Source organism: Miscanthus floridulus, chromosome 2 (genome assembly GCF_019320115.1).
Source record: "Miscanthus floridulus cultivar M001 chromosome 2, ASM1932011v1, whole genome shotgun sequence".
Taxonomy (NCBI): Eukaryota; Viridiplantae; Streptophyta; class Magnoliopsida; order Poales; family Poaceae; genus Miscanthus; species Miscanthus floridulus.
In genome coordinates, this window is record NC_089581.1 from 1 (window position 1) to 69,123 (window position 69,123).

At 47.7% G+C, this 69,123-nt stretch overlaps 6 protein-coding genes and 1 pseudogene across 9 annotated transcripts; 5 read left to right on the plus strand and 2 right to left on the minus strand.

The window, feature by feature from the left end:
• Positions 1-11,251: 11,251 nt before the first annotated feature.
• Positions 11,252-16,027, plus strand: LOC136513948 (probable acylpyruvase FAHD2, mitochondrial). 2 transcript variants are annotated; one of them, XM_066507927.1, is made up of 7 exons: positions 11,252-11,430; positions 11,551-11,725; positions 12,379-12,431; positions 13,187-13,237; positions 13,328-13,445; positions 13,525-13,662; positions 15,773-16,027. In XM_066507927.1, the coding sequence occupies exons 1-6, from the start codon at positions 11,317-11,319 to the stop codon at positions 13,638-13,640; spliced, it is 627 nt and encodes a 208-aa protein (XP_066364024.1). In that variant the 5' UTR covers positions 11,252-11,316; the 3' UTR covers positions 13,641-13,662; positions 15,773-16,027. The 2 variants fall into 2 exon arrangements, with proteins under 2 accessions (XP_066364024.1, XP_066364029.1); XM_066507932.1 differs by lacking the exon at positions 15,773-16,027 and adding an exon at positions 14,131-14,397.
• LOC136513708 (uncharacterized) lies at positions 14,071-19,452 on the plus strand. Its single transcript, XM_066507665.1, has 7 exons — positions 14,071-14,130; positions 14,385-14,620; positions 14,871-14,910; positions 15,773-15,838; positions 17,883-18,025; positions 19,088-19,154; positions 19,226-19,452. The coding sequence occupies exons 1-7, from the start codon at positions 14,071-14,073 to the stop codon at positions 19,304-19,306; spliced, it is 693 nt and encodes a 230-aa protein (XP_066363762.1). The 3' UTR covers positions 19,307-19,452.
• Positions 19,453-26,479: 7,027 nt separating this feature from the next.
• Positions 26,480-30,220, plus strand: LOC136537545 (calreticulin-like; annotated as a pseudogene).
• Positions 30,221-38,870: 8,650 nt separating this feature from the next.
• On the plus strand, positions 38,871-41,618 carry LOC136537546 (probable acylpyruvase FAHD2, mitochondrial). Of its 2 annotated transcripts, XM_066529478.1 has the most exons (8): positions 38,871-39,092; positions 39,213-39,387; positions 39,974-40,026; positions 40,456-40,518; positions 40,791-40,841; positions 40,930-41,047; positions 41,126-41,263; positions 41,417-41,618. In XM_066529478.1, the coding sequence occupies exons 1-7, from the start codon at positions 38,973-38,975 to the stop codon at positions 41,239-41,241; spliced, it is 696 nt and encodes a 231-aa protein (XP_066385575.1). In that variant the 5' UTR covers positions 38,871-38,972; the 3' UTR covers positions 41,242-41,263; positions 41,417-41,618. The 2 variants fall into 2 exon arrangements, with proteins under 2 accessions (XP_066385575.1, XP_066385574.1); XM_066529477.1 differs by having other exon boundaries at positions 38,872-39,092; positions 41,126-41,618.
• Positions 41,619-46,626: 5,008 nt separating this feature from the next.
• Positions 46,627-51,395, minus strand: LOC136513963 (uncharacterized). Its single transcript, XM_066507945.1, has 4 exons — positions 50,879-51,395; positions 50,603-50,785; positions 49,224-49,456; positions 46,627-47,157 (listed from the first exon to the last, which is right to left on the minus strand). The coding sequence occupies exons 1-4, from the start codon at positions 51,272-51,274 to the stop codon at positions 46,872-46,874; spliced, it is 1,098 nt and encodes a 365-aa protein (XP_066364042.1). The 5' UTR covers positions 51,275-51,395; the 3' UTR covers positions 46,627-46,871.
• Positions 51,324-57,721, minus strand: LOC136513973 (uncharacterized). 2 transcript variants are annotated; one of them, XM_066507961.1, is made up of 5 exons: positions 57,204-57,721; positions 54,960-55,160; positions 51,815-52,246; positions 51,439-51,506; positions 51,324-51,342 (listed from the first exon to the last, which is right to left on the minus strand). In XM_066507961.1, the coding sequence occupies exons 1-5, from the start codon at positions 57,498-57,500 to the stop codon at positions 51,339-51,341; spliced, it is 1,002 nt and encodes a 333-aa protein (XP_066364058.1). In that variant the 5' UTR covers positions 57,501-57,721; the 3' UTR covers positions 51,324-51,338. The 2 variants fall into 2 exon arrangements, with proteins under 2 accessions (XP_066364058.1, XP_066364049.1); XM_066507952.1 differs by having other exon boundaries at positions 51,331-51,506; positions 57,204-57,720.
• LOC136513989 (uncharacterized) lies at positions 52,254-54,937 on the plus strand. Its single transcript, XM_066507969.1, has 2 exons — positions 52,254-52,605; positions 52,761-54,937. The coding sequence occupies exons 1-2, from the start codon at positions 52,449-52,451 to the stop codon at positions 53,201-53,203; spliced, it is 600 nt and encodes a 199-aa protein (XP_066364066.1). The 5' UTR covers positions 52,254-52,448; the 3' UTR covers positions 53,204-54,937.
• Positions 57,722-69,123: the final 11,402 nt, after the last annotated feature.

Below are 69,123 nucleotides of genomic sequence, written 5' to 3' on the forward strand. Positions count from 1 at the left end.
CCCCCCCCACTACTGTTCTACTTTGACCAAAGTAGGATCACGATGAAGCTTAAATCATCCTTTTTGATCCATTGGAGCATTTTCTTGGCATTTGCCCAACATGAACCTTTCATGACTTTTGTTGTAGAGTTCATCTAGAGTCATTTTGGCAAGGTTGCAAGGTTTGGTTGACATCTCATGTTCTCATTCACTTAATAGTGCAATTCAAGCACTTAGTAAAATCATTCCAACAAGGATATAACTTATCATTTCATGTGACTTTTTGATTCCAAACTTCATGAAACTTTTCGAGTGTCCAATATAGATGGGTATTGATGTGAGACACATGAAGATATCCCAATCACACCACCCAAGCATATATCTTGAAAAGGGGTCTATAGGCGAGCAAAGGTGCAATATCCAAGTTTAGGTTGGGGCTCGTTTCTTTAGGTTTGACCTTGACATCTTCATCATCACTTAATATACCATGTTTTAGCTCAAACCCATTGCTTAACTAGTGGCAAACACCTGGGGTGTTACAGTGGGTGAGCAAATTCTAATCATGCTGGTGAGTAAAGTCATCGTAGCCCCTGAGGCATAGGTCTCTTGAAGTCTGACCAGTTATACTCAGAGCTTGTTTCCGCAACCCTAGCTCCTAGGTCTTAACATGAGAAAGGGTCGAGCACAGAGAAAGTTTGCTAGGCGGATGTACTCTTAAATGCACGCTGATACGTCTCATGACTAAGGCCAAAAAAACCTAGGGTGTGGAAAAAAAATTCTGAACACAATGGTGAGCAAAGGCACCATAGCCACTGAGGCGTAGGTCTCTCATAGTCTGACCAGTTTTACTCAGCATTTGTTTCCACAAACCTTGCTTCTAGGCCTCAACATGAGAGAGGGTCAGGCATAGAGAATGTCTACCAGATAGGTATGCTCTTATTAGCCCTCGAGTGAGGCCTGACCCTCCCGCCGTTGCTAGGGTCGGGTGTCACTAAAGGTCAGGAAGTTTGATAGCGAAACTGATAAGAGAAAGCGTGCGTTTATTAAGAGTAAAAGTGACGTTGCTGCTCGATGTTCCAGGCATGGACGAAGACTCTGCCGTCGATGGTCTTGAGCTTGTAGGCGCCCGGTAGGAGCACCTCCGCGATGACATACGATCCCTCCCACGACGGAGAGAGCTTGTAGCGGTCCTTGCTGCTTTGGATGAGGTGGAGGACTAGGTCTTTGATGTTGAAGGCCTAACCCCGTACTCGACGGCTGTGGTACAGGTGCAATGCTTGCTGGTACTTGGCTGAGCGGAGGAGGGCAACATTGCGCACTTCATTCAGCTGGTCCTTGGCATCCTTAAGGGATGCCTTGGCTCCCTGTTCGTCGTACGCCCTAACCCTTGGTGCTCCATAGTAGAGGTTGGTCGAGAGGATAGCCTTGGAACCATAGACCATGAAGAACGATGTGTAGCCAGTGGCCCAGCTGGGGGTCGTCCTTAAGCTCTAGAGTACCACAAGAAGCTCCGCAAATCATTGTCTGTTGAACTTGTTTAACCGGTTGAAGATCCTAGGCTTGAGGCCTTGTAGGACCATCCCGTTCGTGTGCTCGACCTACCCGTTCATGCGGGGGTGCGCCATGATGGCCCAATCGATGTGGATGTGGTATTCATCGTAGAATTAGAGGAACTTCTTTTTGGTGAACTATGTGTCGTTGTCTGTGATGATGGAGTTTGGGATCCCAAAGCAATGGACGATGTCGATGAAGAACAGCATGGCTTGCTCGGACTTGATTGCGGAGATTGTTCGAGCTCTATCCATTTTGTAAACTTGTCTATGGTGACAAGCAAGTGGGTGTAGCCCCAGGCACCCTCTTGAGAGGTCTGACCAGATCCAGCCTCTAGACCATGAATGACCACATGATGGGGATCGTCTGGAGTGCCTGGGCCGATAGGTGAGTCTGCCGAGTGTAGTACTGACACCCTTCGTAGGTGCACACAATATGCTTAGCCTCAGCTACTATGGTCAGCCAGTAGAAGCCTTGCTAGAATGCATTTTTGACTAGGGTTCTAGGTGTGGCATGGTGACCACAGACCCCACCGTGGATACCACTCAGTAAACGCTTCCCCTGTTCGATGGGGATGTAGTGCTGCAGGATCCAGGTGTGGCTTCGTTTGTAGAGTTCACACTCAACAAGGACAAAGGACTTGGCGTGATGCGCGAGCCTTCGAGCCTCCATCTTTTCCATCGACAGTGCCTCACAGAGGAGGTAGTTGAGGAAGAGCGTCCTCTAGACAACTATAGGGTCAGGCTCTGTCGCTGGGTCCTCTGGCAGCTCCATGACTTTTAGAGTCGGATGGAGCCGACGGTTGGTTAGCCCAGGGGCCTAGGGCAAGCGGCCCATCACTAGCTTGTTTTGGCCCCTCATAGCGAACCGAAGGCTTGTGCTGATCACTAGCAAAGATGCCCATTAGCACCAGCTCTTGGCCGGACACCGCTTTTGCCAGCGTGTCGGTCGCCTCATTGAGACACCTCGGAATGTGGTTGAGCTCGAGGCCATCGAACTTATACTCCAACTGGTGGACTTCTCAGCAATATGTAGCCATCTTAGCGTTGTGGTAGCTTGACTCCTTCATGACTTGGTCGATGACCAGCTAGGAGTCACCCCAGACATCGAGGCATCGAATGCCCAACTCAATGGCGATGCGCAGGCCATTGATGATCGCCTCATATTCGGCCACATTGTTGGAGGAGGAGAAATGGATGCAGACCATGTACCTCATGCATACCCCGAGGGGCAAAATGAAGACTAGCCCTGTGCCGACGCCTTTCTTCATCAGTGATCCGTCGAAGTACATCATCTAGTACTCTTGGTCAACAATCGCTGGTGGCTTTTGAACCTCGGTCCACTCTGCAATGAAATCAGCCAACACTTGGGACTTGATGGCCATCCGAGAGGCGTACGCAATGCCCTAACCCATCAACTCAAGTGCCCACTTCACAATTTGTCCCATGGCATCTTGGTTTTGGACGACCTTGCCAAGGGGGAAGGACGTCACGACCATCACCGGATGTGACTCAAAGTAGTGGCGTAGTTTCCTCTTGGCGATGAGGACGGCATACAGGAGCTTCTAGATTTAGGGGTAGCGGGTCTTAGAATTAGATAGGACCTCGCTAATGAAGTACATGTGGTGTTGTACTTTGAGGGTGTGCCCCTCTTCTTCTCGCTCCACCACCGGGGTGGCGCTGACCCTTTGCATGGTGGCTGTAATGTAGAGCAAAAGGGGTTCTCCATCGGTTGGAGGAACTAAGATTGGGGCCTTCGTCAAAAGCTGCTTGACCATGTCAAGTGCCTCCTAGGCCTCGGACATCCATTCAAAGTGGTCGGCCTTCTTTAGAAGTCAATAAAGGGGGAGACCTCATTCGTCGAGGCATGATATGAAGCGACTGAGCACGGCAAGGCATCCTATAACTCGATGTACCCCCTTTATGTTCTAAATTGGGCCCATCCTTGTGATGGCTGAGATCTTCTCTGGGTTGGCTTCGATGTCGCGCTCGGAGATGATGAAACCAAGTAGCATACCCCTCAGGACCCCGAAAATGCACTTCTCGAGGTTGATCTTAATGCCATTTACTTGAAGTTTTGCGAAGGTCTGCTCAAGGTTAGCTATGACCTAATTAGCCCATTTGGACTTGACCACAATGTCATCCACGTAGGCCTCAATGGTCCGCCCGATGAGGTCCCCGAAACACTTGAGCATACACCGCTGGTACGTAGCCCTAGCGTTCTTTAGACCGAACGGCATCGTGACATAGCAGAACAATCTGAATGGGGTGATGAAAGATATCGCGAACTGGTCGGACTCTTCTATCATGATTTGATGGTACTCGGAGTACGCATCAAGGAAGCAAAGGGTTTCACACCTTGAGGTAGAGTCGACTATTTAGTCTATGCACACCAAAGGAAATAGATCCTTTGGGCACGCTTTGTTGAGACCCATGTAGTCAACACATATCCTCCATTTCCCACTTTTCTTTTGTACGAGAATGGGATTGGCTAACTAGTCAGGGTGGTACACTTCCTTGATGAACCCGACCACCAAAAGCTTCACGATCACCTTGACGATGGCCCTGCATTTCCCCTCATCAAAGTGATGTAGGTGTTGCTTCACTGGCTTGGAGCCTGGTAGGATTTTCAAGGAATGCTCAACGACTTCCCCTGGAATGCCCGGCATGTCCGAGGGTTTCCACACAAAGATGTCCTTGTTGGCACGAAGGAAGCCGACGAGCGTGCTTTCCTATTTAGAGGAAAGTGTGGTGCCAATGCGCACCATTTTGCCCTCAGGGTTGCTAGGGTCTATGAGGACCTCCTTGGCACCCTCCACTGGCTTGAAAGACCCAGCCGACCATTTGGGGTTGGGTGCTTCTTCGACGACCTCCTTCCTAATGTCCGCGAGCTCTTTGGAGGCGACGATTGCCGCAGCGTGATCACAACACTCAACCTCGCCCTCGTAGGTGTGTTGGAAGGAGGTGTCGATGGTGATGACCCCACTTGGGCCCAGCATCTTTAGCTTTAGGTAGGTGTAGTTGGGGACAACCATGAACTTCGCATAGCATGGTCATCTTAGGATGGCATGATAGGTTTCGTGGAAACCAACCACTTCGAAGGTGAGGGTCTTTGTCCTATAGTTGGATGGACCCCCGAAGATGACAGGAAGATCGATCTACCCAAGTGGCATAGCCTGCTTTCTAGGCATGATGCCATGGAAAGGCGCTCTGGTCGGTCGGATGTGCGCTCAGTTGATGCCCATAGCGTCGAGTGTCTTAGCGTACATGATGTTGAGGCCGCTACCTCCATCCATTAGTACCTTAGTGAGCCGCTTCATGCTGATGATTAGGTCAACCACAAGCGGATACCTCCCCGGTTGTGGGACACTCTCTAGGTGATCGATCCAATCAAAGGTTATGGTAGACTCTAACCACCAGAGGAAGGTAGGCATGGCCAGCTCAGCCATATAGACCTCACGACGCATGAGCTTCTGGCGATGCTTGGAGTCATAGGCCATCGACCCTCCGAAGATCATGAGGTAGCCATCCAGCATCAGAAAGCCATAGTCTATCCCCTTGGCGTTGTCCACGATCAGCTTGGGGGCCTTCCCATGCTCCCCCTATTGAAGCCTCTGGACAAGAACCACTTTATGAGGCCATAGTCCTTGTATAGATGCTTGATGGGGAAGGAATGGTTTGGGCATGGCCCTTTAAGCAGCTTCTTGAAGTGGTTCAGAGTACCCTCCGTGGGATTCCAGCCCCCTTGCGGTCGGTGGCGGCCACGAGCGAGCCCTCATGCCACTGCTTGTTCTTCTTCTTGATGAGATGGTTGGGGGCGCCTTCACCGGCATTCTTGTCCTGCTTCGCCTTGCCTTTTAGGCCGTCAAAGATCTCTCCAACTGCCTTCTCACCCGAGGCGTGGCTAGTGGTGATGTTGAGGAGCTCCTTGGTGGTTCGCGGGCCCTTACATTCCAGCTTGTGAACCAGGGACTCACAGGTGGTCCTAGACAGGAAAGCTCCTATAACGGCGGTGTCGGCGACGTTAGGGAGCTCATTGCACTTGGGAGAAGCGCTGAATGTACCCATGAAGGGCTTCTCTGGCCTTTTATTGGTTGTTTTTTAGATCCCATGGGTTCCTAGGACGCTTGTACATGCCCTAGAAGTTTCTCACAAAGATCTCTTTCAAGTCCGCCCAACTTTGGATTCTGTTGGGCGGAAGGTGTTCCAACCATGTTCACGCCGAATCGGCTAGGAACAATGGAAGGTTGTGGATAATGAAATCGTCATTATCTGCTCCACCAACTTGATAGGCAAGGCCATAATCCTCGAGCCATAGTCTAGGGTTCATTTCCCTAGAGTATTTTAGGATGTTGGTTGGTGGTCGGTACCTTGGCGGGAGGCGGCGTTGAGGATGTGTCGGTCGAAGGCCTGAGGTCCCGATAGGTTGAGGCTCGGGCTTCAGTCCTCGCCGCTGTCATAGCATCCACCACGATGAGGGTGATAGCCGTAGCTAGCTTCCTCTCTTAGATTGTTGTGGGTACGCCTCTAAGCGTCAAGAGTGTCACATGTGTCATGGTTGCGGTCAAGATGCTCATGCACCAAGACCATGGTGTGCTGCATGCCGCCTTGTGACACCTGGTGGACTGACACATCCTTGTTGGGTTGCTTTGAGGGCGTGTGCTGGCTCGCGTTGAGCTCACGTCACTAAGACAACGAGCTCTTGGCCTGCTACGCCATCGCACGCTCGAGCAACGTGCGAATCTCATGGTGGGACTGACGATCCTTGGATGTCATGGGCCTTGGAAGCCCATGTAGCAAGGCCACCATAGCAATGATGTTCTCGCCTGGGCAAAGTATGGGAGAGCTTCATCCTTCGCGATGATCCTCCGGTTCATGTCACGGGCCATGGCACGCGCGCCCATCGTCTCCATGGCACTTGATCTCCTAATTGAGCTCCACGTGTTCCTCCTTGAGCTGGAGTCATGCTTCCTCGAGCTCTAGGTGTCGGGCCTTCAGCTGCTCCACCCGCAGGCAGGGTAGGGCCCCTATTTCCCCCTCGACCTCATCATCGATGTCATTCATCGGGGTAGCCTCCTCTTCATGGATGCTTTTGACGTGTCCCTCGGGGGAACCTACCATGAAACACTCACGAGAGGGGTGGTGACTCCCCCTGCTGGAGTTAGAGCCCGAGGGTGACTCCGACTCACCAGCGAGGATGTCATGGAAAGATTCTACGACATATTTGGTCATCCCCACGAACTCATCATTCATAGAGGACCAAGGAATGTGTTGCGCCACAAAGTGGCCAACAGTCTCTGCAGCGTTGCGTAGACCAAACAGGAGCACTGTTGGGGCGCTCTGGATGAGGTACTTTAGGGAGAGAGATTCTCCCCTAGCAAGTTACGCCATGACGTTGGCGAGCGAGAAGGTAAGGTGGTGCAGGTCCTCCCAGGACGATCGGGGTCCTAGAAAGGCACCACGCTGGCGCTCCAACCTCTTGTAGTCGAAGTTGAGAAGTTGGCCGCTCCTAGGGGTGTAGGCCTCCGGTGCATGTAGCTGCAGCTCTTCTAGCGCCTCGGCGATTACGTCGAGGCCGGCAAAGTGGAGTGGTTGGATGGTTGTGGGAGCCAACGCCAGCTCTCCCTCCATTGTGACGATGAAGTCCATGTCCCCAAAGCGTACGCGCGCCCGAGACCCAATTGACATTGTGACTAGCCATTCAAGGCCTGGTGTGTACATCGAGATATGCAAAAGGCCCCTACCTAGCGCGCCAACTATCGGTGTTTCGAGTTGCCACCAATAAGTAAATTTCTAATATTACGCGTCTAGCTCGGATGGTGTGCTAAGAGGACATAATGTTTATACTGGTTCAGGCAGAATGTCCCTATGTCTAGTTCATTGCTGATGCTCGTGTTACTAGCACTGAAAGTTCGCAGTAGAGGTTACAAACGGTCGAGACAGGGATATGTCCGAAGTCTCTAGGGAGAGGAGCGAATGGGCGCCGAGGGCTCAGTCACTTCTCTGCTGTGTGCTTGTGTGTTCTAATCAATTTTGGGGTTCGAGTTCAAATCGGTGTGATGTGTTGCGATGTGCTCGATTCGAGTCGAGTCTAGTCCGATGGTCCTTGTGGGATGCCCTGCTTTCTCTTTTATAGGCCAAGGAAAAGTATGAGTTACAGTGGAGGAAGAGAAGAGAACAAGAGGAAGAAGTCCTTCAGGATCGTCAGGTCCTTCTTCTCCGATATGTGGGGTCCTGTTGACCCTGTAGACATCAACAGGGATAGCTTCCCGTCGTGGCCCTATCCGTCACTGGCGCCATGTGCAGACGTCGTCTGTCGGTCATGGCGCTCTACTCCATCCTGGCAGATGTCGTGGTGAACTGACGCGCCCATTAGTGTTCATACGGGAGTTAGGTAGAACAGTACTGGTACATCCAATGCTGTTCCTAACGTGAACCCCTAGGTATGTCCCATCATGGGTCACGGGCTATATCGAGGCATGCCAGTCTCTTCTCTAGCGTCAGAGCTTTGACCCAGACCCATACGCTTGGACCTAGAGAGGTGGGCGGCGGTATGGGTCTCCGACGGGCGAGACAGAGCCCCCGGCCTCGGGGTTGGGCGAGGCAGAGTTCCTCCCTAGAGGCTAGGCGAGAAGGAGCGTGAACCCAAGGCTTGGGCGAGGCAGAGCTAGCCCTTAGAGGTTGGGTGAGGCGAAGCCCTCGGCTTTGGTGTCGGGCGAGACAGAGCCTGCCCCCTAGAGGTTGGGCGAGGCAGAGTTCGCCCTCAGGGGTCGGGCGAGACGGAGCCCGTGGCCTTGGTGTTGGGCAAGACAGAGCCTACCCCTAGAGGTCAGGCGAGGCGGAGTCTGCCCTCAGGGCTTGGGCAAGGAGGAGCCCGTGGCCTCGGTGCCAAGTGAGGCAGAGCCAACCCTTGGGGTCAGGCAAGGCGGAGCCAACCCTCAGGGGTCAGGCGAGGCGGAGCCAACCCTTAGGGGTAGGGCGAAATAGAGTCTGCGACCTCAGTGTCGGGCGAGGCGTAGCCAACCCTCAGGGGTCGGACGAGACGGAGCCAGCCCTCAGAGGTCGGGTGAGGCGGAGCCCGTGGCCTCGGTGTTGGGCCAGGCGTAGTTAACCCTCAGGGGTCAGACGAGATGGAGCCCGAGGCCTCGATGTCGGGCAAGGCGGAGCCAACCCTCAGGGGTAGGGCGAGGTAGAGTTTGCACACCTTAGGGTCGGTTGGAGCTACAGTTATGCTCTTGACTGCTCGGACGAATCAATGTTGATGGCTATTAGCTCCTCTTCGGGTACCCTAGTATTGGTCCTCGACAACACCTATTATATGCCCAAACATCAATAAAAAATTAAATGTGTACATATCTCAATCTGCATACTATCATGCCATCTGCAATGGAGAAGACAAATATGAAGTTAAGCATTATGATAATAGATTCACAGTGGATTTGGTGTCAAAGACTTGTTCCTGTAGGTATTGGTAATTGTCTGGACTTCCTTATTGCCATGCCATTTCATGTATATTGTTCAAGACCAACTGCCTAGATGATTATGTGCTCGACTGCTATTCCGTTAACCACTTCAGGCAAACATGCAATCACTGCTTAAACCCAGTTGAGGGTATGAATAGCTGGTTGTCATCTGATAGGGTACCCCTTAGAGCTCCTAGTTATGCGAAGATGCTTGGCAGGCCAAAGACTAAGAGGAGAAGGGAGGCAACAGAAGGGAGAAAGGCCACTAAAATGCCAAAAACTGGTACAGTTATCAGATGCAGCAAATGCCACATGCCTGGACACAACAGGTCAACATGTGAGAAGAGAAGTAGAGCAAGAACTTCATAGGCAGGAGGTAGCTCAAAACCAGCAGGCAACACACACGCAGCCGTGAACTCAGAGGGAGTAGGCAACTCACAGCCAGTAGGATCTCATTCAGGTACAGGATGTATCCCACATGGACTAGGTAACCCAAATGCTATTGTTGTGCTCTCTAATACACAATAGAGCAGCATAAGCTCTAGGAAAAGGAATTCCACAGACGATGTATCTAGTACACAGAGTAGGAAAAAGGTATGTTTACCTACATCTCAAAAGACCATCTCAATTTTTGAACTTATGCATCTTGTATTCGAAATTTAAACTAGCTTCATATGACCGATGTAGGCAAAGGCAACAAACTAAAAAAAACCATCAAATTAAGTGCACATGCCAGAGTTTCAACAATTTCTTCTGGGTCAGCTACAGTGAACCTGCAAGCAAGTGTGCCGAATTCTAATGTTAACTAACTGGTGGGACTGCATCTGCTCATGTGTCAGCTCAAGAACCAGCAAAGTCTAAGCCTACTCCAAAGAGATTTAGAACTGGTCCACTCATGATGATTTCTCCATGGAAAAGTGATAAGCTATGATGTGTTTGTGTGCCTAGTCGTATGCCAAACTTGAATAACTATGCCATGTATGATAATTATGTACGCGAAACTTAAGTACCACTATTGATTACCTTCTATGTATGCCAAACTATGTGTATGTAACGCTGCCATTTATGTTATGTCAAACATCTGGCCTTACTATTTGGATTTATGTCTGCTGTTGTTACTTGAATGAAAATGATAGGAAAAGGAACTGGACACATCAATACATCAGAATATTAATATTCACATAGTCATACACATTGATAAATGAGGATCAAGTAACTGGACCCATTCTTCAATACTAAAGCAGCTGCCATTTGAACATTTGCATCAGAACCAACACAAGGAGAATGGCAGAATTGAACCCTAACAACAATAGGACAGCTACACCAAAACACATCATCCAATTCATATGTCCTTGCTTCTTCTTCTTTGTGCCTCACTTACTTATTGAACCTGTAGTCCTCCCATGCTCATACACCCCAACAGATTCTTTCTTCAGTGGTTTAACATATTCATAAATCTCAGCTTGCACAGCCCCTTCCACAGTTTGTGCCGTCTCCAATGGATGGTAATGACACATCTTAGAATCTTGAAGCATCCCATAATTAACAAGAAAGTTGGCATATTCTTCTTCGAACATGTAGAAATCACAAAGAGGAAACTAAAACGATAAAAAGGAAACTTCAGTCTACACTGTACAAACCCTAACTTTCAATAATCGCTAGAAATTTAAATCAAGAAAACTAACATTTACGTACTTCCTCGAGCATTTGAAGAACCTTTCATTTGGGTGCTCATCTTTTTTTGAGATCAGCTCGAGTATCCTCCCCATGCCGCAGTATGGGCACCAGATTAGTGGCAGGCCACTTTCTCCTAGCGGTGGCTCTGTCGCCGATACTGGCTGCGGCAGGAGAATACGAGATGTGCTAGGGGCCATGGGCAATGGGGGGAGTACCAACGAGGCGTTGCAACACAGCATGGAAAGACGGCGGCGAGAAGGCGTTGGTGACGAGGAAGACCACTGCTCAGATGCGTGTGTGGCTGCGCTGGGTAGGGGATGGGATAAGCCGGCAGTTGTCTTCAATTTAGTCTTGGGCTGATTCAATCAGCATGGGCCCACTGAAAAACTAGAGGGTAGGTCACGTGTACGAATTTGGATGGATGAGGAACCATTTGTGTCTGGTTTTATAGTTGAGGGACGAAAAATAAACTTTGCCAAAAATTAAGGGACAGAAAGTGAACTTTTTCCTAAAAGTTTCTAAAAAAAAAACTCAGAAGTCAGCAACCTTCTCTCTGAAAAAATGAAGTCAGCAACCATTTTGCTTCTCCGTCACCGCCACGGCTCCACTTCCTCGACGACGCCTCCGGTTCATCAACCCTGCCGGCCATGGCGGCTGCGGCCTGCGGCGGCGCAGAGCTCCTCGCGGCGAGCACGAAGATCATCGGCGTTGGGCGCAACTACATCGCCCACGCCAAGGAGCTCGGCAACCCTGTCCCCAAGGTGCGGTTCGCGCGCCTTCCATCCTCGATCCCAAAACGCTCCCGCGATTCCAACTTCCCTCCCCGCTCCTCCCCGCGCGGCCTCTGGTTTGATCTCGCGTGTGTTTGGGGTGTGTTGCAGGAGCCCGTCCTGTTTCTGAAGCCGACCTCGTCGTTCCTCCACGCTGGCGTGTCCACCGCCGCCGTCGAGATCCCGGAGCCGCTCGAGTGGTTGCACCACGAGGTCGAGCTCGCCGTCGTCATCTCCCGGCGCGGGCGCGACATTCCCGAGGCGTCGGCCATGGACTTTGTTGGAGGTAATTTGAGAATTGCGTCACAATGGGTGACGTGAGAACGTGAGATAATTAACGATGGAGCCTTCGTGTGATAGTAAGGCTTTGTATTCGTGTGTTTGCAAAGTGCCAAAGTGCACTAAAAAGTTCCTATGGTTTATTGTTCAGAAAGATCAATTAGGATTCTAGGATATAGGATATGTTCATGCTCTGGAAACTATTTAGGATCATTGTGAGTTGTTTTGGCATTACTGCTTTATTGTGACAAGGAGTTCTGGAAGCTAGAAACAGATGGATTTTTGCAATTCTAGCTTAGTTTTACAAGCTTGGTGGAAAATGCAAGCGAGCAATTTAAAAGTTAGAATTGCTAAGGCGAACTTGCGCTCGTTTAATGATTGCTATTCCATAGGCGGGAATATGAAATTATATTTCATGGCACAGAGAAATACAAAACTTGTGAATTCAACTATGTTTTTTTTGTACATTTGTGGTTTTATGGCCTGACTGATAACTATTTGTAATCTATTCTCTTCATCATTAATGAACTTGAGTTAAAAGCTTAGAAGTAGTCTCTTTTGTGCTTACCTTCTTTTTTTGCTTTTTGAATTGAGCAGTTTAAAGTGTTTGTTAGCGACAAACTAAATATGAGATAACTGCTTGTTTATTGAATTTCCCAGGTTATGCACTTGCTTTGGACATGACAGCAAGGGACCTTCAATCTGCTGCCAAGGCGAGTTCTACCTTCTGTAGTTTTCCTGAATGTCAGTACTACTAGTTCAATTACTGTTGTTGTAGTGTCATCTGCCATCCCTAGTGTTTGTTGAATGTTATGTATGATCATACAAGCATTCAATTTACATAAGTAAATTCAGTAACTAACTTTGCAATTTAGTCTCATGAGTGGATCTTCTCCATGATCATATCTATTGATGAATAGCAAAGAGTCAGATGCTTTTAGTCGAGCTAGTTACTGTCTTCATCCATCCAGTATATTTCATTTCACATAATTTTTTCTCAATATATTTTGGTGTACAAATCTGGTAGCATTAATTGGCTGCCAAAACCTTAAGTAGACTCAATCTCTTGATGTTTTTTTATTAAAAAGAACTATACCATTAATTTTCTTATCATATTCACCATCCACTAATTTGCAGTCTGCTCCCATGGACTTTGGCTAAAGGACAAGACACTTTCACTCCAATTAGTGCAGTAGTAAGCAATATTTTTTCTTCATGTGCTTGGAGTTGGTTGGTGGTGGCTCAGGACAGTATGTTTATTTATTTGTGTTCGCTTGTTATAATTACACCTCAATGAATCAATGCCATATTCAAGTTAGTCAGTGCAGAAGTGTTGCTAGATAGAGACACCTCATCTTTGTTGCCTTCCATGTTCTCCACAGCCATCCAGTGAGATGAAATGTGTAATCCCATCAGTATGACACACCATGTTTTGACTTCCATTAATGATAATTTTTCTATCAATCAGGTTCCAAAATCGGCTGTCACTAATCCCGATGATCTCGAGCTCTGGCTAAAGGTATTTCTGCAAATATGTACTGAATTTATTTAATTTAATATTGCCCAAAGTGGTAGAGCATATGGTGAATTGACTACCAACTGTATCCAGGTAGATGATGAACTAAGGCAGAAAGGATCGACAAGTGACATGATATTCAAGATTCCTTTTCTGATCAGCTATATCAGTTCCATCATGACATTAATAGAGGGTGATGTGATACTAAGAGGTAGTGGCATTTTCTCGAGCTCAGCTTGTTTTTGCGCATCTGAGGTCTTTCTGTGGGATATTCATTTGTTCCTCTACAGGTACTCCTGAGGGTGTGGGTCCTGTGCGAATAGGTCAGAAGATCAAAGCTGGTATAACTGACCTAATTGATGTCGAGTTTGATGTTCGGAGACGCAATCGGTCATTTTCCGCATGATGCAATAAGCAAGAAAGTAATGGTAAGCAACAAGTAATGGGAGCATATGAGCTGCAATTGTTTTTCTAATACAATGCATACGATAGTAAGTCTGCATGCTTTTATTGCTGTGTGACTAAAAATAATATCAGGCAATTGAGTTCATGAAAGCAAACCTGTTTACCTGTAGCAAGGTCAATAACTCAATATGATCAGAAAGGGCATCATATTTATGCTCGAGGAATTTCTTGAAACGTACTCCAATATGCCAAAACAGTGCCAAAGCTATGTTATCCTACCACATTCTCACATACACATAGCCATCAAAACCTGAAGTATATGAACTACTCCTTAGTTATAAGCTTGTGCTATATGAACTATTGTTACCTTGAAAAAAGATGTTATTGTTGGATAACTTATAATTGTCTTAACAATTTAACAGTGAGTATTGATGCCTATCAGGGATTCAGCAACTTACTATTTGTCTATTTCTGACTCCTGCTGTCTGCAGGTGAATACAAAGCTCATTCCTCAACTGTGAATCGCTTTCCTAGAGCAATTGCAGATAGCTCTTGAGCCTTCTCTTGATTTACTTCACCTGGGTTTGGGGAGGCTATCTATGAATATGCGAACTTGTTCCGTTGTGTACCTTCTTAAGGCGCGAATGGAGGAATAGAAACGCACGGTCATCTCGTCAGCAGCACTCCGCACAGGCACACTGTGCACACTATCTCATCTCATCGGAGAAAAGGAGATCCGGACTAGGGTTTTAGACGGCGATGGCTGCGGCGGGCGACGAGAAGGCAGCTGCGGCTGCGGGGGCTGGTACATTCCGCCAAGGGCGAAGGGGCTGTGGACTCCAAGGACCTTCAGCAGCAGAGCAAGGCGCTTGATGAGCTCACTGATCACGTCGAGGACCGGCAGCTCGATTCATCCCGTGTCCAATCCGTACATTTAATCCGCTCCCCGCCCCCACCGATTCCTTCTCTGCTTCGTCTATAGTCAGGAATAACTGGAGGATGCTGCCCTTTTTGGATCCATCGTGCATAGGTGGTTTTAGATTTTGTGCAGTTTACCTGCTTTGCAGAGATGCCATGCTTCACCTAAAGTTCTGCTAGTAAATTTACCTGAATCCTGATATAGCTAGCTCATGTGTAATTTTACTTGCTTGAATCCTGGTACATCAACGAAACATGTACTGCGCTGAGAGAAATAACAAAACATGTTGTTTAGCACAAAATCTTGTATCAGTACTACTGTCATTGCACTTAAGAATCGACTACCATCACAAGTAGGAAGTCTAACTTACATTGCACTTATGAATCGACTGCCATCACGAATGGAAAGTCTAACTGCTATTTTTACATTGCTACAAATGGAACAAAGCACAAGCACATCTCATAATTCTGAATGTCGATTGTACCAGGACCCATGATATTTTCTTAGGAGGTTCTGTTTGAACGTCTGTGTGCTAACCTTCTTTTTAAGTTTCTTTCCCAAAAAAAACTAGTAACGCCATGTCGTGGTCAAGTTATGTACTTATTTCTAGCTTAATCACAAAATATGTCTGTAGGATTTCTTACAGATCTTAATATAGTTTGCAACATGTTTGTGCGCTGCTATCTATTATTAAACTCAGTTTTCTAGCACCCTATAGAATTTTTACTCACTCCATATACAAATATATTTCTCTTTTTTGGCTACTAAATTTATCTAGACTGACCGAGTAAAGTAGCACCAGTTAATTCATCATTAAAATACTTTTACTGCACATTCTTAGTTTCTTACCAACAACTGCGTGAGAAATTAATAGTAAATAGAAAGCCCCCAGTGGATCTTATTATGTCCAAAATGATATACATTATATTTTATTTACAGTGGGAGTATGCACTTGAGGGAAAGCATTGGATGAACAATCAAAGTGGCATTCGATTGTATTTGCTTGGATAGCCTTTCCATTCACCTCTGATTCTTATCCGCTCATTGCAATGATCTTGAACATTATTTTATAGTTTTATGAATACTAAAGTCATAGATAAAAGTAGAAGTCAAATGTAGAGTTACAGAGAAATGTTGTGTTTGATTCAGCTAAGTTTTTAAATACTAAATGTGTTGGTGTAACTGTTTTTTTACATGCTTTGTTTATGTTGCAGGCCATGGCAGCACTTGCTTCATCCAAAGAGGCTGACTGGAAAGTAGCATGGAAATTGGAAGAAACTGTAATTGGAATATAGCGTTCTTGGTTCTGTAATTTTAGTCTAACATTTTCCTTTTGGTGGTATGTGCATTTCAGTATACTATATTGCTATTTGAACTCTCCGTCTGAAATGTACACAATAAGCAGATATATTTCTGTGCACTCTGTGATTATTCTGTAGTTCTTGTAACATATTATTTTATTGAGTGATATAAACTCTCCGTCCGAAATCTCTATCTCTTCTCTGTCTTTACGGTCCCGTTCGCTTGTTTGAAAAAAAGAAGCCAAAACACTGTAGCGGCTGGTTGTGTGAATGAGAAATACTACAGCGGACGAAAGATAAACAGTGTTTTGTGGGGAGAGCAGCCGGCTGGTCTGAACTTTTCAGACCGGCGAGTAAGACGTACGACTAAAACATTCGTAACTATTCTATCTACAGGTGCCACACCGAAGCCCGTGCGATCTCCTCACTGCTCGCTTGCCTCCGGCGCGCGCGTGATCTCCTCCTCCAATCACGCGATCTACGATGCCTCGTTACGCTTACACGGCGTGCGCTCCTCCCCATGCGAGATCTCGCTTTCCCCTTGCTCCCCGCATCCTCTCTCGGCCCCCACAATTAGCGCTCCGCAAAAAGGAAGCTCCGTCTCCGCCTCCGAGTGCCGCCGTCGCCCTCGAGCCTCACTCATACGCCGCCGTCGCGTGCCACCCTGACTGTACGCCGCCGCGTTGTCACCCCCACCCCCCACTCCATCTCTGACGCCATTGCGCACGCCCCGACCCTACCCCATTGCGCCACCACCCAGCAGCATCTGCTCCGCCCCATCCCTGCCGCCGCCCCTGCCCCCGTTGCTTGCCAGTTGCCACAGTTGCACCCTCTTGCTAGCATCGAACGACCAGGGGGCGGCGTGGAGGAGAGCGGCCTGGTCGAGTTCTGTTTCGATCTGGAAAGGGCTGGAAGGGCGGCACGATGGAGAGTCGCCCAATCGAGATTCGCCTCGATCCAGCCTGTTCGAGTACTTCGTGGAGTAGGTCGTGCTGCTCTACTCCTCTACGCATCCTCCAGCGAGGACGGCGAGTCAACAAAAACACCGATCATCACTATGTCATCCAGGTCGTGACTCTCCATATTGGTCCTGTTATTCAGAAAGTAACAGCAGGTCTGAGCTTTGTTTCGGCCATTCATTTGGGTTATTCGGTTATGAAACTTCATCTGATTGTACCTGCAGCTACATGTTTCTGTAATTTTTACCGCGACACGATGACTTCATTGCCGCAATCTGGCTGGAGTTGTCCTCAGCACGTCGATTTAATAGCTGCGCTATCCCCATGCCGTCAGCGTTGTGATATGACCATCTACAACACCCGTGAGTGCGGCACATGTTGGGTGTCATCGGATCATCCCTGTCGACAGATATGTTTAGAGTTTTTGTTTAGTTTTTTTCAGTACAATAAACTAAGCGGCCGGCCATGGCGTAGGTGCAGCTGGGCATGCACGCACACAGTTGGCTTAATTATGCCCCATCGCTGGTGTCCAAGGGCCAGCCCCCTCCCTGTTGGGCACAGCCTTGGTGTAGCTAGCTTAATTGCATAATCCCTAACTAAATTGCAATGACAGAGTCAAAAAATAATTGTTATCATTGATAATCCTGAGTCCCAACAATTGTTGTAATCCTAAATCCTGGTCCTCAAAGATGGAGAAAAATAATTCTTGCCTTTCTTCTCAATCGATTTGGTCATGTAAGTCAGACTATGTAGACTAGTTATAGTCAGCATGTTCGCTTGTTGGTTTCAGCCAGCCCAAACTAGCCAGCCAACAGTGTTTTCCTCTCACAACGAACCAGCACCAGCCAGCACGAACCAGCCCAGAAACTAACCAGCGAACAGACCGAGTTCATGCTAAGCTTGATAATCATGAGACTTATAGAGTGATGCTCAGACATTCCACGGCCAGGAAGATTGAGTACATTCGTTTTGGAATTAATGCTTGCTGCCTTCATATTCAATTTTTGTCAACTGATATTCAATCGGTCTGTGACATTAATATTGGCAGGAACTGGACTGCATGACAAGTAGAGCAGAACAACAAAATTGATTGGCACACAGTTGGACATTGCTACCTAAATCGAGTTATATCTACATTGGTTACGGTGGCAATCCTCCTTTTGGACGCTATTACGGTGACATCTACCGCCTCAACAGTATGTATTGGGTAAACCCCTCTCCCCCCTTCCTGTCTCCTCTTTAGTTGCGCCTAGCACTCCGCTTGCCTTTTGCATGCTCTGGATGTACAGTTCACTGTCCTGTAGAATGCAATAGGACAGAAATGCGGAGCGGACTATGCTGGCGTTCGGCTGCTGCCTTGCACAGTAAATTTCGGATGGTTTTGAATGATTCAATAGTATTCTGTGAGAGAGAATAAGCTAAAACAAGCTGAAATAAGCCACCATCTGACCAGCCGAACGCGCTGTATATTATGGTACCGTTTAGTTCCACTTCATTTTGCAAAATTTTTCAAGATTCCCCGTCACATTGAATCTTTGGACGCATGTATAAAGCATTAAATATAAATAAAAAATAAAATTAATTACACAGTTTAGACGAAATTCACGAGACAAATCTTTTAAGCCTAATTAGACTATGATTGGACACTAATTGCCAAATAACAACGAAAGTGCTACAGTATCATTTCGCCAAAAATTTTGCAAACTAAACAAGCCCTATGATGATAACTAAAAAATTTGCCAATTATTTACAGGAGGGCACGTGACACCAAAGCTTGGTATTCGTGCAAAGCACGTTCTCTTAGTCGAACTATTGAGAGATTATATTCTTAATTGTAGAATAAATTCTAAAACATGTATTGTGAAACACAAACTTGTTATGATTATCTTTCCTAAGCACTTTATTCCTAAAGAAGTGCAAGCTTATCTTTCGCGTATCGTAGGCATGAAGTGATGCGACAATTGAAGTTGATGTTTTAGTTTTGCATTCAAATTTAGAGTTATATTTTAACTATTTATCTTTTGTGAAGACTTATGTAATATTGATTGGAACATTATGATTGTGGTATCTATTTTAGATAACAGTATAACACACGTTCATATATATGTTATCATGGTATTATGTGTTTCCGTTGCAACGTACGGACATTTACCTAGTGTACACAATAAGCAGATATATTTCATCTCCGTTGACAAATTGGTTTATTTTTCTTTCCGGAAAAGTGCCATGTAACAGTTTATCACATTCACTGCATTTACCCTTTCATCAGGGAGAAAGAATTAGCTGCTGTCAAGATCAACCCTACTGATGTTGAAATTATTGCTAATGAGCTTGAGGTGTTCATCCAAAACCTTGATTGACAAATAATGTTTTTGAAGCCTATTCTCAACTGTATCTGAATATGTAGCTGGACAAGAAGATTGCAGAGAGAACCCTACGAGAGCACAAAGGTGATGCTGTAGCTGCGGTTCGATTCTTGCTGCACTAGTTCGAGATTTAGTTGCCAGCATTATATGTTTTTCCTTCAATCAACACAACAGGTGATGATGTGATGAGTTGTACTTTTCTGTGCCTGTGTTGGAAATTTGCTGTGTCATAATGAAATGATCATACTTGGCATTGACCAAGAGCCTTTCATGCCATGATGTTTGCGAACTATTTTCTGTTCTGCTGTACAGGACTGGTCTTAAGCAGAAAATCCTCGTATACCTTCGTTTGGCGTTTTGGTTTTTTCGGAGATAGCTGCAAACATTAGAAACAAAAAAAAAATGTATATGAAACAAATGAGAATCTCTGATACACGACAGTTTTCTCGAATGTATTTTTCAACGCCCTGTTCATTTGGGCTGGGTTGGCTTATAAGCCATGGCTGAAAATACTGTTGGCTGGTTTGGTATGAGAGAAAAATACCGTTCGTTGACTGATAAGTCATGACTTATAAGCCAAATACGACTAAACGAACATGCTGCAAATACATGATGTCTCTGAAGGTTGTAGAAAAGGGGGACCACTATGTTTGTAAATAAATCATTGCTTGGTGTAGTGTCTTCAAAGATACTCCATTGGTTCTAAATTATTTGACGGGCTTCTTTAGATACATTGCTTTTTAAGTGTATAGGACAAGCTATTTATCTAGAAAAATCAAAACATCTTATAATTTTAAATAAATGTAGTAAGAACCATATCAAATTGTATGTGCATGATTGCTTTTGCATCATCCGACATGTGGGCTCATCTGTGTTGCTTTGTTGCAGTGACAATGCTTTATCAAGAAGCTGGAACCAGCATTAAGGGATCATTTGGGACTTGGGAGGGCCTCTGTGGCTCTGTATATCTGTACCACAATAATATGAGAAGCCGGAGCCAGCCGGTGGAGGGGGAGGGGTGCTTTACAGCCCCACATTGTTTTGGGAGAAAATTCCTTCATTGCCATTGAAAACTATAACAATTTCTTCGTTATCATTCAAAATTATATGTTCCCTTAGATGCCATCAGTTTTAGATTTTCATTCCCTCGTTGCCACTGCTGTTACAGAGGAGTGACTTCGCTCCCACGCGCCATCACCGCCCTCCGCTCCGCTGCACACTGCACGTCACGCCGTCTCTCTCTCCACGACGTCCTTGCACGGTCGTGCATTCGGGAGGCGGCGCTGACCGGCCGACGGCCTGCGTCCGGTGCACGCGTCGCGTGCGTAGCGTGGTTGCAGCGGCGGTGCGGTGTGTTCTGGCGAGGGGACCGCGGGCGTGGGCAACCGGGGGGGGGGGGGGGGGAGGGGAGTTCTAGGTGCTTAGGTAGCGTCGACCGGCGTGGTTGGTTGGCGCAGAGAAGATGCGAAGGCAGCTGTCCACGTGCGCTGCGAGGCTGCCAGCACACGGCGACGGTGATGATGGCGTTCCCAGCGCTGCAAGGAGCCCTGGAGGTCGTGGCCACCGTGGAGGCCGCGGCGGCGAAGTGGCTGCGCGCCGAGGAGGAGATCCAGCGGATGGGCCGCCTCAACAACTCGGCGCTCGAGGAGCGGGTGAAGAGCCTCTACGTCGAGGTGCAGGTGTGGCGCGACCTGGCGCAGTCCAACGAGGCCGCGCCCAACGCGCTCCGCGGCGAGCTGCAGTAGGCGCTCGATGCCCAGTAGGCGAACTCACAGGCGCCGCTGGCGCTGGCACCGGCAGCACTGATGACGACGAGTCGTGCTGCTGCGGGGAGAACGACGTCGCCACTGAAGCCAGAGCAGCAGGCGCGGGGGAGCACGGGGAGGAGGCCGGGACATCGTCGCTGCCGGCGTACGGGAGTGAAAGCTCTAGTTTGGTTTTGGTTAATTGATGAAACCCTAAGTGCTAACCTAGTTTATCAAGATGATTATGAGATAGGTAGCACTACTCCAAGTGATGAAGCAATGGCAAAGATCATGACGATGGCGATGGCATGGTGATGATCAAATGCTTAAACTTGTAAAAGAAGAAAGAGAAAAACAAAAGGCTCAAGGCAAAGGTATAAAATGTAGGAGCCATTTTATTTTAGTGATCAAGATACTTAGTGAGTGTGATCACATTTAGGATAGATAGCCGTACTATTAAGAGGAGTGAAACTCGTATCGAAATGTGGTTATCAAAGTGCCACTAGATGCTCTAACTCATTGCATATGCATTTAGGATCTAGTGGAGTGCTAACACCCTTGAAAATGTTTGTGAAAATATGCTAACACTTGTGCACAAGGTGATACACTTGGTGGTGTTGGCACATCTACAAAGGAGGTGGTGTTTGCAGGGTTGAGATGGGTTTGGGTCCCTCTCTCCCTTTCGGAAAAATGGAATGCCTATTTTCTATTGCGCTTTCGGGAAAATGGAATGCCTATTTTCTATTGCGCCGGATGCAAATTCTTGTGATTGGCACATTGGAGCAAGGGTGAAGAAGTTAGAAGTGAAAACGAGTTGATCGCGAAGACGCTGGCGTCGGTCAACTGACCGGACGCTGGACCTGAGATGCACCGGACGCTGGTTTCTGCGTCCGGTCAAACTGACATGGCGACACAGTGACTAGGGTTTAGCACCGGACGTTGGTCTGTGTCCGGTCAAGGTAGACCGGACGCGTCCGATCGAAGAAAACCGGATTTGGACCCTTACTGTAAACGACCGGATGCTGGTGGTTCAGCGTCCGGTCAGTTTTACCGGAGCGTCTGGTCAGTTAATAGCCGTTGTGATCTGGCGGCTCAAGTTTAACTCAGAATGACACGTGGCTTACATCTGTGGACCAGACGCTGTGTCCAGGGTCCGGTCAGTATGACCGGAGCGTCCGGTCAGAGCGCGTTTTGTCCAGTGAAGGGGTACAACGGCTCTATTTGATGGGGGCTCTATTTATAGCCCCATGGCCGGCTCAAGGGAGCTCTCTAGCATATTTTCATTGATATAGCAACCTTGTGAGCTTAGCCAAAGTCCTCCCACTCATCTTCATCATTGATTCATCATCTTTGTGAGATTGGGAGAGAATCCAAGTGCATTGCTTGAGTGATTGCATCTAGAGGCACTTGGTATTCGTGTTGCGCTGCGGATTTCGCTCGTTACTCTTGGTGGTTGCCACCACCTAGACGGCTTGGTGCAGCGGTGGAGGATCGGCACGAGTTAGTGATTGTTCGTGGCCGTCTCCGGTGATTGTGAGGGGAGTTGTACCTTCCCCGGCGGAGCGCCGAAAGGTAACTCTAATAAATTGCTCGTGTCATTGAGTTACCTCACTTGTGGGTCGATTCTTGCGGTGTCCTATCGTGTGGACGAGGTTCGTGAAACACCTCTTAGCCGCCGAACCACCAAGTGTTGGTCGACACAACGGGGACGTAGCGTGTTGGCAAGCACGTGAACCTCGGGAGAAAATCGATTGTCTCTTGTCTTTGGCATTCTCCCGGTGATTGGCTATATATTCATTTTTTGGTTGGTTCATCCTCTACACATCGGTATAATCACCCTACTCACTTATTTACATTCTTGCAAACTAGTTGACATAAGCTCTTTAGTGTAATTAGAATTGAGAGCTTGCTTTATTATTTACATTCATCTAGTTGAGCTCTTTAGAGTAGCAAGGTTGAGAGCTCTTAGTGAGTAATTACATAGCAAGTTTGTGTGCCTAAGTAATCATTGCAACTAGAATTGTTGGATAGGTGGCTTGCAATCCTTGTAGAGCTAGAGCAAGTTTACATTAAGCTATTTATCATACTAATTAAATTGCTCTAGTTGATTTATAGATTTTTAAATAGACTATTTATCTCCCTCTAGTCATATTAAGACCTTTCAGCGAGGATGTGCGCGGTGCGCGGTGCGCGGTGTGCGGCGAGGGCACGACCACGGTGCTGCACTGCTGCTGCTGCCGCCGCCGCCGCTGCCATGCCGCCACCTGTGCCAACCTTGTATCTTACCAATCTCGTAAGCGAGGCCTCTGAAGACGGAGCAGCGGTCGCCGCCCGTGAGCCAGAAGCGGAAAGGGGCATCGCTGGCGGAAGAGACAGCGGGAGCAGTGGCCGTGCCCGAGCGAGCGGAGGAATCCAGGCTGCAGGAGGCGGCATGGCCATCTGGTTGCCGTCGTAGGGTCGCAGCTGTAGGTGGGTGGAACAACGATGGATGAACGGAGAAAGAAATCTAGGGCCTGTTTGGATTGAGGGAATTCTAAAGGAATTTCAAAGGAATGCATTCCTATGAAAATGTTTTGAAGATTGCTGTTTGGATTGAAGGAAAGATACATCCATTTCCAAAGGAAAGGATTCCTATGCTGTATAAAACGCAGGGAAAAAAACATCCAGTCGAACTCAAGGGAAAATTTCCTACGGTGCTTGCACTCACGCTGTGTTATAGATTCCTGCGTTTTTCCTGTGTTATGGATTCCTGCGTTCCAAACACCCCTCTAGTTATTTCCCGCGTTTTTCCTTTCCTCTGTTTTACCACTACACACTTACTCCATTCCTATGTTTTTTCCTATTCCCGTGTTTTCGATTCCTGCGTTCCAAACAGGCCCCTAGTAGGTAGCTGGAGTATTTGTTTCCGCGACGCCACCAGACCAGAGCAAGCAAGAAAGAAATGGGTACGTTCGTGTGGATGGTTGATGTGACTGACAAGGACGGGCGGTGGACCGGCAAGACGCAGCAGGCCGACAGGCTTATCGTACTACTCTACATTTTTTTCGCGAGGGGCTCACCGCCGCCAGCCTTATCCCAACCAGTTTGGCTCGGCCAACTGCGTACGGCCGGCGAAGCTCTCCCAGCTCCATGCCTTCCGGCCAGGCGGTGGTGAGCACACGTGCAGGCAGCAGGCCATGCACACGTGAAGGCAGAGATCAATAAACACCGGCGAGAGGGCAGGCACTGAAGGGCGGCGGCGAGATCAATAAACACCGGGTATGGGAGCGAAGTCACGTCGTGACTGCTCTGTAACAACAGTGGTAGAGACGACAAGGGAATGAAAAATCTAAAACTGATGACAACGAAGGGAACATGTAATTTTGAATGACAATCAAGAGATTGTTATAGTTTTTAATGGTAATGAAGAAATTTTCTCTTGTTTTGGGGTGGGCAATGCTACATCGGGGAGTTGCAACCTGTGGGTCGTTTGAGAGGGTTTTCATTGGCTATAGCTCCATGCTATAGTAATCTAATGAGAAGGGTTTTCTCTGCATTAACGTGAGGTGCCGAAATCGATGGAGACAAAAAAAAAAAAATGGTTTCATAGGCGCTATGTTATTTTTAGGTGAATGAAAAACCACTTCATAAGCCGTGCAACTACAATATCGTCTATAGAATGTCGTTAGCTGGAGTCAGGGCTACAAAGAGCCATCTCAAATGGAGTCTAAATTTATGTGTGGCTGTTTTGAAACATATTTACGTAGGGGGGCAAGCATGCATAGACTCCCTTTATCTCCAAAAGATGCAATTCTAGCTTTCTACAAAGTTAATTTATCTCAATTTTAACCAAATATGGAGTATATACAAAAATAATATATTTATAATACCAAAAATTATAATTAAATTCATCATAAATTTATTTTTATAATTCGAGTATATATATTTTTGAGTTATAATTAATAATATACTCACCCTGCTCGTTTATGCTGATGCTTATGCTAACATATTGTGAGAGAAAAATATCATTTTATGGTTGAAAATTAGTTTAGAATAAGATCGAGCAAACGGGGCCACTATTTCTATAAACTTAGGCCCCGTTTAGATCCAAAATTTTTTGGATTTTTGCTACTATAGCACTTTCGTTTGTATTTGGCAATTAGTGTCTAGTTATGAACTAATTAGGTTCAAAAGTTTCGTCTTGCGATTTCTCACCCAACTGTATAATTAGTTTTTTTTTCATCTACATTTAGTACTCCATACATGTGCCGCAAGATTCGATGTGACGGATACTGCACAAAAATTTTTAGAATCTAAACGGGGCCTTAGACTGACTCCAACAGACCAACGCAAACACAGGACGCATACTCCAGTTTGCCTCGCGCACAGTAGAAAGGTCCCGTGACCCATATCCTCACTTCTCCGATAGCGGACGCAGCAGAGCGTCGTCTTCCCTTCCTCCGCCGGCGTGCGCGGCACGGCATCCGGCGCCGCCAGCGGCGGGTTCCTCCGACGGCGTGCCCCTGGCACTGGGAGCGGGCTCTGCTGCCGCGGGCTCCCTGCAGCATCGCGTGAGTGCCGGATCTGGGGGCCCGCAGCCGCCTACACCACAGCCACGCACGGATGCCGGAGTTGGGGAAGGTGTGGCTCCGCCGCCGCCCTCCCCTCCCCCACCCTCCTCCTCCTCCCCTCCCCTCCCCTCCTCAATCGCGCTCGGATGAGCACGTGAGCGCGGCACGGCCTCCAGCGCCGCCTCCGCGGGGGCCAGATGCGGCGCACCGGGAGCGGGGCCAGATCCGACCTCCGCGCCCCTCGGCGTGGCGGCGCACCGGCGCAGGCAGGGCCCGGCGGCCTTGCGCAGGCGGCCCAGGTGTGGGGAGTCCCCCGGCGCCCTCTCCCCCGAGCTCACGCCCGGCGGCGGACCCCGGCGCCCTCTCCCCCGAGCTCGCGCCCGGCGGCGGACCCTGCCTCGAGCCACGCCGGCCGCGCTCCGCCGTAGATTCGCCTCGCCGAGTCGAGCCGGCCGCGCCCTGCCCCGACGGCTCCTACGGGCCCACCTTTGCGTCGTCTCACTTCCGAGATGCAGTTTTGCCTTCCGAATCGCCCAGTACCCAGAATGGGTATATGGTTTGGGCGTTTCGTTGGAGGAGTGTTTTGGTACCTAAAAGCACTATGCGTAATGCATTTTTGGGTTTGGGTGACGCCGTCGGAGACAGTCCTAGCTATGCAGAATTGCATCTTCCAAGCATGCGGGCCTTCTACAGAGGGACCAACTGCAGAGACACTATTTTTAAGAGTACGGAGAGCGATCATTCCAACTTTCCAAGGCGAGGCGCCGGCGCGCATGGTGGCATTTATGAAACACGTCGAACTTGCCACGCGGCGCATCACCATTGGCCTCTTGCCGTTCCCGTGAGTACAGCAGGGCAGCCGTCGCGGGCCACACAAGCACTGCGAGCCTAGTCACCTTCCGCGGCCCCAGCCGTCAGCCACAACACTGGACCCCAGGGTAACCTAACCGGAGGCGACGGGGACCCCCCTGGCCGCCCGCTCCTTTATTTAGCGCGGAGCGTTTCGTGCTCGCTATCCACCAGGAGGATAATCAGAGGAAAGTTCTAGTAGTTTCCACTCGACTCGAAGTGGTAGGCGTCTGCTCGCCGTCGACGGCGATGCCGATCCTCGAGAGGTCGTCGTCCCCCGCCGCGGCTGCCGCCGCCGTCGCGGCCCTGATCGCGCTCGCGTCCGTCTCCGGCGTCGCCGGCGAGGTCTTCTTCGAAGAGAAGTTTGACGGTAAATACCCGGATCTCACCCGTCTCTTCGTGGTCTCTGGATCTCCTGTCCTCCTGAGACACTGTGCTTGGATTACTGTCCGGTGCGGCTGTTACTGTTTTTTTGTGGCCTGTTTGCACTCGGATCTGGTTGCACTAGGGGTCCGGCGAAGGTGATTTGGTCCGGTTTCAGTGGAGGCCTCCATGCACTCCCAGATCTGCCTGCGGGCGGGAGGAGGTGCGCAGGGGCGATGGTGGTGGCCGGTGTAGGCTACCGCGGCGGGAGGAGCTGCGCAGGGACGATGGTCGCATTGCTGTTCGTTGGTTCGTGGAGCGATGCCGGTGCGGCTGTTACTGTTTTTCGTGGTCTCGTTTGTTCTGGAGCGCGTTCGCGTCCGTGGGAGTCCAGCGCGCGCCGCGAGGGATCTCTAGCCCAACCCGCCGCTCGCTGTTCTCTCGTGATCTCACGGTCTCGTAGTGTGTTTCATTTCGTCTGTGTTCTGCACTGATTCTTTCTTCGCGTGCATAGATCAGCCTGTTGCGGTGGCAATCGTGTTCGTGTGTGTGTGTGTTTTGATTCGTTTGCAATAGTTTCGGAAATTTCGGGTAACTCGCTAAGGTTTGTTGAGCCCCAAGGTTTAGGGGTTATGGGTTCAAATTTTCGCCGTTTGTGAGATGACTTCGTCATTATCTGGAGAATTTATGTATTGTCTGAACTGTGCAAACTGACGAAAACAGATGGATGGGAGGACCGCTGGGTCAAGTCCGACTGGAAGAAGGACGACAACACGGCAGGCGAGTGGAACCACACGTCCGGCAAATGGAACGGAGATGCCGACGACAAAGGTGAGAACCGACATCCGTAGGGTCACTGATCGTGTTGGTCTCTGTTCTGTTCGGCATGTTGCTTAAGTGACATCCATTTCTGTTTGTGGGTACAGGAATCCAGACCTCTGAAGACTACAGGTTCTACGCCATTTCAGCGCAGTACCCCGAGTTCAGCAACAAGGACAAGACCCTGGTGCTGCAGTTCTCGGTGAAGCACGAGCAGAAGCTCGACTGTGGCGGTGGCTATGTGAAATTGCTTGGGTCTGATGTTGATCAGAAGAAGTTTGGTGGCGACACCCCATACAGGTAAAGATCGGTCTCCATCGATCTCCTTGCGTATTCAAGCCATAACATCTCTGACTGGTTGATTGAACAAACTGTATCTGTAATTTTCACTTTCAGCATCATGTTTGGGCCGGATATCTGTGGGTATGCCACCAAGAAGGTCCATGCTATCCTTACTAAGAACAGGCAAGAACCATTTGATCAAGAAGGAGGCTGCCATGCGAGACAGACCAGCTGACACATGTTTACACCCTGATCATCCGGCCTGATGCCACATACAGCATTCTCATTGATAACGATGAGAAGCAATCTGGCAGCATCTATGATGATTGGGATATTCTTCCTCCAAAGAAGATCAAAGACCCTGAAGCCAAGAAGGTGATGTTTAGAAAATTCTTCCTGCGTTTGCTTAATACTGTAAAATCTTGGTTGTGCTCTTTTCACAGAGGAACTTAATGTAGAATGTAATGGTTGCAGCCAGAAGACTGGGATGATAAGGAATACATTCCTGATCCCGAGGACAAGAAGCCAGAGGTATATACTTTACTAAGCTTGGCATAGTAGTTTGGGTATTCTGTCCACTATGTTCTGTAACTCAGAAAGCTTTAAGTAAAACTATCATTTACTTGTATGACAATCTGAGCCTATATTGTAGTATTATAAGCAGCCTTTTACGAGTGATCTTTGTCACTGTTGGTGTCTGACTTAGATTGTTCTTTGCAGGGTTATGATGATATTCCCAAGGAAATTTCCTGACCCCGATGCAAAGAAGGTGCATATTTTGCTTATTCCATCGTATTTTTATGACACTTATTCCATAGTATATACACCTCCTGTGATCAGATCATCAGCAGATCCTTGATTTCACATTCTTCAATACCTGTTGCAGCCAGAGGACTGGGATGATGAGGAAGATGGTGAATGGACAGCCCCAACCATTCCTAACCCAGAGTACAAAGGACCATGGAAGCAAAAGGTATGAACATGACTAAGTGGCTTAATTATGCAAGACAAGCTGCAGACACATCTGCTGACATGAGTTGATCTTTGTGTTGTCCAGAAAATCAAGAATCCGGACTACAAGGGCAAGTGGAAGGCCCCTTTGATTGACAACCCAGGTATATTTTCCTTTCAATTTTGAGAGAGACAATTTCATTGAGGCTAACCCTGCTTTTCATTTCAGCTTCTATGCTTATTATGAAAGTTAATATGAATTTATTTATTGATGTGTGCAGATTTCAAGGACGATCCATACATCTACGCATTTGACAGTTTGAAGCACATTGGCATTGAGCTGTGGCAGGTTATTGATTTACTCCATGAACGTAATGACTTTCTTAGTTATGTTGTCCGATGCTCCACTAATTTTCATTCTCTATCATACTAGGTTAAATCAGGAACTTTGTTCGACAACATTTTGATAGTTGATGACCCTGAGTACGCCAAGAAGTTAGCAGTGGAGACCTGGGGCAAGCAGAAAGATGTATGCCAACTTGTCTATATGGGGTTACTGTTTTGTACTCTACATTCCTAAGTGCACACAACTAAAATAATGATCTGTTTCAGGCTGAGAAGGCTGCCTTTGACGAGGCTGAGAAAAAGAGGCTTGAGGAGGTGATACACACACTGTCTTTTTGCAATCCCATCCCTGTTCTTTTTTGAGATTCAAGCGTAGCATGACCCCGTTCGCTTCGCTGAAAAAAAGCTGAAACACTGTTTCGGCTGATTTGTTGTGAGAGAAAAACACTGTTCTGGCTAAAAAAACAAGCTGAAAAAGACGGATTATAAGAGAAACGAACAAGGCCGAGAAAATTTATCTAGTTCATTATTAACTCGCAATGTTTCTCTTTGACAGGAATCTGCAAGCAGTAAGGACGACGACGACTTAGATGTAGATGTAAGCTTTGGGTTGATTTGTTTGTGCCTAAGTTTCTAGATATATACCATGCCAATCTTTTGTTAACGCCAAATGGCAATTGCTTATGCCTGACAGGAGGATGAGGATGATGCGGACGATGACAAGGCTGATAATACTGATACTGATGAGGCCGAGGACAGCGAAGATGCTAAACATGTGCGTTAACGTCGTCCCTATACCAACTAGGCTACTCTATTTTTGTTTTTTCACTTCTAACGTTCCTTCCTGTTGATGCTTGTGCAGGATGAGCTCTAGAGCACGCCGAAGTAGAGGACTGCCGTCACATCTTTTTTTTTTTTTCCAGTTTCAGTTTCAATCGGAGCTGTTGATGACAGAGTTACCATCCCAAGGGCGTGTGCCGGTCTCGACATAGCGAGTAGTCCATCATCCCTTTGTAACACTACTGAGAAGAAACAAATCCGGCAATTTCCATTTCCCACTGTAGTGTCTATTCCCCTAATGCGGGCGGTAGTCAGACATCGTGAAACCAAGTTTTCGTCAGTGTTGCGTAGACATTCTTTGCTCGTTGTCTTATATTTTTTGCTAGTTATATTTTTTGCATTCCGTGGGCGAAAAAATGGCCACCGCTTTCTTGTTGGGTATCTACCGTTCCGGCGATTTGTTTTGCTGGTCGTGTTGGGTTAATTGTTGCTGGCCAGCGACAAAAACATGCCTGACCTAATGGACTCGATATGCTTGATTCCTTCCAGCGTTTGGCACAACGGCCACGGAGCCGGACGTGACGCACCGGTTGTTTGGTAGAGGACGGAGAAAGTTCTAAACTCGTAATTCTCTTCCTTTTGGCCTAATTTGCTGAGCATATCCTCAACTTTGTAAAATTGATGTCAAACTCCTTCCAAGCACAAGATGATCAATTTTCAGCATGCAGAGTGAAGAAATGGGCATTGTATTATGGATTTCAGAGTTACAAAAACTAACAGTATAGTATCCTGCAGTGAAACATGAAATTTTGCCCTTTTTCTTAAACTACATGAATTTTTGCTTTTGTTTTTTATATTCCAAACTCCGCAACCAAACAAATTGACTCAAACCATTTAAATTACCTCACTCCCCGGAGTCATTCCCATAGTGACTTTGTCATTTTTAAATAAAACTTTTGGTAAAAACTAGATAAGGTTTTTAAGCCAAAAAATATCTATATAAACTCAAAAGTTACAAGAAAAATCGCAGATAGATTGGGACACTATAAACCAAAATAAATTGTTTAGAGTTTATGAAAATATATGTGGAAGTTTAAGTAATTAAATTTAGCTCTATAAAAATATGAAAAATCTCTAAAAGATATGAAAAACTCTAAAAAAATTCTAATAAATGTCTAAGCAAGTTTAAAATTTTTTCACAACGAAAGCATAATATGCAAGCAAGATGAATGCACACCACATTAATGTATGTTACATTCATATTGTTTGCATCTCATATTTTTGTTGGGAAATTTTTTTAAAACGCGTCTAGACATTGATTAGGATGTTTTGTGATTTTCCCATTTTAAGCTAAATCTAATTTTAAAAAGCTTATAGATATATTTTCATTATTTAAAAATATTTTATTTGGGTTTCTCATGTCTCAATCTATGTTTAGATTTTTTTTTCTCAAAATTTTTTAGAAACCTTATTATTAAGTGTTTATCAGGATTTTTTAATTTAAAAATGATCAAAGCTTCTTGGAAAATGCTTCTAATCTAACTGGTGTAGGGAGGTAACTTAAGCACTTTTAAGAATTGATTGAGGAAGACATTTTTCTGGGCTTTACACTTCGAGAAGGAAACTTGGAATTCGATGATAGCTTTTTGAGAGATAGTAGCTTAGAGCATCTTCAGTAACTTTAGAAAAACTATTATCGTACGTTCTGTTCCTAAACTCACTATCTAAATCATCATTTAGAAAGTTTTTTTTTTAAATCGCTATCTTTCCACCCTCCAACAACTTTTCTAATCTTGTGCGTCCTCTAGAGAGCTAGCCCGCTCTCCATCTTTGGCTAGTGAGAAAATCAGAATAAAAGATAACAATATTTAGAAATCTAATTGTCGGTGCAGAAAGTGACCAACTAGTAAATATTTGTAGTTTTGCTGTACGTTGTGATCGGAGGTGGCCTAACACTCAATGACACATGATTTATACTGGTTCAGGCAACGTGCCCTACGTCCAGTCGGGGTCGGTCGGCGACTTTATTCCTGAGCCCAGGTACTCAAAGTCTGTAGTGGGGGTACAAACGAGAAAGAGGAAGAAGGGGGTGTACAAGAGGTTCGGTCGGCTCCGACCGAAAGGGTCGGAGTCGAAGGCGGTCCTCGGGTCAGGCTTTCCGAGCGGAGGCCGTGCGGAGGCAGTCGGGGCCTGACGCTAGCGCTCCGATCGGAGAGGCCGTTCGGAGCTGGCCTGAGCTAGTGCTCTGGTCGGAAAGATGGGCCGATGGCGGCCAGGACCTGAAGCGAGTGCTCCGGTCTGTTGAGTTCAGACTCTTGGGCCGGTCCAGAAGAAGAAAAGGACGTTCTTCTGGGCCGAGCCTTGGCGTGGAAGCCGGTCCCCGAGGGACCCCGGGTTTATGAACCCGACAGGAGCCCCCGAGCCCCCGGGCGATTTGGACAGAATCATCTGGGGGATTTTTGTCTTGCCGGTGGGTGCGCGCGAGCGCACCCGCGGGTGTAGCCCCCGAGCCCCAGGTGGTTCAGGCTGAACCGGTTGGGGGTGTTGTCTCAACAGGCATGTATGCATGTTTTTTAGTTTGAGACAGAATTTTGTTTAACCATGGCGTCGTTACGCAGCCGAGGTGTTTTTAAGCGCGGGGATTGGATTGAGACAGAACTTAATGATCCCGGCGTCGGTGCGCGCCGGGGATCGGACGAGGAAGTTTTTAGTTTTTGAAACAAGCCCTAGCGTCGGTGCGCGCCGTGAACGGAAATAACTTAGTTTTGGATGCAACAGAGTTCGATCTTTGGCGTCGGTGCGCGCCGTGGGATCGGGTAAGGTGGAGTCACGAGTAGACCCAGGCGTCGATGCTCGCCGTGGATCGAAAGAGTTAGTTTTAGTTAGTGAAGCCGTCTGAAGCCGTTACGCGAGTTAAGGAGTCGCGGTCCCAAGCCGTAGCCGGATGTCGCCTATCCCGTCGATGCGAATTAAGGAGTTGCGGACCCAAGCCATAGCCGGATGTCGCCTATCCCATCGATGCGAGTTAAGGAGTCGCGGTCCCAAGCCGTAGCCAAATGTTGCCTATCCCGTCGACGCGAGTTAAGGAGTCACGGTTCCAAGCCGTAGCCAGATGTCGCCTATCCCATCGACGCGAATTCGGAGTCGCGGTCCCATGGCGTTTAAACCCCCGAGCCCTGTCAGGCCTTCATGGGGGCTATGAGTCGTTTTTGCGCTACCCCATCCGGTTCCTCACAACCGGAGGGGCTGAGTTTCGTCGCCTGTCCCGATCGCTCGGGCTCGAAGACTAGCTCGGTGAGCTCGCTAACGGGTGTGATCGAGTGGAATCCGGGTCCGTCGTTCATGACAGGGTCGGCATAGCCCTCTTGTGACATTCCACTACTCATTTACCTGTAGCCCGATAGATGCCTAGGTCGTTCCATAGACTGACCCAGGTGGCCTGACGGCCTCCCTTCGATGGAGATTCTGTGGGCTTGGCGAGAGGTTCAGGATCGAACGAGAAGGTTAAGATGACCCGGTTTGCCAGACCGGGCGAAGGCCGCACGGTGTTCATCTATGGTTTTCTCCCCAGGCTCTGTTTGGTTGCTCATATCGAATGAGGCAAGCCACCGCTTCGTGGCGCAACACGGAGCGTTTTGGTGCATTTCGCTGCACGTGCGATGCTTAGTTCCCGAGCCCCCGGGCGGTTCATGCCCTAACCGTCTGGGGGTTCAGGCCTATGAGATGAATGCGCGTATGGATGTATGAATGATTTGTAATGAAATAGAGGGGCTTTGATGGTGTTTTACCTTGAAGACTGGAGCGATGGGGTTCGAAGAGCTCCAGTCGAAAATGCCCGTCCGAGACCTATGCTTGTCAATCGTGGGTTAGCTCTCGTGTGAACAGTTTTGTATTTAATGAACACATGCTTACCTTGATGACCTGAGAGACGAGGTTCGGAGAGCTTCAGTCAAAAATGTCCGATCGGGACCCATGCTCGTCATTCGAGACGGAGTCGGCATGGCCCGCATGGGGCACCCCTTTGCTTCCTACCTGTATCTCAGGTGCTTATCCTGAGTGAATCGATCGACTCAGGAGGCCAGTTGATCTCTCCTAGGTGACTCGATCGACTCAGGGAGGTCTGGTGGTCTCTTCTGGTGGAGATTCCTTGCTCTTCCTTCCTTCTTCTTTCTCACCGAGAGTGCCTGTACGCTGCGGTGGTTCCTTAGTGAGAGGAAGAGTGAGCGAGGGGGAGGACTTATGGATCCTTTTGCAAACCCGGAGTGTGATGTCGGATTGGAGGTGAATGTCGCCCTGGTCTTGGCCGAGCCGGGTGCCGCATCGTCGGGAAGTGAGCAGCTCAAGCCTTCGTCGGTTGCACCATCATCGGATGTTGCCGGGTCGGCCCAGTAGCATGTAAAAATATAATAGTAGTTAGCAAATGTAGGAAGTTTTAAGTTCGTGGGGAAGCCCCCCGTGTAAGACGTTTTGTGTGTGTTTTAATGACTGCAATCGGTTTTTGTTCTTGTGATAGAGTCGCTCTATTCGGGGAAGCTTGTTCCCTTTCGTTCCTTAGTTTTTCCTTAGCATAATTTTGTTTTAAATTTCTTTCTATCTTGTACCTGCCCGTTTGTTCTGTAGGTTACAACTTTGCCAGCCCGGGGCGTGGCCCACGAGGCTCGGCCGGTCGTAGCCATAGGAAAAGGCGGGGTGCGATCAGTCGGAATGTTCTAAAGTAAAGTTACGTAAGGTAAAACAAAAGAGCGAACTACCCCCTCTTTAGGGTAGGAAGGAATTTCTCCATACAAAAGCAAAAGAGTACTTGAGGTAAAAACAATAACAAAGGGGTAGTAGAGCCCCCTAGTGGAGCCCCCGAGTGCCCCGAGCCAAATAGTGTTCGGGTCAGGGTGCTCTTGTAGGAGCGTTTGCTAAGTAAGGTAAGACTAAAACTTAGGAAAAGAAGAAAATACATAGCTATTCCAAGGTCCACGGAGAGGGCGTCGTCGTCGTCGTCCTTCAGTCGGTGCTTCCTCGTCTTCTTCCTCATTTGGCCTGCTAGCCTACCTCAGCAGGTGCTTGAGGAGCTGGTAGTCCTTATAGAGATGGTTGACGGGATAGTTGTGGTTGGTGCACGGGCTCTCTATGAGCTCGTGAAAGTGGCCCAGAGGGTCTTGCCGGGGCTGAGTGCCCGCATAATCTGCCGCGGCGGCCAACGTGGAGTTGGCCGGTTGGCGACGATCCTTTCTGTTTTTTCCCCTCTGCATGGAGGGGGGATTCGTCTTGATCCTGGCACCTGGCCTTACCTTTGTCGTGGCCCCCATTGAAGCGCGGCAGAAAAGGTGCTTGCTAGGGATGTTGGACAGAGGTCCGTGGTTCTAGGCTATCAGGGCTGGGACTTCGGTCGACGCTGCACGTGTCTTGGTTTGGCCCGAGCCGCGTGTAGATGGGCGGTTGGCTCAGGGCGGTCATCAAGTCAAGACGAGGAGCGGTTGTGGCTTCTTGTGCCGCAATCGGTGGTTGTGGCGATGACAGGGTGTAGTGCCCTGTCTGCTGTGTCCATGTTCCCCGAACGGGGAGCAAGGTCATGGGTCGGCATCGCGATACGGAGCACTCCGCTTGCTGAACGGCGACGGTCTCCAACAGTGCCCGGAGGTTCTGGTGGATTGCTCGTCCACGAGGGTCGTTCGGCTCGGGCAGGTCACGCAGGAGCATTGCCGCGACGGCAACATTCTGACTGCCCTGAGTGAACTACGGGGGGTTGGTCCCCCGAACCGAAGCGTTGCGCTGGGGCTGACGGGCGCGACCCCGAGCACCGCTCGTCGGTCTATGCGCACGGGGCGCAGTGTGGTGCGTCGAGCGCGTTGGTGCAGTTGGTGGCTGATGCGGCCACTGTCATCGTAGATCCTCCCCGTGCTCATGTGTGAGCTTAGGGGTTCCCGCGTGGGGGCCCGGTGGGGCGTGGGTCCGGAAGGACTCTGTTACCCCTAGCGGCCGTTCTGGGGCGTCCGCTGTAGCGTATTCTCGGGACCGACAGTGGCTAGGCGCCACGTCGCCGATGCTGGAGCCGTTGCTCCCGACGTCGTCATCCATGATGTCGAGGAAATAGGTGGGAGCATAGCTCGCCATCCCCACGAACTCAGATGAGAGAGGGTGCGGCGCCAGCACCTTTTGGAGTCCCCGGGCGTATGCATCCGCGAAAGACACAAGGCCATAGGGGAACCGGCCGTATGGCGGCTGCGATGGAGACAACGGTATCCCACCGGGTATTTGGCGGAAGATAGAGCGCAGTAAGTAAATAACAGCATGTATATTACTCATAGCGGGGTTTGAGCAGAGAGTTTGCTCGGAATGAAGCGCAGATGCCACGCCGTTGAAGTCGCGCGTCCCAGAGTCGATGGAGGACGTCGCTCCGACGGGTGTTGGGTCGTGAGCCTCCTCACGGAGGTGAAGTACACCGAGCCGATCGACGACGAAGTCCAGGCTCCCGAAGCGAAAGGCCTGGAATGGCTCGAAGGTAGGTGGAACCCACATCCCGGCGGGTGAGAGTGTGGGGAACTCCAGCGAGCCGAAACGAATCGTATCGCCCGAGCCCGCCACGGTGGGGGTGGCAGAAAAATGGGCCATCCGATGACCAAAAGAGTGTTGAACGTACAACGTCTTTCCCACGAACGGCACCAACTGTCGGTGCAGAAAGTGACCAACTAGTAAATATTTGTAGTTTTGCTGTACGTTGTGATCGGAGGTGGCCTAGCATTCAATGACACAGGATTTATACTGGTTCAGGCAACGTGCCCTACGTCCAGTCAGGGTCGGTCGGCGACTTTATTCCTGAGCCCAGGTGCTCAAAGTCTGTAGTGGGGGTACAAACGAGAAGAAGGAAGAAGGGGGTGTACAAGAGGTTCGGTCGGCTCCGACCGAAAGGGTCGCGGTCGGAACTTGGCGGTCCTGTGGTTGGGAGTGTTAAGTCGATCTAGTGAGTCTGGGCTTGAAGAAATCGATCTCCCCTGGCTGGAGGGAGTGCATCATCTTTTATAGATGAAGGGGATGGCTTTACAGGTGAGAGGGGGAGAATACAGATATTTCTAAGTCTTGCTGTCTACGGTGATGAAAACTGGATAATGGTTGAAGCCTCCCAATACTGTTGATGTCGCTGTAGGATGTCAGATGTGTACGGAAGGTCGAGCTATCTTCTTCAGGAAGGATGACGCCGGTACCTGCAAGATACTTCTTAATGCCTAGTGGCATGTGAGGAGCCATGCTATCTTCACCCGGTATGGCAAATCTTGGAGCCCATACCGCAATCGGTGTCCAGAGACACGCGGAGGGGGCTTACCATATGGGAGTTTCTAGCGGCCCCTACAATACTTTGTGTTAGGGTGGCTGCAGAGCACTGCTTCGTGTAGGGTATGGTCCCTGGTACAGCGGTGTTGACTTGTGAGCCATGCCTTTCCTTTCTCCGCACGCCTTCTGGTTCTTTCCGAGCGGGCGTCCCCGGTCGGATGGTCCCCAGTCGGTTCTGGCGCGCCAGTCGGAGAATAGTGATGGTGGTGTTTTTCTATGAATCCCGGTTGAAGACACGGGGTCGGAGTCAGAGGCGGTCCTCGGGTCAGGCTTCCCGAGTGGAGACCGTGCGGAGGCAGCCAGGGCCTGATGCTAGCGCTCCGATCGGAGAGGCCGTTCGGAGCTGGCCTGAGCCTGAGCTAGTGCTCCGGTCGGAAAGATGGGCCGATGGCGGCCAGGGCCTTAAGCGAGTGCTCCGGTCTGTTGAGTTCAGACTCTTGGGCCGGTCCAGAAGAAGAAAAGGACATTCTTCTGGGCTGAGCCTTGGCGTGGAAGCCGGTCTCCGAGGGACCCCGGATTTATGAACCCGACACTAATTAAAGAAGCTATTAGAGAGTTTTTTTTTTGGTTGCCAAACTCTCCATTCCTATCAATTACAAAGGAGACATGGTAGGCCAGGGCTCTGGACATCTTATGGGCCTAGGTACGCAGCAGCAAAACAGTCTGTCAGCCCATGTATCTCAACCGCATTTTCAAAAAAAAAAGTATCTCAACCGCAACAAAAAAAAAGGAAAAGAAAAAAAAGGCCGCAGTATCGATAGTGAGATTAGACTGACTCCAACGAAGAGGACCCAAAAGCAAGACGCATTCCCCGGTTTACATCGCGCACAGTGAAAGCGTCCGTGACCCATAAACTTCGTTCTCCAACCGTCGGGCGCAACAGGGCGTCCTCTTCCCTTCTTCCTCTCGTGAGCGCCGCCGCATCTTCCCTTCCTCCTCTCGCAGGCCCGCCTCCGGTAGCAGTAGCTCCGAGGCCTCCCTAACGGGATTTGGTGCTGGGACGCCCCTGTCCCCGCGGCCCTCCACGCGCCCAACAACGACGACGTCGGGCACCGCCACCGCAGCCGGCGCTGCCACCTCCGGCGCGGGAGCGCCCCTGGGGATGTCCTCCCCGTCCACGCCGTCGATGGCGCCGGGCCCCTGCGCCACGGCCACCACCTCCAGCAGCAGCTCCATCGAGCCCGCCCCAGCGGGATCCGGCTCTGGAGCGCCTCCGCAGGCGGCATGGATCTGGGCGGAGCTCCAGCGTGACGGCCAGGCGCGGAGGCAGGTGTGGCGGCGGCCCCCTCTCTGCGACGCCCATCGCGCCTCTTGCGGCGGCGTCGCTCCTCCAGTCACGGCGAGCGCGGCTCCTCCACTCCCGGCGCGCGCCTCCTCCACTGCCGGCGGTCGCGGCTCCTCCACTCCTCCAGTCGCAGTCGCGGCGGTCACGGCTCCTCCACCGCCGGCGGTCGCGGCGAGCGCGGCTCCTCCACTGCCGTCTTCCCCGCTCCAAAGCTCCGACCCAAGCCGCCGTCTCCGCCCGCCGTCTCGTCCGCGGGCCCGCGCAAGATTTTGCGTCATCTCTCGTCGACGACGCTTTTTTGCCTTCTGGATGGCGTCGTACCCAAAATAGGTTCTTTGAATGGGTCTTCTGTTGGAGGATGATTCTGGTGAGGCAAAGCACTGTGTAATATCGATTTTGCGTTTGGGACAGTCCTAGGTTGAGAGTCGTTGGTCAGAAAGCAACCAATTTGCCTCTCCGTCACCTCCACTTCCTCGTCGACGCCTCCGGTCCACCAACTATGCCGGCGGCCATGGCGGTTGCGGCGGCGCAGAGGCTCCTCGCGGCGAGTACGAAAATCATCGGCGTTGGGCGCAACTACGTAGCCCACGCCAAGGAGCTCGGCAACCCGATCCCCAAGGTGCGGTCCGCGCGCCTCCCATCCTCGATCCCAAAACGCTGCCGCGCTTCCAACTTCCCTCCCCCTCCTTCCCGCGCGACCCTCTGGTTTTGATCTCGCTTGTGTTTGGGTGTGTTGCAGGAGCCCGTCCTGTTCCTGAAGCCGACCTCGTCGTTCCTCCACGCTGGTGTGGCTACCGCCGCCGTCGAGATCCCGGAGCCGCTCGAATCGCTACACCACGAGGTCGAGCTCGCAGTCGTCATCTCCCGGCGCGGACGCGACGTTCCTGAGGCGTCCGCCATGGACTTCGTCGGAGGTAATTTGAGAATTGCGTCGCAACGAGTGACCTGAGCTGAGATAATTAACGATGGAGCCATAGTAAGACTTCATATTCTCATTTATAGAGAAAAAATTCGTGTGTTTGCAAAGTGTACTAAAAATTCCTATGGTTTCATTGTTCAGAAAGATCAATTAGGATTCTAGGGAAACTATTTAGGATCATTGAGAGTTATTTCGGCCTTACTGCTTTATTGTGAAAACTGACAAGGAGTGATGGCAGCTTGAAACAGATGGATTTTAGCAATTCTAGCTTCGTCTGATAAGCTTTGTGGAAAGTGCAAGCGAGTAATTTAACAGTTAGAATTGCCAAGGCAAACTCATGCTCATTTGATGATGGTTATTCCATAGGCAGGAATACGAAAGTATGTTTCATGGCATATAGAAATACAAAACTGTTTGTATATGTTCTCGTCATCATTATTGAACTTGAGTTAAGGTTACAATATCTAGTCTCCTTTGTGTTTACCTCATTCTTTTTTGTGCTTTTTGAATTGATCAGTTTAAAGTGTTTGTTGGAGACAAACTAAATATGATATAACTGCTTGCGCCATTCAATTTGCCAGGTTATGCACTTGCTTTGGACATGACAGCAAGGGACCTTCAATCTGTTGCTAAGGTGAGTTCTACCTTCTGTAGTTTTCCTGTGTCTCAGTACTACTTGTTCAATTATTGTTGTTGTAGTGTCATCTGTAATCTCTAGTTGTCGTTGAATGTTATGTACGATACAAGCATTCGATTTACTACATAAGAAAATTCAGTAACTAACTTTGCAATTTAGTCTCATGAGTGGATCTTCTCCATGATCATATCTATTGACGAATAGCAAAGAGTCAGATGCTTTTAGTTGAGCTAGCTACTGTCTCCATCCATCTAGTATATTTCATTCATTTGACATAACGTTTTTTTTCAATATATCTTGGTGTACAAATCTGGTAGCATTAATTGGCTGCCAAGACCTTAAGTAGACTCAATCTCTTGATGTTTTTTATTCAAAAGAACTATATCATTAATTTGCTTATCATATTCACCATCTACTAATTTGCAGTCTGCAGGCCTTCCATGGACTTTGGCTAAAGGACAAGACACCTTCACTCCAATTAGTGCAGTAGTAAGCAATGTTTTTTCTTCATGTGCTTGGAGTTGGTTGGTTGTGGCTCAGTACAGTATGTTTTATTTATTTGTATTCGCTTGTTATAGTTACACCTCAACGAATCAATGCCATATTCAAGTGAGTCAGTGCAGAAGTGTTGTTAGATAGAGACACTTCATCTTTGTTGCCTTCCGTGCTCTCCACAGGCATCTAGTGACATGAAATGTGTAATCTCATCAGTGTGACACCATGTTTTTACTTCAGTTAATGATAATTTCTCCATCAATCAGGTTCCAAAATCGTCTGTCACTAATCCCGATGATCTCGAGCTCTGGCTAAAGGTATCTCTGCAAATATGTACTGAATTTGTTTAATGTTGCCTGAAGTGATAGAGCATATGGTGTACAATTGACTACCAACTGTATCCAGGTAGATGATGAACTAAGGCAGAAAGGATCGACAAGTGACATGATATTCAAGATTCCTTTTCTGATCAGCTATATCAGTTCCATCATGACATTAATGGAGGGTGATGTGATACTGACAGGTAGTGACATTTTCTCTATGTGCAGCTTGTTTTTGCGCATCTGAGGTTTCTCTGGCTTATTCATTTGTTCCTCAACAGGTACTCCTGAGGGTGTGGGTCCTGTCCGAGTAGGTCAGAAGATCACAGCTGGTGTAACTGACCTAATTGATGTCGAGTTCGATGTTCAGAGGCGCAATCGGTCATTTTCCACATGATGCAATAAGCAAGAAAGTGATGGTAAGCAACAAGTATTGGGAACATATGAGCCGGAGCCAGAACTGATTTTTCTAAAAATAAGATGATACATAAGGCTGCATGCTTTTAATTGTTTTGTGACTAAAAATAATATCAGGTAATTTATTTCATAAAAGCAAACCTGTTTACCTGTAGCAAGGTCAATATGATCAGAAAGGGCATCATATTCATGTTCGAGGAAATTCTTGGAAATGTACTCCAATCGGACAGCCAGGTGGTGTATATGTATAGGGTATAAGGGCCAATATGCCAAAACTGTGCCAAAGCTACGTTGTCCTACTCCACATTCTGACATATACATAGCAATCAAAACCTGAAGTATATGAACTACTCCTTAGTTAGAAGTTGTGCTATATGAACTATTGTTACCCTGATTGAAAAAAAAAGCTCGCTTTCTGCATGCAACAACAACAACAAAAATTATCGCAATTTTTTCCCCTGCCCTGCTGCGAGAATACTGCAGCAGCGATTTGAAACAGCTTCCGAGTGCTGTGCATTGCCGATGAAATACACTCAAACGAGTGCGTGCCTTGCAGCGCAGAACAAATAAGGCTTTACTTTTACCAAGTGTTTAACAACCATTTGGCGTCACTGAATGTAGTTGGGATGACAACGATGGATATAAGGGAATTGAATGAGGGGTGGAACTTGATATTATTTCTCTATAACGTTCTTCATAGTGCCCGGGAGTTTCATCTTGAGGATCACGGGTACTCAATTCAGACCCTCTCAGTCTCATATTTCTCATTCTCAGGCCTTTCCCCCTTGACTAAGGACCCCAACGCCCTTAGGGCCGTAAACCTAACTCTATTTGCCCGTACAATCGCATTGTATATTCCCAAGCATTTCTTCTTAAAGAACTTGCCTGCAAACTTGGGTGCCTCAGCTACCAATTTTGATAGCTCATTATCTCACAAAATCTAAAAGCAAAACACTTTGGCTCATTAGTTGCATGTCTTTCCCTCAAACGAACATCAAGCAGTTAAGAACACATTTGCAATGCTTTATGCCTTTATGTTTACCTCATCATATTCAAATTCTTCTTCAGGGTAACATATAACCTTGAGAGCAGACACAAGTTTCAGAGCATCCCAATTTTCATCGTCGATTCCAGATACCTCCTTAGGATTCTAGCAGAGCGTTTGAAGGTTTCATCATGTCTGTTCTCACAACGGTTGCATTCATACAAGGTTAAATAACATCAGGAAGGCAGCTCTATCCAGATTTGGATAGAACCTGTCATTCTACTTTAAACAGCTATAACTGGAGTTCTAGACCATCAAAAACAGTGATCTTAGACATTTTAGAAAGCTTAGGAAAAGCACTACAACTCTCCTACTATCACCAATACATGATTCCATGTTTAAATGAGCCAAACAATACAATTATTCAGATCTGTCCAGAGAATATGCAAAACCTGACAGCAAACTTGTAAAATCTATAACTCCTAGACCATCGGGCCTAAAATCATGAGATTTTAGGACAAGAAATATAAGAAATTTATCTACAACTTTTGTATTCACCATATTTACAGAAAACATCATTTGATCCACGAAGTTATCATCACAACAGAAAAGGCACATACAACCATTTCAGAATGTAACAATTTAATGTTTCACTTGTTTTGCTAACAAAGAGCATACACACATGAGTCATTCAAGAACTTCAACCACCACTAACATACTTAGCAACACTTTATTGAACCCAAATCACTCAAAGCATCACCAAATACAATTACAAGCTTTATCTACAATTATGTTTTTATTAATCCTTTCTTCAAATAAACATATATATAAATTTTAGTGATGTATGAGAACAACTAGTTTGGGGCTGAGATTTTTATGAGTGGTAGATGTTATCAAAACATGGCTACTGTACAAATTTCACATGCTCAGGTTTTATAATTTAATTACTATAAAAAAGACAAATTGTCATTGCAAGAAAACATGTAAAAGCAAGATAAATCTAAAGATCATTATTTTCTATAACCACATAGCCATATTATATGTTATTATGGTAGCACATCATACAAAGGTAGTGGAACTATATTTTTCATTTTTACACCTACATAAAAATTATAACTTATTTAAAACCATTTATCAAGCAATAAACAAGTTAAATCGATAAATCAGTCATACTGCATCAGGAGAGTACCATAAAAATTTCACAGCAATTGGAGCACTATAACTTTAGATATGAGAATAACAAGCAAAACAAGCTAAAATTGCCTATTTAACAAGATTAAATCAAAACATGATAAAAACAGTACACAACTAGCATGTTTAATATTTTTCTTAGCTAGAGAGTGTCATCACAAGACCAACACAACTGGAATCACAATTTTTGGACTTCTATAATTCAAGATATGCATCTGACCAACTTAAAAGCATTTCTAAAAGCATCTTTAAAGAATATTTTACACATCACATAAACATACATGAAGCAGTACATTTTATAGATCTATCATGTAGAGAATTTCATAACAAAGCTAACAAAATTAGTTTCACTATTTTTGGAGCTCCCTAGCATGAGATATCGATTTTCAAAGATTCAGTCGATTAATGTATAAAAGAAATGGAAAAGGAAATCTGCGTTTGCACCTAGGCCCCTGCAAGAAACTTTAATTAAACCAAGCAAACAAGTCCAAATAACACTATTTATATGAGTCTGCGGCTTTCACTTCACCCCCTGCCTTCTCTTCTATTCGAGCGCGAGGCCCTTCTTCTCCAACAGGCAAACAGCAGGGGAGGACGTCGGGCTGGCCGGTTTCCGGCCAAGGAGTGGTTGGCGATGGTGGGGCGAGGCCGCTGTGGCTGCGCAGTGGCAGGCCGCGCCCGTAGGAGGCCCCAGCTCGGCTCGCGGTGGCCTGAGGCTGGCTGGCCATGGAGGCGGGTGGCGGGGAGGCCGGGAAAGTGGAGCACCGGAGGCAAAAAGGAGTGGGGAGGGCGGTAGGGCTCTTAGCTCGGGCGAAGGAGCACCAGGGAGGGAGAGCAGGCGGCGGCAGGGAGCTTTGCTTGGCCGGCAATGGTGCTCGCCGTGGCAGCAGAGCGGAGGAGGGCGAGGGCGTGCGCGAGGGAGGAGGAGTGGGGAGCGCTCTCTGGCTTCTCCAAAACACGAGAGGGAGCAGCAGGGACGCAGAGGCGCACGGCATGGAGGTGGGGCGCGGTCTAGCATGTCTTGGAGGCTGTTTTCCGCATATTCTGGGTAGATTTGGATCTTGGTCACAGAACAAAATATCTTCTTCTCTGGCTGCTCTACAAACTTGCTTAAGGCCGGCCGGCCATTAGAGCTCCTTAACCGTGGATAATTAAGCCTCAAGTTGATAGTGTCAGCGGCTTAAACCCGATTAAGCTTGCCTGGCTTTGATCTCAAATTCTCGGCCAAAACTTGGTCAAGCGGACTCCAACTTTCTCTGAGCCCTTCTCCGATGAATTAGCTCCAACTTTTATATTTGGCTCCACTTGATTTGCTTAACAAAAATCCGAGAACGCGAGATGCCAATCATCGTTGCCACTAAACTTTGACTTAGAATATTTTCTGGGCTGAAAAATAGCACTGAGTTGATTCTTGAGAGCCCTATTTGACTAAATTAGGGACCAAACTAGCTCTTGACCTTTAAACAAAGTTTGTAGCACACAAACTAAACTATAACTTTTATTTAAGGTCAAACCTCAGAACTGGTACATAAGTCAAAGCTTTACGTTGGTCAAAGTAGTAACTTGCTTAACTCTTAAACCAGGGTTTTAGGCCAATTGAGACATTTTCTTGATATCTGCGCAACATGAACCATTCATAACTTTTGGTGTAGAGCTCAATTAGAGCTATTTGGGTAAGGTTACAAGGTTTGGTTGATGACCTATAATTACATTCACTTAATAGTGCAATTCAAGCAAGAATGTAACTCATCATTTCATGTGACTTTTTGACTTCAAACTTTATAAAACTTTTTCCAATCATCAATGTGGGTGAAAATTGAGGTGAGGCTCATGAAAGAAGCATCTTCAACATCACTTAGGTATATATCTTAAAAGGGCCAACATGTAAGCAAATGTATGTTGTCCAAGTTTAAGTTGGGGCTCATTCTTAGAGAGATGATCCCAACACCTTTGTCACCACTTACAAGTTTGAACTAGAGCTCTTGGTTACTACTGAACTTACCATGTTGGAGCTCAAACCCACTGCTTAACTCGTGACTAACACCCGGGGTGTTACACAGATCACGTCACGCGGTGCACGACATGGGTCGGCATGGGTCACAAGACTACGGGAAAGATCCTTGACGACGAAGAAATATCTGTTCGGTTATGCTAAGATACCGCAATCCTTATAACGCTTATCATGTAAACCGATCAGGGTTTGATTTAACCGACTTGTAACCCTACCTCCATGCTATATAAGGCGGGTAAGACCCCCCTCGGTTTCAGCTCATCATAACATATAATTCACCAAAGACACAGGACGTAGGGTATTACGTCGACTTGACGGCCTGAATCTGTCTAAATCGTTGTTTATGTGCCTGTGTCACCATCTAGTTCGTATTTTGCACACCTCCACCGATTCATCTACTACCATAGGCATACCCTTCGGTAGACTGCCGACCATATTTCGTCGACTTAGCGAGATACAGTAGTATACGACATAAGAGAGGATGGGATGCAAAAGTCAGGTCGAGAATCGAGATCCAGGTTGCAGAAACGCCGACCGAGAAGAAAACGTCGCAAAAGCTCGGAAAATGAGACGCCGGCGACGGCGACGGTGGTTGTGCAGCAACAAAGAGCTCCTCGGCTGCTCCTGCTTCTCGCGGTCGTCTTCCTCTGTTCTTGCAGTTCTAAACCGGTGTCGGTTTAATCTCTCCTTGCCGATCGTGGATTGGAAAAAAAAAAGTAACAGGAATGTGAGACATTTCAGCATGCAAAGGACTTGCCGCAAGAATTGTCGGCCCGTGAGACAGATAGATGCACTCTTTTTAGTCATTTATGAAACTCTTATAATTTACTCCATCCGTTTTAAATTATAAGTCGCTTTGACTTTTTCTGTTCATCCATTTTTGCTATATATCTAGACATAATATTATATCTAGATGCATAGTAAAATGGATGTATAAAAAAGTCAAAGCAACTTTTAATTTGAAACTGAGGGAGTATTTTACGGTTATATGTATAGACGCACGTGGAAGGGCGGGTCTGGTGTAAGCGGTAGAGTCTTACCGCCTGTGACCGGAAGATCCCGGGTTCGAGTCGCGGTCTCCTCGCATTGCACAGGCGAGGGTAAGGCTTGCCACTAACACCCTTCCCCAGACCCCGCACAGAGCGAAAGCTCTCTGCACTGGGTACGCCCTTTTTATGTATAGACGCACGTGCATAATAAATGTTGTTACAAAATGCCTTCCACAAACGATATGCAGATGGAATAAAACAAAAGGTTGATGGACAAAGACGACAAACACCTTCCTTCCCTCCCTCCCTTCCTCACTCTTTTCTCCAAAATGTATCATCTTCAGTTCTTCATGCCATGCATAATAGATAGATCCGTAGCACTATTTTACAAGGGTTCCCAGACCATTTGAGTTCTGTACAGGAGTCATCAGTCTTCACATCTTTGAAACTCTTAGTGGCAGCGGAACACCAGCTTCGAACTTCTTGATGTAGTCATGGATGTGCTCACTGATTTCCTGCGCCCTTTCCTGCTGGATGAAGTGCCCAGCGCCTTTGATGACCACCACCTCCTCAAGCAACGGCACGTCCCTCTTGAGCCCGCCCATGTGGATGTAGCTCTTCACTCCTGGGTGATGGTATGCCAGGTCACCGTCCCCAACGATGAACTTAGTCGGCACTTGCACCTTTGCTCTTGTCCATGGCGCCATCAGTTCCCAGTTCCTGTGCACACATGTCAGCCAGATGTAACTAATTTATGATGATGCATGCGTGATGCAGCGAGAAGATGATGATGCATGATGCAATCACCCATTCTTCTTGGTTAATGAGTGGTGTCAAAGGAGTTGAAATTTAACCTAGCACCAAAATTATATGTTGTTCAAAAGGCTAAACTATTCAAATCAAAGTTTCATGTTTCTCTCCATGAAATTCAAAAATCTAATTTTGGAAGAAAAATGAAAGAAACATTTCCAACATCTTTGCAAACATTGATGTAGATTTCCAGCAACCTCCTCATATTTCATATTCAATTGTGGTTTATGACTTCATGTTCTCTGTGAGATTCTGCTTTCTATGCTAAAAACAAGTGATGCCACTATTTTTGAAACATTCGGATGTGATAATTCCTATGTTCACAATGACTGCACTAACATAGCAGTGGCATGATATTGGAGAATGACTGATACAAAGCAATAAATGATACAAAGAAAGTCAGTCCAACACATCCAACTCACAAGGCAAATTGAAATGAAAATGAAACAAAAAAAAAACATACGTGTCTCTGTTTCAGGTTTTATTCTATTGAGCACATAAAACCTAAAGGAATGTTCTCTGCACCCAGTGCCCTTTTTTATTCTAATAAAATCGCTCAGCAAATCTCTTGCTGAGTTTTTTCGAAAAAAAACAAAGAGTTACCATTAAAAGCAATATGTTGCAATCTGAAGCTCTACACTGCATCTTAATTCTACTGAGACCCGTGTGTTACATGAAAAACTATATTCCGTGTGGAAACAGGTGATGCTGATGGGGTTTAGATGTTTGGTGTGTGCAGAAAGGTTTTTGGAAAACACGACATAAAAGAATTTAGGAGATCATGACTTGATTACACAACAACAACAACAACAACAACAACATAGCCTTTCAGTCCCAAGCAAGTTAGGGTAGGCTAGAGTTGAAACCCACCAAGAGCCCTAAGTCACGGTTCAGACACTTCAATAGCTGTTTTCCAAGCACTCCCGTTCAAACATAGATCTCTAGGTATATCCCAAGCTTTCAAATCTCTTTTTATTGCCTCCCCCTATGTCAATTTCGGTCTTCCTCTACCTCTCCTCATATTATTAGCTTGGCTTAGGACTCCACAATGCACTGGTGCTTCTGGAGGTCTCCTTTGGACATGGCCAAACCACCTCAACCGATGTTGGACAAGTTTTTCTTCAATTGGTGCTACCCCTAGGTGATCACGTATATCATCGTTCCGAACTAAGTCCATTCTTGTGTGACCATAAATCCATCGCAACATACGCATTTCTGCAACACTCAGTTGTTGAACATGTTAAATCTTTGTAGGCCAACATTCTGCTCCATACAACATAGCCAGTCTAATCGCCGTTCTATAAAACTTGCCTTTTAGCTTTTGTGGTACCCTCTTGTCACAGAGAATTCTAGAAGCTTGTCGCCATCTGATCCACCCTGATTTGATTCTATGGCTAACGTCTGCATCAATATCTCCATCCCTCTGTAGCATCGATCCCAGATACAGAAAGATATCCTTCTTGGGCACTACTTAACCTTCCAAACTCACATCTCCCTCCTCCTGTGCAGCTCCGCCAAAGTCGCATCTCATGTATTCAGTTTTAGTTTTGTTCAATCTAAAACCTTTAGACTCAAGGGTCTGCCGCCATAACTCTAGTTTCCTATTTATTTCCGCCTGACTTTTGTCCACTAACACTACATCATCAGCGAACAACATACACCAAGGGATATCCCCTTGTATGTTCCTAGTAACCTCATCCATTACCAAGGCAAAGAGATACGGGATTAAGGCTGACCCTTGATGAAGTCCAATTCTAATCAGGAAGTAATCTGTGTTACCATCGTTTGTTCGAACACTAGTCACAACATTGTTATACATGTCCTTGATGAGGGTCACGTACTTTGATGAGACTTTATGTTTGTCAAAAGTCCACCACATAACATTTCTTGTGGTGGTCGCTTATGAAATTTAATGAATTTTCAGGACATCATGATTTGATTTCGCGCTTATGAATATAAATTGGTTGCGAACTTACAGGTCCAAGCAGCGGTAGTAATTTACTCCACCAGCAAATCCAGTTTTTGAGTACACACTTGCAAGGTAACTGACATCTTCCTCGGAGAGCCAAGAAGGTAGCTCTATTTGCTTACTGTATGTTTGCATTTTTCTAAGGTCCATAACTGAAGAACCTGTGGCCCGAAGAGTCAATGCCAATTTGAAGAAACTCTTCAAGTCAAAAGCAGCGAATTCTGCTTCATGTCCAGGTTCCTGCCAATCAATGTGACACTTTAAATGTATGTATTCAATAGTATCACTAGTATGATTCTTCATTAGGTTCAAAACATGGAGGTCATATAGACATATATGATCCCAACTTTTGCAACTAGTCCGCGCAGGTGTCATAAATTGCTGGTAAATAACTCACATACCATAGAACAAGAGATTGACTAGTAACTCAGAAAAGAGTAATATTATTACCCAACTATGAAGAAATCTCAAAGAAAGAGAACTAGTTACAACAGAAGTATACTGTATACCACCAAAGAAGAAAATTTGTACATACATTTTAGGCTACACTTCTAGAAGATCAATTGATGGGAAACTCCAATGCGTGAACATAGAATTGTGCATCAAACTGAAGGACACATGTGAGCACCACTTGGGGCTTCGGTTTGGACTGTTTTGAGCATCATCATATATGTATGATTCAGTGAATCAACACAATGTGACCGATTTAACTCCACAAGCCCATGTGCGCTTGTGTGAGAACTGAGTAACCCATTGGCTTTTGGATCACAGCTGAGTAATTCTTTTTTATTATTAATTAAGTTCACCAGGGGGAGAGGATCCCCACCTGAATGTATATATTGATTCTGAGTAATATTATCACTTCTATCCTCTTTACATTAGCAAACCATATAGACATAGCCCCTTCATATTAGAATTGCAATAAGAAATGACAATCCGCGAACTGAGTACTCTTATCACTTTTTTTTGGAAGAATTAGCAGGAGCGCCGCTATATCATATAAGACGGAAGCAAACCAGTTACAACAATTTGGTTCCTCTTATCACTTTTATCCTCTTCTTTACAAGGAACCCATATAGACATAGCCCCTTCGTATTAGAATTGCAATAAGAAATGACACTCTAACCCAATGGCATCTCACATCTCCTCCAACGTTGGGGAAGCCCAACACAAGGACCATACCGGAAAATGCGCAAATGATAACCGTGTACCAAAATACGTTCCAATTCAAACAGACCGCCAACCAATCTGTGGATGCCTAAAATTCGCAAAACCAATGTGTGGATGCCTAAAATTCGCAAAAGCAACCTTTCTTCAGTCTTTCGGTTACTGATGATTAGGTGGAAGTGGCACATCCGAAGGACGATAGGAGAAACAATTGCTCACCTGGAATCGGCAGACGTAATAGTCATCGCCGTATGCGGCGCGGAAGTACTCAAGAGGCTTGACGCCGGGGCGCCGGGGCATGAAGGCGACGCTGAGGTTGACGAGCGCGCGCACCCGATCCGGCCGCAGCAGGCAGAGGTTCCACGACACGATGGCTCCCCAGTCGTGGCCCACAACGAACACCTGCACCCCAGAGATCCCAACACATGTGGCGAATTTTCGACAAGCTTTGGTGGGGAACTCGATTCGACGGGGAACGGAGCTGCGCGCGGGTACCTGCGGTAGGTGGAGGGCGTCGAGGAGCGCGACGAGGTCGCCGACGATGTGGAAGACGGTGTAGTAGGTCGGCTCCGGCGGCGCGGTGGTGCCGCCGTAGCCCCGGAGGTCGGGCGCGACGCAGCGGTAGCCGCGCGCGGCGAGGTAGCCCATCTGGTGGCGCCACGAGTACCAGAGCTCCGGAAAGCCGTGCACGAACAGCACCGCCGGCGCGGAGGCGTCCACGGGGCCGGCCTCCGCCACGTGCATCGAGATGCCGTTGGCCTCCAGCTGCCGGTGCCTCACCGCAGCCATGGCGTGTCGGCGTCGTGCTCCGCGGGTCCGCGCCGCTGCTGTTGACTGGGAGGGGAGAGCGGGGACCGGTGCGAGTGATCGAGACGTGTCCGCCGGAACCATATGGGTTGGTCCAAACGCAAACTGGGCCAGGCCCAATTGATCGGATTGCACAGCCTGTTTGTGTTTATCTGCTGCCTACTTGTCACATGGTTGCCGCACAAAATGCAAATACTCCATATAATATAATCACGATAATATATACTAGCAGCATGCAGCTTGATTACTTGGTACTGAAGCTGAATCCGAGCAGGTTAGTTAGCTTTTTGCTCGGAACTGAAGCTTTCTTGCTTGCCTGCAATTGATAATGAGATCGATTAGGCCTGTGCATTTCAATCAATTTCGAAACACATTCATGGTTTATTCATTTCACATCGATCATACCATGACTTGGAATAAGTCACTCCATATCGTAGTCACAAATACTTAAACCAAATACTGTGCATACACTTATTGTTAATTTAAATTCAAAATACAAAACAAGTTGGCAACATGAGGTTGATTTCAGTTTTCAGCAGACACAGCCAAGCTGATTGCTGATGATGGTCGTCGATCCATCAGAATTCAGAACTTGGAGATGAAGTCGTAGATATGCTGGCTGACCTCGTCGGCCTTCTCCTGCTGGACGAAGTGTCCGGCGCCGGGGATGACGACGACGCTGTCGAGCCCCGGGACGTCGGCCTGGAACCCGCCCTTGTGGATGTAGTCCTGGATGCCCGGGTAGTGGTAGGTGAGGTCGCCGTCGCCGACGATGAACCTGGTGGGCACCTCCACCTTGGCATCCGCCCACGGCGCCGCCAGCTCCCAGTTCCGGTCCATGTTGCGGTAGTAGTTGATGGGCCCCGTGAAGCCCGTCCGCTCGAACTCCGACGCGAAGTGCCCCACGTCCTCCTCCGTCAGCCACGGCGGCAGCGGCTCCTCGTCCGCCGGCTTCTCGCCGCCTGCCGCCGAGGAGGTGAAGCGGTTGCACAGGATCTGCTTCATCAGGTACCGGGAGTTCGCCGGTGAGAACTCCTTCTCGGCGACACCAGGCTCCTGCATACACCGTATGTACGTGCAACATAAAAGTTGTTGAATTCAGCAGTGTGTTGCCGTCTTGCCGACACAAAGCAAATAAAAAGGAAGGATGTGAGCCAAAATTTGGAAGCCGCAATGGAAGGATCCTCCATCCATATGCATGCAAATCGACGTCGTCCCCGCGTGATGTGATTTTGTTCCTCTATCCTTCCTTCTATAAATGTCACCGACGACGACAACGACACCAACACACCAGCGCCGCACAGACCGCACAGGCACAACAGTACGACAAGCAATGGCGCCGGTCATCCTCCGCATGGACGTGCACTGCTACGGCTGCGCCGGCAAGATCCTCAGGATCGTCAAGAACCTCCTCGGTACGCCCCTTCCCGGCCGGCCGACCAGTCGTCGCCGATGAGTAGCTCGCATCGACATCGCATTCGCTTTCATTCTACTCCATCGAGATGGATTTCATTAGCATAACACCTTGGTCGTCGCCGATCGCCGGACCACCATGCTTGCGTGCGTGCAGGGGTGGAGGAGGTGTGGGTGTCGGTGGACACGGGGCTGGTGGTGGTGGCCGGGACGGCGCTGGACGCCTCGCTGCTGCTGTGGCGGATCCAGACCAGGACGCGGAGGCCCGTCACCGTCGTCAGCGACGGCGCGGACCCGGAGCCGCCGCAGCCGCAGTACCAGTACGCCCCGCCGCCGCCGGGGTACCCGCAACACTACCACTACAGAGGGACGATGCAGTACATGGGCCCGCCGCCTTCGGTGCCGCCGCCGGCCGCCGCCTACCCTTACTACTACGGCGGCGGCGGCGGCTGGGTACCCGCGCCCGCGCCGCAGTACCTGCTCCAGTACGTGCCGACGACGACTTGGGACGGCTACTTCCCCTCGCGCCAGTACGTGCCCAACCAGGCCCCCGTCTGCTTCAACGACGACAACCCCAACGGCTGCTGCGCCGTGCAGTGAGCCAGCGATCTATCGGCGCCGGCGGCCGGCCGGATGACAACAGCGGCATATGTTTGGAGCGAGCGAGTTTTTGTGATGCATGCTCATCACACATACCGGGATCTTCTGTAGTTTAATTATTCGTCCAGTTATCTTTCGCAATTTTCGTCATGGTCGTCGTCGATCGTGTCCGTGTAGCTGGGGCCGATCAGTAGTCAGTCGCACGTGTCTTTTTCTATCGTGTGTGCGTGGATTCAGCAATGGCCAATAAGTCTACTGCAGGGTTCATTTTGACTGCCCTGCTGGTTGCTATTATTATTATTTATATATATTACAGGGGTATGAATAATAATGATTTGTTTACGTGTACAAACAATATATAAAACAAAGTTTGTTTGCTTATCATTGTTCATCCAAGTTCTTAATTTGGCGTGTCTGAGTAGATTGAGCTGTCCTAGTTTCTTTAATTTGCACCAATGCAATGCAATAATGCAAGCTAGCTTCGTACTGGACGAGCTGTCCTAGTTTCTACTTTATTTCTAGCTAGCAAAGGCACCTCCGATCCGGACTGCGACGACAGCGACGTTGTGGATTGATCTCCCTAGTCCCTAGTGCTGCACCTTATGTGCGATGACATGTGCGCACACACCATCCAAGTCCATGCCGTCGTCACACGCTCAGTCCTAGCTCATGAGTCCAATAGTCCATGTGTATTGAAATGAATTGTGATAAAGCTTAGCTTAGGGGGTGTTTGGTTTCCTGGACTAAATTTTAGTCTATGTCACATTGGACGTTCGGATGCTATTTAGGAGAACTAAATATGAGTTAATTATAAAACTAATTACACAGATGAAGACTAATTTACGAGACGAATTTATTAAGCCTAATTAATCCACCATTAGCACATATTTACTGTAGCACAACATTGTCAAATCATGGACTAATTAGGCTTAAAAAATTCGTCTCGTAAATTAGCCACAATCTGTGCAATTAGTTATTTTTTTCGTCTATATTTAATACTTCATGCATGTGTCAAACATTCGATGGGACAGGGACTAAAATTTTCCTGTAGAAACCAAACACCCCCTTAATTTTCATAACAATAGTTCATGTGTATTGAAGTGAATTGCGGTAAAACTCAGTTCAGTTTCCATAACAATAATCTATGTGTATTGAAGTGAATTGAGTTAAACTCAGTTTAATTTCTATAACAATATGATGAATTGAGACGCGGACGAGTAATATTATCCAAACAAACCCTAACTTCCTAAATAGGTGGCCTATATGCATGCAAATTGTTGGTGCAGAAGATATTTGGTTTAAACTTTACGTAATCTGAGGCTACAAACCATAATAGAAATTGAAATTTCCAAAAACTAATTTGATAAACGCCATTTTTTAAAAAAATGGAACAAGGAAATTGGGACGTGCATAGTGTGTACGTATATGGTAATATATATTGAAGTTGAAAGGTGAGTATAGTCGTCGGGTATCACGCGGTGATTGTTGTTCTAGATTGTAAAGATTCTTTTATTTTCTACGACTAATAACTACTACTGCTACTACACATCTTGATCGCTTTAATTCATCCCCGAAAGCGAAATAAAAAAATTACCAAACCACGTGTATAGCCGGTACGTGCTGTACGTATACGTACTAAGGTAGAGATGCATGCAGAGCACTGCACGGTACGTAATTATTAGTTGTAGCGGTAATGTAGACAAGTAAGTAGTAGGGACGATATCGATATTACTACGTATAGTGTACACGTACACACCTGGAAGCGGCAGATGTAGTAGGTGGGCCCGTAGTTGCCGTGGAAGAAGTCGGTGGGCCTGACGGCGGCGGCGCCGGCGCGGATGAAGACGTGGCGCATGAATGCGACGCTGGTGTTGACGAGCGCCGTCACCCGGTCCGGCCGGAACACGCACAGGTACCACGCGATGATGGCGCCCCAGTCGTGACCCACCACGAACACCTGCTTCACCGTCACCATATCACCATGTGCATGCATCAGTGATTCCGGGCACACCACGCCATGTCATCACTTCATTCATTCGTCCACATGCATGCAGTGTGATGCAACCACCAGGCTAAAAGCATCTATCCGTGCAGAAACGAAACGAAATCAAATCAAAGGCCACGGCTGATGAGTCGCCATGACTGGCCTTGAGATCGATCGATGCAGTACTGTACTATACTGCCAGGACCACTGGTAGAGTACATTAGTACTTCGAGGTGCGGTTTCAACGAATATTGATTAGCGAGATCATATGGACAATATTTTTCATGTGTTTTTTTTGGCGTTTCCAACACAGCCTATCCTAGTGGCCGGTATGTATGTATGTATGTATGTATGTATGTATGTATGTATGTATGTATGTATGTATGTATGTATGTATGTATGTATGTATGTATGTATGTATGTATGTATGTATGTATGTATGTATGTATGTACGTACGTATGTATGTACGTACGTACGTACGTACGTACACACGCATGTATGTATACACACCGTACTTGGCCCATCTTTGTTCGTTTTCAAAATAGAAATAATGACCCCTGAATGGAAAAGTTGGGTTCACATCATCGAACGGAGCTATCTAGCGCGCTCCGGACCAAACATAGTGCATATTATATTATGATGAAAAAAAGAGGACTCCAATCTATATGCAGTTAGGCAAAGTTCTATAGTGTAGGTGGGGTTGAGACTTAAAATCGAGCAGCAGTCGGAGATATGTGTTGTTCAGCCCCCCTAAAATTTTTCCTAGATCCGCCACTGTAGGTAGGTACATATACATATGTCCCTGCGTTTAATATAAAAAAGTAGAGTAACAGTCCAATTAGGGTAGCTATCTGTTGTGTCATGCATATGTTAGGGGGTATTTGGCAGGCTCTTTATGAGAGGCTCCTCCGAGGCTCCAAAGGAGCTGGAGTCGTTTTAGAGGAGTTATAAATAGCTCTAATTTCTCTGTTTTTCACTGAAAAACGGTTCTTCCTACAAAATATTTGGTAGGGCTTCTCGGAGGAGCCAGTGCCGGAGCTGAGCGGGAGCCCTTCCAAACAGGCCCTGATAGGGCTTCTTCTTGGCTCCGGCTCCTCCAGAGGAGCTCTGCCAAATATTTTCGTAGATGAGTCGTTTTTTTTTTTTGTAAAAAGTAGAGGAGCCGGAGCCATTTTGGAGAAACCATAATTTGTAGCTCCTCTAAAATAGCTCTGGCTCCTCCGGAGAAGCCTATCAAGAAGAGCTGTGCCAAACACCCCCTTAGTTGATTACATATATGCACACGTTAAGTTGACGCTACGCCTACGACTGCATATATATAATCACAACATGTGTATTTTTATTCCGGGAAAAATGTATGTACCATGTGTATGTTTATAGGAGAAGAGAGCAGAGCAGGTGGGTAGCAACACACATCGTATATCATTATCATAAAATAAATGCTAAGCACGTTCTTGAAAAAAAAATCACTATCATACGTTGACTGATATATTATTATCAGATGGCTATGGCTTCCTGTCCAAATCTGCTCATGTAAATGCTATCCCATCATCCAGGATAAATATAAAATTAAAAGTTCATTGACCTAGTTTGATGACTCGCTTCAAAATTAGCCTAACCAGACTGCATAGAGCATTAATTGTTTCTAAAAAACAAAACTCTCTGATTTTAAACTAAAAAATTAAGATTATCTCCGGTCGTTAACCTCAGTATAAAGTTGGACCATATTCGTCTGAAAAAGCACATAAAACTATATAATTAATATAAGAACATATCAATTTTAAAGAAAACTACCGCGGGCTAGAGTAAAAAGAAAGTTGTGGTGGCTCGTTGCCCGCCTCTGAATTTCCACACGGTGGTGTTAGAATCCTCAACGTGAGGTCCGGATTTCTGTGCCGGCACGTCACCCGGCCGGTTCCGGATCAGAAACTCGTGGAAATGGAAGGATTGGAAGGCACGGCCAGTATGTACACACAAGAAGTCCTCTTTGAGACGGAAGGACGGACGGGACGTACCTTTTGGATGCCGAGCGCGTCGAGCAGCGCGACGACGTCGCCGACGACGTGGAAGGCGGAGTAGGACGCGACGTCGGGCGGCGCGGCGGTGCCGCCGTAGCCGCGGAGGTCGGGCGCCACGCAGCGGTAGCCCCGCGCGGCCAGGTGCGCCATCTGGTGGCGCCACGAGTACCAGAGCTCCGGGAAGCCGTGCAGGAACACCACCGCGGGGTCCCCTTCCGCGCCCGACTCCGCCACGTGCATCGAGATGCCGTTCGCCTCCACCGTCCGGTGCCGGATCGCCGCCGCCTCCGCCATGCTCGCCGGCCTCGTCGTCGTCGCCCGCAGCAGCAGCCGCGCCGGCTGGTTATCTAGCTAGCTTGTCTCCCTCGGCTCACGTACTGCGCACGTCGTCGCTCTCGCTGCCCCTGCTAGCTGCCGTCCCGGCTGCTGGTCTGTCCGCTGCTACTTATCGGCAGGCGGCTCCGTCCGTCCCGCTGGTTTCTGCTTAATTGGCAACTGGCAAGCAGTGCGGTCGTGCGGATATATATAAATGCGGAATCAAACGAGAGACGTGCACGCACGCGACGCGAGTGTGAACTGTGAACCGGAGGCGGATCGGTTGGAGGGTCAACTTCTTCTTGTTCGTGCAGCTGCCGTGACGGTGACGTGGGCTGTGACGCATCATGGGGGTACGGTACGGTGGCGAGTTCCGGCGGGCGGGCGAGCGAGCACACACGTGGATGTCATGGGCGCAAACGCATTCAGCAACGGGAGGCAAGGCAACCACCGGCACCGCCCAGCGCCAGCGGTGGCCGGTGGCCGGTGGGCGGCAAGATCGTCACTTGGCAGCGGGCAAGGCCCATGCAACAATGCAAGCAAGCTTGACAGTCACGGGCTCACTGTCACGTGACGGATCTAGATGAATACGGGACGGGCATCCGGATGCACGCTACAAGTGCCATGTGATGCCAGGCTCTGAGCTCGAGGTTGTTTGACTTCGAGAATATAATTTGGATCGCATGCATGCAGTGCAGATGTACAGGAAATTATATACGTGTAATACAATATATATATATATATATATAGCCAGCTATGGAATAAGTTATTCTGTAGCCACCTACATTTACGATAATTTTATATACTAATTTACGATAATGTCAATACATATTTACGATAGTTTGGTTACTATAACATATGGAGATATTTACCATAACGTTATAGTAAACAACTTAGTAAGGAATTACTATAATCTCGTAAATTAACATAGTAATTATCGTAACTCAAAGTGGCTACAGAATAAGTTATTTTGTAGCCAGCTACAGGATAGTAAGTTATATATATATATATATATATACTGTTTGGTTTCTGAAGAAGATTTTGAAGACAAAAGTTGCAAGAAGAATTGAAGGATGACACGAGTTCTGAAACAGGACCATGCCCCTGTGATATGTGTGAGCCTCCGGGTGGTGGTTGTTGGGGGCGCGGTTTGCCCCGCGCTTGCCTAACTGGGGAGGGAGGAAGAAAGGACCCAAGTGGGGCGTCTGGGTTGTGGATCCGAGGAAGGTGGTGGTGGTGGGCTTTTCCGCTCTTCCTTCCCCTGCTTTTGGCACCCCTGCAGCCCTGCTGTCTGCAGCCTGTTTGCTGCTCCTCTCTCAACCTTTCTTCCTCGCCTCCCCGCATTATATACTCGCGAATCTCTTTTTCCATTCCACCGGAAAACAGGAGGATTTTGTGGCCTTTTGATTGAAAGCACCAGGTAGGCAGGCATGCACATGTAAATTATTTTGAGCTAGGAGTATGCTTCTGGTTTATCTCGAATATTCGGTTGAAAAATGTTCCGCGGCTTCTATTTATTTTGCGTGTGTGGATGGACTAGGGTTTATGTGCACGTACAAGTGTCCGAGAGATCCTGAGTGTAAAAATATGCGCCAAAAAGCATGCTAGATCATGGTTAGAACATCTAACGCCTCGAAATGGGTCATCATACACACTATGTACTATTTTGATGTTATCAGGTAACATTTATTTGATGCTATATCGATAACCACCCGTTATAGTAGCGCATGAGTGAGCATTTACAATATTTTGTGTGATATGAACATATATGTGTTGCTCAATCCAAACAGATATAATAATGAATGTTTCGGTTTACAATCTATATATGCAAATATTTTTCTATTCCAATGCCCGATGAGGGTTAACGGTTTTTTTATATGGCCCTGTTCGCTTGGAGTAATCTGGAGGAATTTGTGAGAGCGTGAACCGTAACTTTTAGCCATGAGCAGTGAATTCCGGCTGGTTTTCTTACCAGCCGAATGGCGCCTATAAGTCCATGCCAAGAGTTATAAATTTTGAACAGGATTTATGGTTCGTCAACAAGTAGCTATGAACCACCCCATAACTATCAAACTCAAGCCTGATTTTTATAGAGTACGAATGTATAATCGCTCTGTTCGCTTGGCTTATAAACCGTACTTTTTCAGCCAACGAATAGTATTTTTTTCTCACAGCAAATCAGTCAACCGTACTTTCAGCCATGGCTTATCAGCCGAGCGAACAAAACAAATAGCTTGAAAGCAAATTTGTACAAGAGCGCTGAGCGGCATGGAACTCCAGCCAGTCTGAGGAAGGCTCTCCATGTCCACGGCACTTAAAAGGAAAAACACAATGCTAAAAAGCTGGTCACAAATAGCTCACAGAAACACATGTCCTATTCCGGTAACAGCTTAGAAATGCACGTCTCCATTGCAGAATATCTTCTTTTACCGTTATAGCAATATCCTCTTTGACCATTATAGCAACATTTGACGGCATATAAACAAGCATAGTGGGAGGCGGCCATTACTTTTCTTCCAAATATTCCAAGTGACACAAAAGAAGGTGTACATAGCTTAAGGGTGCGTAGGGCATGTTCGTTTGAACTTATCAGCCGGCTTATCGGCTAGAATCTATAGTGTTTTTCCCTCACAACAAAACAGCTTCGGCCGGCTTATCAGTCGGCTTTAATACCAGCCGAACAGGCCGACCTTATCACTTACCGTTGTTGCAAATCGGTGATCTCTAACGGCCCGTTTAGGGCCCTGTTCACTTGTCTTATGAGCCGTACTATTTCAGCGAACGAACAATATTTTTCTCTCACAACAAGTCAGTGAACAGTACTTTCAGTTATGACTTTTCAATAAAGCGAACATGGCCTAGGTCCCTTAAATTTCTGGTATTTTTGAGCATGCAGACTGGATATGATAGTTCTCCTTCCGCGGTGCTGATGGCGTCGTTGTTCGATTACAAAACAAGTGTCTGCTGCTTCGGAGGACATGATGGGCAGCAAGAGCAAGTACGGAATCATCCTTTCCATTTTTCAGGCCAAGAATCTTACATGGGTGTTGTGGGCTTCAATGGGATTATTTGGAATTGTCATTTCTACCAAAATAGGCTGTCCAAACAATATGATTCTAATTCAATTGAATTCTATAAATCAAGCAGGCCCCAAAGGAAAAGGCTTAGAGTTATGTCTAGCTAGTGACACAAAAGGCGCGTATTCATTTTAGACGCGGTAGTTGCTAGATAAAAGGACTGTAGCAAAAGAATTTATGTGTACATTTGTTGGGCCTATATGGAAATGTGCGTCAAAGTTATCGGAATTATTTATCAAAAAAATAGTAGAGTGGTACTTTTCGGAACTTAAAAATCTCATAGTTTTCATTTTTCTCTTCCATTCCACGTGCAACTCCATTTCTTAAAAGTTTATTATTTTGTAAAAGCTGCCAATGTGCCACACCTAGGTAAGCACCGGAGACGGAGTGGCAGATAATAATACCAACAAGGTGATGATACATATCTTAGTAGTTTTCATTTAATTATAATAAGACGAGTAAAATGTTACCTGATTCAAATGAGTGGATGTGGATCCATATCTTAGTAGTTTTTATTTAATTTAATTATAATAAGACGATACCTTTGATTCACAAGTAGTAGCCATCTGCATGCTAACAATGATACTCATTATGATCTACTTCAAAATTTAGCACTTATTAATTTCCATACAGTCAACGGTAGTAGTAACTGCTAGTCAAAAGGAGTCGCGTTTACTTTACTCCTCTGTCCCTGAAAGATTCAATTTCTAGGTAAAAATTCATCTCCAAAAGAATCGATTTCTGAAGGTGAGTGGTCCACCGATCCACATTAATCTCTCTCATAGTCTGGGTTGTGTTTAACACAACCTCTCTCTCCTACGCTGCTATTGGATACTCCAAACGACACTACTTAATTAGGCTTCTCGATAACCAGAGAGCTATTAAGATTCAACAGTTTAATGTGGAGCAACATGGTCTTTTATCTTCTTTGCTAATATGTCTTAAAGTTACTAGAAATTCATTCTTTTAGGGACAGAGGGAGTAACACTCAGCAGTTTTTTCCTTCCATTTAATTGCACGAGTAGCAACAATAGACCCATCATGGCTGTTGTCTGAACCAAAGAAGATGACTAAGCTTGCCACAGCCTGCCACGGCCATAAGGTTTATTATTACCGATAAGCATGAGATTTTACTGGTGTTGACACTCAAATCGGATCCAAACCAATTTAAATAGGCCCATGACAATTTTGGCATAATCTAAGAAAAACTTCGTAAAGTGACATAATAATAATACCACATTAGTTTTTCTATGGGATAAGACCACCCCTACCCCTTATACATGGCCGATTGAGTTCATATCTATCCAATCGTCAAATAAATCAATCTACTACATGTACTCCAGCCATTTTATTCTCTTCTCCAACTCTCATGTCGTTTCCCTGGATCTGACGACCAAGGATGGCGCCCTAGGCTTGCTGGCCGACCCAGGGCAACCCGACAACGTCCTTGCCCTGACGGGGTTTCTCCCGGACGAGAGCTTCGACGGGGTTTCTTTGCTAGTTTGTCTGAAAACTAGCCGGTTCTTCGCCACATAAGTACGTTGGTTATCCTTTGGTGGTTTGCTTGTAAACCTCTCCGTTCTTCACCACGAAAGTGTGACATCTTGCTGCGTTCTTCGGTCTATATCGGCTCGGGCATCTAAGGGCCTCTTGATGTTTGATTCGAATCACTTCCGATGTCAACAACTGGCCCCGTTCGGCTTACCTCATATTCGACTTATTCGGCTTCTTTTTTCAGCCACAACAGTGTTTTTCTCTCACAACAATTCAGCCAGACCAATGTTTTAAATTCTGCCAGCCGAACGGGCCACCACACCATATAGTCTAGTAGTCGTTGGCCGGCCGGCCGGCACATGCATGTGCGGAAGCAGCAAGCAGGCAACGGCCAAGCACTTACGAGGATCGAAGTTGCTGTCAGAATAACACGGCGGAACGCGAGTCGTCGTTAATTATATATATATATATATATATATATATATATATATATATATATATATATATATATAGAGAGAGAGAGAGAGAGAGAGAGAGAGAGAGAGAGAGAGAGAGAGAGAGAGAGAGAGAGAGAGAGAGAGAGAGAGAGAGAGAGAGAGAGAGAGAGAGAGAGAGAGAGACACACACACACAACAGATAAACCTCACATGGCGGCAAGCGATCGATGGAGCGCCTGACGGATGGAGCGATGGATGTGCATTTGTGCAGGCATATGATGTTCGCTTGATGCAGGGCACAGTATACAATTATACGATTGGCAGGCAAAAGGAAAGGGCACACATGTCGTCGTCGTCGCCTTCGGCTAAAGGAGGCCCATCGGCTCGGCTGCCTTTGTGCAAAGCGACCGTAAAGCTGCGGCAGCAGCAGAAGTGACGAGCAAGGGCAAGTAAACAATTGGAGTGTGTGTGTGCTCTGGAATCTGGATTGTTAGTATTTGCGTTACTAATTATAAGCCCCGTACGTCCAAGGGGACAGATCTGATTGCCTGTACAGTACGTCCAAGGTGTATGATCGAGTAGTACTACTAGCAAACCTCCTCCGGTTAGTCGGCCAACAGTACATACTCAGTGGACTTGGTTCACGGACCGGATGGACGGACGATCGTATCAGTTGGGATTTATTTGTTGGAGAAGAAGAATTACTTGCGGCTAGCGCCGAATCACATGAGCACCTAATTGAACTCGTGGATGCTTACAGCAGCGGCACCGATAGTAGGATCTCTTGTTCCGCGTCGTCCGGGCCGCACGTATTTAGGATCAAAACCGCATGGATCGAGCTTTCGTTACCACGTTGCACGCAGGCCCGTCATCAGCGCCTAATAATGATGTCACGGACGACGACGGGACCGGGGGTTGTTTGACCGCCGTGACTAAAATTTAGGAGGTGTTAAATGCGTATCGCATGAGATGTTTGGATACTAATAAAAAAACAAATTACATAATCCGTCAGTACTCCACGAGACGAATTTTCTAAGCCTAATTAATTCGTCATTAACACATGTTTACTATAGCACCACATTGTCAAATCATGGACTAATTAGGCTTAAAAGATTTGTCTCGTAAATTAGTCGCAAACTGTGCAATTAGTTTCGTAATTAGTATATATTTAATACTCCATGCATGTGTTAAACATCCGATGGGACAATAACTAAAATTTAGAAGGAGGAACCAAACACCCACCAAACGTGATAGAGAGGGGGGGGGGGGAGATTGCTACGGCGTAGTAGCTGTTACTCCTACCAACTTACCATACCAGCAGCAAGAAGACCCCGCACGCACGCGGCGGCGCGGCGCACGACTCAGCACGGGCCCTCGTGATGGAGCCGCACCGAGGGACACTCCCAATACACAAACCACCGTAGTTTCTATAGACATTAATTATATTGTCACATAAACGTTTTGCTAATGTGATAAGATAGTTATTTATGAGAGAGCAAAAATTATAGAAATTAGGTTTAAGTTACAAATCATGCCTACACGAGAACCAAGATATAAATGGATGTGATTGGTAAAGAATGGAGAGAGAATCTACGTAATTAGATAGAAAATTATTTTATAGAAACTATCTACTGACACCAGGATTTTTATACAGTGTCTATAGAAATGAACAGGTATACACTAGGACGGCTCTGAGAATCCATATCAACGCATCCCCAGAGACAGCACCGTCGCATGGCGCTACGGCACACGGCAGCGGGCCAGCAGCGCATCTTCCATGCTACTAGTACTGCTCGTCTGCTCGCTAGTGGCCACAGAACGCAGTGCGTGCGTGCGTGCGGCTGCTGGGGCCGGGCCGGAACGCTCTTTGGCGTCCCCCCTATTTCTGTTCCCCGTGCGCGCGTACGGGACGGGCAAGATCTTTTGCCCCTCCTCGGCGCTCGACGTGACGGGCGGCGTGGATGCGCTGCCGGCCAGCCGTCCTTCCACGCTACGGCGCGCGCGCTCACGTGCGTGCACCCGGCACCCCCGTAGCCTGTACCACGACGCGACCGCGCGCACGGGGGAGGGGTGCCGGCCGGCCTGTGCTGCCTGCCTCCGATTCAATTCCTGTCCCGACACCGGGGGCGGGGCCGGGGCTTCGCGTTCGCACGCACGAGGGGCCTCATCATTCGCGCCGTGGCTGCCCAGGCAGGCCTTCAATGGCCGCACCTGGCGAGCCGCTGGCTGGAAACTGGAGTGGCGTTGACATTTGCGCATGCAAGCCGGCAAGCCGCACGGGCTGCCTCGGCGACCGGCCACCCGGCTGGCAACTGGCATGCATGATGAACGTACTCCTGCTCGTCTGCTCCTGCAGCAACCAAATGCAGGCTCCCGTTACTGCACTATTACCAGTGTCTTGCTCTGTTTCATGGGTTGTCAGACAGTGAACGAGCCGGCTGCCGGCGGACGCGACGAACCCCCGATCGCCATCGTTCCGTACGGGCACGACACAGTTGGCGCGTGGAAGCAAACATTCTAGAACGTCCCCGGCCGGCCAGGACAGGAGAGGTGGACGCTCAGTGCCTCCAGCTCGCGCGAGAGAGGACGACGACGGCACGACTCTCATTACCCGTGCGCTCTTGGCACGCACGCACGGCACCGGATCCTCCTCGTCTGCTCCTGTGTGACTGTGTCTCCATGAATCGGCCCGGCAGAGAATCGAAGGAGATCTTTTTAGCTTGTCTGTCCATGCGATCATCGCTTTACGGCGTTGGTTTCGAGACGAGCCATGAATCTAGCCTCGCTCGCCAACTGCGCAAGCCGTGGTCTACCACGCTTTTTACGTACTCCTACTTCCTCTGGCCTCTGTTCCATATTATTTGCCGTTTCTGGTTTTCGTGTCACAAGTTTAACTTGATTTGTAGAAAATACGTACAATATTTGTATCTTCAAATAAATTTATTAAAAAACTAGATTCAAAGATCTTTCCAATGATACTAATTATGTACCATAAATATTAATATTTTGTAATATATATTTTATTAAAATTGTTTCTCGGAAAACAAAAACGACAGATATTTTGGGACGGAGAGAGTACACGTTTTCATTTTTTTTTTACTCCTGGATGATCTCGCTGCCTTGCCTCGTGACGAATCCTTCAGTCGGACAGAGCAGAGCAAGGCAGTGAGCAGTGAGGCACAGTGCCATGAAATTGTTCGCAGCATCGCCATCGCATCGCAGGCTTCCGTGTGCCGGAGACATGACCGACCCAGACTACTCAGCGTAGGCTAGGGGCCTAGGACCTAGAGGTACGGTGACGCTGGTCGTAGCTGGCGGGGCGCCCTGCTTTTCGTACGCCCGGCCTGCCCTGCCGCCCCTGCCCGCTAGGCAGGGCCTCCTCTCAGCTCAGCTGCTCAGGTCATCCGATGGCGTGGCCTCGTGGGTCACTTCACTTTCGTCGCAGGCTGCGCCGTGGATGCGACGGATCGAAGAATCCCCGTCCGTCCGCGCACGCAACGGAGACGGAGACGGCGACGGCGACGCACGCGCCGGCGCGGCCTCGGAACTCGGAGAGCCCAAGCAGAGGCAGTGATCACACCTCTGATGATATCAGGCCCGGCACGGCAGACGGGTTGCGTTGCGTCGCAGTGTCAGCTAGTACGTGCATGCGTCCGTTGGTTCGACGTGAGGATGTGAGGCTGGGCTGGGTTGGTGGCAATGATGGTGCCCCAGCCAGCCAAGACAGACCGCGCTGCACGAACCACTGGCATGTCGCCCTGCTTGCGCTGTCCTGCCGGCTAGCTGCCGCTGCCCACCCCAGCACCCCTGCCCTGCCTAGTAGCCTTCCACGAGCCGGCCGGCGGGCACACCGCACACGCACCGCAAACTCTTTTTTAGAAAAAAATAATATTGACTTTATTTATTATTTATTTTTGGCGTTTATGAAAAAATGACCACAGGCATCAAGGAACGTGTGGGGAAAAAATTGGACAAAAAACAAGCAAAACCAAACAAGGAAAAAAACAGGAGAAATTTTTGGAAACAGAAAACCAAACGGGAAAAACACAGAAAGCACCAGGACAGCCAAAAAACAAATGAAAAAAAAGCGCAAAAAATCCTTAATTTCTCTCTCTATCGTGTTTATCTCGTTTCGTTTTTCCTTCTCTGCCTTATCCCGAAGACCTGATCAAATCTCTCAAAAAAATACAGACCTGAAGTCCCGAAGTCTCCTCCTTTCACACGCTTTGTGGCTTCCATCTCCTCTCGACGCCTCCCTCACCTCCGACCGCCCCTGCGCCCTGGTGCGTCTGCGCTCCAGCGCCCCACCCTTGCCAGCGCACGGAGGAAGCCTGCCCTGCGGCGCACATCTCCTCCCACCAATGCAGCGGCCGGAACCAGCGGCCCAGGCAGAAGTGCAGGCAGCCGCTAAACCACTTCTCGCTCAGGTAGGCACCTCCTCCCCGCACCTCCAACGTGAACTGTCTCATGGCCTCCTCCTCGTCAGCGAAGCCGGCGAGGGCACGGCCGAACACTGTGCGTGCAGGGGCATCGTCGCCGTCTCGCCGAGCCTGACCTCCGCCAGGATGCACTCGGCGCGCAACTCAGGGTTCCGCGTGCACGCCACCGCAGCTGCGTCGACCACGGCTCGCGCGGGCGCGGAGCTACCGTATTCAACAGGACATAGTGGGACCACAGGGACGCCGCCCGGTCGTCATCCTCGAAGGCGCCGCCGTCCGCCTCGCTCCAGGCGCGCCATTCCTCGAAGAGCTCTCTTGTGGTGGCGGGGTCGCCGGCGCCCATCTCCATGCCGCCGCCACACTTGTACATGAAGTAGGCGTGCCCCGTCCAGCAGAAGGCCTGGCCAGGGTCGAGCGACTCGAAAAACTCGAAGGAGCGTTGCTGCGCGGCCACCGTCGTCGCCGCGTCACACGGCCCGTCGTCTCGCGGGGGCAACCTGCTCGGTGCGATGATCCTCATCCACGGTGATTGAACGATGGATCGGGCATGACTGCGGGCCTTGTCGATCAGGATATTTGAATATATAAGTGCTAGTATATGCATGCATGTATCGGCATCGGATTGAACATTGAATTGAAGCCTGTATTGTTTCGAATTCGAATCTACTTGGGCGCGTTGTATATACGGCTGCGTATAAAACATGACTTCTGCCTTATATAGTGTATAGTACTTCTGACTTCTGCCTTATGTAGTGTATAGGACTTCTGGTACGTGACTTGTTAGGATTTGTGACTTGGCCAAGAAAAAACAAATAGAACATTTAGCCTTTTATATTTGATTAGAATTTCTATTCGAGTACTCATAGGATGGATCTATTTGGATTAGGATTCTAACTATCCATGACATATATTCAAGCGGTAGACTGAAGAATAGAAATAATTTTTACATTCACATAGTTAGTTAGGGAAGGCTATACCAAAAAAAAAAAAATGGGACAAAAAAGAGGAGGAAATTTTGTCTCTTTATTATTATGTATAGATATAGATAAAGATATAAATATATTGAGTACATGTTGTGGACTTGGTATGCATGGACTTGTTCTAACCTTTGTGATCTTATTGCCACAAGTTCATACAAACCAAGAAGTTGAAAACCTCAAATCTCTCTTATACACATAGTCGTGGTTGTGTTGTCATCAAATCATCAAAACGTGGAGATTGAAAGCATCTAGGACCCTAGTTGGGTTTCAGTGATTAATGACTATACAAGATTACTGTGACTAACGTGTGTTTTGTAAAGACAATTAAAGTTAGGTCAGGATAATGGTGATTGTGTCGATGTTTTACCACCGGCAACCCGTCACGGGGTACCCGGGACGGTGATTTGTTCGGAGGGGTATCGGCGTTTGCAGAAACTCGATGGTAAACGCATGGAGACAATGATTTATACTGGTTCGGCACGCCGGAAAGTCACGGCGCCCTACGTCCAGTCTGGTGTGGATAGTATATTGCGCCCTACGCTATTTGTTGTGTTGCGAGGTATGTTGTGGTTGTGAGTTCTGTCGGTTATGTGTGTCTCGATCTAGGGATCCCTGCCCTTCTTTATATAGTCTAGGAGAGGCGGGAGTCCTAGTCAGTTACAAAGTAGAGATCCTAGTAGGATTACGTGTAACTAGTCCTAGTAGGATTACATGTAGGGAATCCTAGTTGGACTAGGTCTTCTTCTATCTTCTCCGTGGGAAACCCCATGGGTCCCGCATCAACAAGCCCCCGGGCATTTCATGGATGAGCTTCAGAAGCCTTCTTGTTCTTCTTGGTCTTCGTTGAGTTGTTGTAAATCCGTTCCAGGTTCTTCTGAAGTGAAACCTTGAGATGGTCTTCTTTTGGTTGGTTTGTCATGACTGATGTGCACTTTTTTTTCTAAAAAAGTGCACTCAGTGAGTGCAGCCCCCGAGCCTCTTGCTTGCGCTTGCAAAAGTTGGAGGGTCTAGATTCTTGTCTTAAAAAAATTCTGGGGTTATGTATCCCGCAGCCCCCGAGCCTTTTCCGAGTTCTTTTCTTTCAAAAAGAAATCGGATGAAGGGTCTTGATGTGTTGTCGTTTGTTGTAGTCTTGAGTACTTGTATTCTTGGTCTTTCGCCCTTGAATTCGAGCC

Bases quoted from the DNA above. Each gene is read 5' to 3' on its own strand.
- LOC136513989 (XM_066507969.1), top strand. From the start codon at position 52,449: ATGTCACCGACGACGACAACGACACCAACACACCAGCGCCGCACAGAC. The intron at 52,606-52,760 runs GTACGCCCCTTC...GCGTGCGTGCAG, and splicing joins GATCGTCAAGAACCTCCTCG to GGGTGGAGGAGGTGTGGGTG.
- LOC136513948 (XM_066507927.1), top strand. From the start codon at position 11,317: ATGGCGGCTGCGGCCTGCGGCGGCGCAGAGCTCCTCGCGGCGAGCACG. The intron at 11,431-11,550 runs GTGCGGTTCGCG...GGTGTGTTGCAG, and splicing joins TCGGCAACCCTGTCCCCAAG to GAGCCCGTCCTGTTTCTGAA. The intron at 13,238-13,327 runs GTATTTCTGCAA...AACTGTATCCAG, and splicing joins ATCTCGAGCTCTGGCTAAAG to GTAGATGATGAACTAAGGCA.
- LOC136537546 (XM_066529478.1), top strand. From the start codon at position 38,973: ATGCCGGCGGCCATGGCGGTTGCGGCGGCGCAGAGGCTCCTCGCGGCG. The intron at 39,093-39,212 runs GTGCGGTCCGCG...GGTGTGTTGCAG, and splicing joins TCGGCAACCCGATCCCCAAG to GAGCCCGTCCTGTTCCTGAA. The intron at 39,388-39,973 runs GTAATTTGAGAA...TCAATTTGCCAG, and splicing joins CGCCATGGACTTCGTCGGAG to GTTATGCACTTGCTTTGGAC.
- LOC136513963 (XM_066507945.1), bottom strand. From the start codon at position 51,274: ATGGTTCCGGCGGACACGTCTCGATCACTCGCACCGGTCCCCGCTCTC. The intron at 50,786-50,878 runs GTACCCGCGCGC...TCTGGGGTGCAG, and splicing joins ACGCCCTCCACCTACCGCAG to GTGTTCGTTGTGGGCCACGA. The intron at 47,158-49,223 runs GTAAGTTCGCAA...ATGTGTGCACAG, and splicing joins TACTACCGCTGCTTGGACCT to GAACTGGGAACTGATGGCGC.
- LOC136513973 (XM_066507961.1), bottom strand. From the start codon at position 57,500: ATGGCGGAGGCGGCGGCGATCCGGCACCGGACGGTGGAGGCGAACGGC. The intron at 55,161-57,203 runs GTACGTCCCGTC...ACGGTGAAGCAG, and splicing joins ACGCGCTCGGCATCCAAAAG to GTGTTCGTGGTGGGTCACGA. The intron at 51,507-51,814 runs GTCAGCCAGCAT...TATCAATTGCAG, and splicing joins AGCAGGAGAAGGCCGACGAG to GCAAGCAAGAAAGCTTCAGT.
- LOC136513708 (XM_066507665.1), top strand. From the start codon at position 14,071: ATGCCTATCAGGGATTCAGCAACTTACTATTTGTCTATTTCTGACTCC. The intron at 14,621-14,870 runs GTCAGGAATAAC...ATCTTGTATCAG, and splicing joins CCTTCTCTGCTTCGTCTATA to TACTACTGTCATTGCACTTA. The intron at 14,911-15,772 runs GTAGGAAGTCTA...TTTATGTTGCAG, and splicing joins AGAATCGACTACCATCACAA to GCCATGGCAGCACTTGCTTC.